The following is a 72,089-nucleotide window of genomic DNA, read 5'->3' as shown; positions in this document are numbered from 1 at the left end:
GAAGTTCACCCTCGGCCACCGTTGTGCACGTCCACAACTGTTCATGATTGAGGATCCAGAACCGGCGGACGTGGAGACTGTCGAATCAAAGGAAGAAAACCAAGAAGCCATCCCTGAAATCTCCTTCCATGCTATTGCAGGAGCTGAGCACCCGCAAACCATACGTGTTCTTAGGAAACTGAAAAACAAGAATGTGACAGTATTAATTGACGGCGGCAACACCCACAACTTCATTGACCAAGCCATCGTCTCCAAGTTCAGGTTGCCAGTGAACCGAGACAAGAAATTTCAAGTTATGGTGGCCAACCGTGAAAAGATCGAGTGCATGGGGCAGTGCCGAGCTCTCACCCTCGCTATTCAAGGACACCCCATTACCGCTGACTATTATGTTCTTCCCGTCGCAACATGCCAGTTGGTGTTGGGAGTACAGTGGCTAGAAACGCTTGGACCCGTCGAGATGGATTACAAACAACTAACCTTGACGTTCAAAAAGGAGGAACTCTCTTGCAACTTCCAAGGATTGAGACGAGCCAGCATCGAAGCCTTAACCAACAAGGAATGCAATGGGTTACAAGGTATGGGATTTTTTTTTCAAATAGTTCCTTCACATAGCAGTGGCCAACCTCACCGAATTTTCCCATGTGTTTGAGCCGCTCGCAAGCCTGCCTCCTAAACGACCACATGACCACTGGATTGCACTGCTTCCCGACAAAGGACCGGTTAGTGTGAGGCCATATCGATACCCGTATTACCAGAAGACCGAAATAGAGAAGATGGTGAAGGAGCTTTTGCAGACAGGGCTGATAAGACCAAGCAATAGCCCATTCTCATCACCAGTTTTGCTAGTGAAGAAGGCTGATGGAGCTTGGCGGTTTTGCGTGGATTACCGAGCACTGAATGAAATCACTGTTAAAAACAAGTATCCCATCCCCGTGATTGATGAATTATTAGATGAGCTCTACGAAACCAAATTTTACTCCAAAGTAGATCTACGGTCAGGATACCATCAGATTCGAGTGCAAGAAGAAGACGTTCCTAAAACGGCTTTCCGAACACATGAAGGGCATTACGAGTTCTTAGTGATGCCGTTCGGCTTGACGAATGCACCTGCAACTTTTCAAAGCCTCATGAACGACCTCTTCCACCCATACCTCCGGAAATTTATTTTGGTCTTCTTCAACGACATTCTGGTTTATTCTAAATCATGGGAAGACCACCTATCTCATTTGAGAGTTGTTCTAACTGTATTATCCTCTAACAAATTATTTGCAAAAATGTCAAAATGTCAATTTGGTGTTTCGTAGGTCGAGTACTTGGGTCATGTGATTTCGGAACAAGGCGTGTCCGTTGATCCAGCCAAAATACAAGCTGTTCTCGCATGGCCTACACTGACATCAGCAAAGGGGGTTCGTGGCTTCCTCGGGTTAGCAGGATATTACCGGAAGTTCATCCGCGACTTCGGAAGCATTGCAATTCCCTTAACCCAACTGTTGACCAAAGGGGGATTCAAATGGAACGAGGCAGCAGAGCTGGCCTTTCAGCAGTTGAAGAAGGCACTCACTTCACCGCCAATCCTATGTCTACCAGATTTCTCCCAACGGTTTGTGATTGAATGCGATGCGAGTGGAACCGGGATTGGTGCCATCCTCATCCAGCAAAACCGACCGGTGGCCTACTTCAGTGAAGCATTGAAAGGTTCAGCCTTGGCATTATCCACCTATGAGAAGGAGATGTTAGCTATTGTCAAAGCCATTAAGAAATGGCGCCCATATCTGCTTGGGAAACCATTCACAGTCCGCACCAACCAAAAAAGTCTTAAATATTTACTCGAGCAGAGGATAACCACACCGGCACAAACGCAGTGGCTGCCAAAGATACTGGGCTACGACTATGAGATCGAGTATAAAAATGGGGCTGAGAACCAAGGTGCGGATTCCTTGTCACGTATGGCTGAATTTCAGTTTCTTTCCATCTCTATACCACACGCAGACTGGTGGCCAACGCTACAAGAAGAAGTCAAACAAGACACCTTTTATGGGGAATTGATGAAGAAGCGACCCTCCCACAAGTTGCTTCAACGGGATGGGGTATGGTTCAAGGGGGACAAGATTTATTTGAGCCCCGCCTCCACCTTGATTTCAAAGGTGGTGGCAGACTGCCACTCATCCCCTGTAGGGGTACACTTTGGGTTTCATAAGACCCTCTCTCGCATCAAGCACAGCTTCCTTTGGCCCCACATGCGTCGAACGGTGAAGGATTTATTGCAGCAATGTGACGTATGTCAACGCTTCAAAACAGATTGCATGAGACCAACGGGATTGCTTCAGCCATTACCGATTCCTACTCAAACGTGGACAGACATCTCCATGGACTTTATCGAAGGATTGCCTCCCTCCAATGGGTACACGGTTATCATGGTAATTGTGGATCGGTTGACAAAATATGCCCACTTCGTTCCCTTAAAACACCCATTCACTGCCACCACAGTCGCGAAGGGATTTGTTGCCAACGTTGTCCGCCTACACGGAGTACCAACATCCATTGTTAGCGACCGTGACAAGGTATTCATCAGCTCATTCTGGCAGACACTTTTTCATATGCATGGGACGAAATTGTGTATGAGCTCAAGTTACCACCCCCAAACCGACGGGCAAACCGAAGTTGTTAACCGGACGTTGGAGCAATATCTACGATGTTTTGTAGGTGACCAGCTGCGAAAATGGTTAGAGTGGGTTCCTTGGGCAGAATACAGCTACAACACCTCCACTCACTCTTCCACCAAAATGACACCCTTCGGAGCAGTCTACGGGATCCCACCCCCTAGTCTCCTGACCTATGTACCGGGTACTACTCGAGTAGGGACGGTTGACGAATACTTGTGTGACCGGGACATCATCCTACGCGAGCTACAACATAACCTCCAGGTAGCCCGGAACCGGATGAAATGTCAAGCGGACCAGCACCGACGAGAAGTCTCGTCCGTAGCAGGTGACTTCGTGTATGTGAAGCTACAGCCTTACTAGCAGACATCGGTGGCATTTCGGCGTTCCATGAAGCTCGCCCCACGTTATTTTGGGCCATACCCAATCATTGAGAAGATTGGTCTAGTAGCCTACCGCTTAGCCTTGCCCCCCGGCTCTCAAATCCACAATGTGTTTCATGTCAGTTTGCTGCGGAAGCACTTGGGACCCATCACCCCTACTTCCACTCAGCTTCCTCTAATCTCGGATACTTCAACCATCCTACCCCAACTGGAAGCAATCCTGGATTGTCGTATTATTCACAAGGGCAAATACCACCCAAAATCCGAAGTCTTGGTCAAATGGATTGGGGCGCTAGCTGAGGATGCAACCTGGGAGAATGAATGGCGCTTCAGAAAATCTTATCCCGACTTCCTTGCAGACAAGGATCCTACAGGGGGGAGGAAAAATGATACGCTCAAGTTATCTAACAAGAGGGAGGAGGATCTAGAATAAGGAGAAAAGAGAGAGAGAGTGTTTGTTTGTAGAAAAGCCAATGCCAACTCCATTCATTCAGGCTATATTTATAGCCTTATTGTGCTACAAACTGGGAGTAGAAATAGGAACTACTGCCCCTTAATCTTAGGAGCTTATCAACAAAAAAAACAGAATGCATTTATCTAAGAACAGAATTGAAGACTTATCTAATGCACTTATCTAAGGAAACAGAATGCACTTATCTAGGAACAGAATTGAAGACTTATCTATTCTAACAGAATTAAAAGTGAATGGCTAAGGCTTATCCCAATTAAGAGCTAACATGACCGGGTCTTCTGCTGCTATCCATTTTGACCGGGTCTTCGACTGCTATGCGCCTAGTGCATGCATGCACATGCACGTATCAAATTTCCAATCAGGTTGTTTTAGAGGCAAGAGGAGATTTTGTTGAATGAGGTTCACCGTCCCTTATGATCAAATCCTTATGTACTTTCGTTCTTAATGATTCTCAATTATCATTCAGGTTTTGTTTCTTTTCATGATCCTATGCAGTGATAGAATCCTTTTCGGGTTTTATTAGGTTGAATAATGTGATTTGTGAAATGTTGTTGAGATTTCAAAAGGCTTTAATGTCAAGAACTTTTTTTGTTCTCTACCCTCTTGCTTAGCTGTTGCCTTGTTCTTGCATAGGTGCAGTATGAGCTTTTGCCATTAAGCAATACAATGAAGCAAGTGGCATTTTTTTTCCTTGCATTAAGATTAATAGAATAGATTTTGATTTTTGAAGCAAATTATTCATCGGGGTGGGGATATGTCGAGGATTACTCGTCCCCAAGTTCAATGGTTGCGGAGCGGGGACATGTTGGGGATTCCCCATACCTGACGGGGCCGGGGATGGGGGTTGAATCTTTACCCTAATATCAGGGACAAGGCAGGATGGGTTAGGGGAATTTAGCCAGATGGGGAGGGGGTGCCTTGCCCCATACCCGCCCCGTTGCCATTCCTAGACATAGCCCTTGGCCCGAGCCTATGTAGGCCTATGTCATGTTACGGGCCGGCTGGTTCGTGAGCCAAGTCTTAGGCTAGGTCGGGCCACAAATTGGGCTAATCCATGTTTTTTAAAAATTTTGAAAAAAAATAATGAAAAAATTAACATAAATTAAAAAATAGATTATTTTATATGAATTTGATGTATACAATTGTTTATATATGCAATAATAAAATGAAATAATATAATAAAATTATATATATTAATATATTATATAATTATTATTATATATAATATACGACCCGAGCCTGTGCAGGTCTGTGCCGGGCCACGAACTAGGCTAAGCCATGCTTTTTAAAAAAATTGAAAATAATAATACAAATTTTAACATAAATTAAAAAATAGACAAAAATTAAAGAAGATCTTAAAATTTTGTTCTAGCCCGGGCTCGCACAGGCCCATGCCATGCCACGGGCCAGGCTGGTCCGCGGGCCAAATCTTAGGCCAAGTTGGGCCACGAATCAAACTAAGCCTATTCATGGGCTCGGTAGCCCGGTAGTTCAACCCGACCCATTAACATCACTAAATTAATTAACTAAGTAATTCGAGATAGCCTTTACCAATCTTGTATTGCTAATACATAAAGTTTTATTTATTTTACTAAATTATTTAATTAGTTAATAATTTAATAATCTAACAAATTATTATTACTAGCAAAGTAAGATATAGAATCGTATATATATTTATATATATTTACTCTCCCACTTGATTGCCTATTTATCTCATTTATTTATTATTAAATTAAATTAATTATTATTTAACTATTTACAATTATTCCACTATATAAAACAAATATACAATGACAAAAGTTATCTCTCGCTCTTTCACTCTATTGCCCGATAACCATGACTATTTATTTATTTTATTAAATTAAATATATTATTATCCATAAATTTTTATTTGTTTTAAATAAATCATGCCCCACCGCTAATTTTATCATAATTGGGCGAAGTCCCCAAACTTTTATGGCTAAGCATGCTTTTGAGTTTTGAGACTTCCAGAACATCATTGAATGACAATGGACGCCCCCTTTGATGTATTGAAAAAGTGAAAAGACAAACACTTTTTTTTTTTATGAATTGTCACATCTTAATACCATTTGGATTGGGCTTGGACACTTTTTCTAAATGGTCAGGCATGAGCAACCAGTATGCAATGTACATTTGCATTAGGCTTGTACAACAGATGTTAGGCCTATCATGGGACATGGGTCCTGTATATTCCTTGCGGATTGAATTATTTCAATTAAACACAGCAATACCCTATCAACCCCCAAGCAGAGCATATTAACACCCCAAAAAATGGACAATTGCTTTCTTCCTCTGTCATTCTTTCTGGACTAGGCCCCACATTCACTTCCCCTGCCCATGACCTTGCATTAGAAATTCGCAATTGATATTAGCATTCCTGTGTTTCTATTTGAAAAGATAGTAATGGGCTTATTGAGAGGAGCAAGTGGGGTTCTTTTGGTCATCCAAGTTCCAACCCACTTTCATTGGATGGGCAAACTAGTCAAGAAACCTGGCAAAATCTTCCATGTAGGGGTGATCATTTCAGCCTAGTCCAGTCCAAAAATTTCGGGTTTGGGCTTGGGTTTTGTGTTGAGACCCGGTCCAGACCAATATCAGGCTTACAAATTTTAGGGTTGGGTTTAGGCTTAATATTTTAAGTCTGGCCCGGCCCGCATATGTTTAAACTTACACATTTTATGTATAATGCATATATATGCATGCATGCTACTTTACATTATATTATATATAAATATTATAATATGACATGTATAATTTATATTATATAATATTTTATATTATATAATATATAAAATAAAAGTTTATATGCATGTTATGTCATTTAATATAAAATATTATAAATATATAATATTTTATATATGAAAGACATTGGCCCAGAATCAAGCCCGGCCTAGCCTAGGCCCGTGTAGACCAGGGCTAGGGCTTATGTTACAGGCCCGAAACCCCAGGCCAGGCCAGGCCCAGGTCTAATTTTTAGCCCTTATCATAAGTGCAAAGCCCGGCTCAACCCATGATCACCCCTACTTCCATTTGAGAGAAAGCCAAAATGGGCTCCGAATGTTTGCCAGAGTGAGAGGATTACAGCATGCCATTCTAGGCCAACGGAGCCTAAATCAGCTATTTCGGTATTTAGTTGAGCCAAGTAGGGGTGCCAAATTGGACCTGTTTTGGATTGATCGATCCCATCCAAATCAAAATCAATTTGGACGGGCCAATAAAACATTAAAATGGACCAGTCCAGACTTAATGGTCTAAAGTATTTATTGGATTGGGTTGGACTTAGATGATCCGTATTGGATTGGGTCGGATTGAAGCAATGTTTGATCCATTGATAGAAGATAAAAATACAGGTGTCAATTTAATTAAATTTGGATTAGAACCAATCTAGATTAAAACCAATTTGAACACATTGAACTGTCCGGACATTAAATTAAACCGGTCCAAAATGATTCAAAGTATTCATCGGATTGGACGGCCCTAGGACCAAGCAGGCAAGCCTCAAACACATCCCCCTTCGGTTTAGACGGGCATAGTTTTTAAAGTTGGTTCGCTGGGTCTTCGGTCTAGTCCATGTACGTCTATGTATATACCTGAGTGCTATTCTCTTCACTAGGGGTTAGACTTAGAAGAACATGAGTTAATTTCCTCAATTTTTATTTTAAATGATAATATATATATATATATATATATATATATTATTTTTAAAAGCTGATGCAGCTAAGCTTTGTTATTCTCAAATGGGGCCCTACTCAAGTACTACATACATGGCCCACCGGCTCACGGATTGAACTAGTTCCTTAGTTGGACGGGCACAGAATTGAAGCAGAGAGACGAATAAGGTTATGGACTATGGTTAATAACTATTGATTTCATGCATTGACATCTGAAAAGCTTAAATGAATTAGATAATCTAATGGTTTCTCCTCTTATGTTGGGGCCCACTTGGAGCCATCCGAAACTAAAAGGCAGTTGATCCATATCTAGGGAGGGAACAAAGGACGGGATGGGACAAGCCAACAAGACTGGCACCAGGTTGTATTGTGAAGGGGTTCACGGTTCACCCAGGCTCCACTCCCCATGGTTTCCCTTTCCTACCTACTACTACCGTCTCCGAAGTTTGAGCCCGTGATCTCTCTCTCTCTCTCTCAAGGAGTGGACACACTGCAAGCATCCAAACAAAGTGTTGTTGGCCTGTCTTCGGTGTCGGTCAATTTGTGGGCCACAGATTGACGATGATGGGCCTTTTTATGCCACCTATGCTCACTCCTTGAGAAAAAGGCAAAGGTTTAGTACATGGGCTTATATATAAACTAAATTTGAGGTTAACTGTAATCTCTTCCCTATTTGAAGGGCATAAAAAGTACATGAGACAAATTTCTATGACCCTCAATGGACTCATTCTATGGCCCACAAACTCATCTACCTCTGAAGAGCCAATTTCCAACCACCCCTTGACTAGTTCTGGCCCATACATTTACTCCTTGTGATTCAAATTTCTGAGATGTTAGGGATAGAAGAATTCCTTGTCTTGGGTAATAGAGCCTGGATAAGCATTCCAAATAGTGGTATGGAATCACTCTGAGGCCAGAGGTCCTGTTTTAACCACTCAATAAGAGACAATATAGTGGGTCCACCAAATAAGAGACAATTTTAGTGGCCAAATACATATCACAATAATCTATTTGTCTCTTTTAATCGTCAAAGCCTGATTGAGTGGTTGCTTACCCAAAAGGAAAGCAATTAAGCTTTTTTTTTTCCCTCCATATATTTAGCTTAAGCTTGGGTTGCTGTTTATTATGCATTATTCGATGAATTTGGCTATTTGCTTCAGCTGAGGGAAAACGCGTACAGGAATAGGATAGATTGATTCACTGGGAATTATATATGGAAGAAGCAATCTGGAATAGGATAGATTGATTCTCTTTCTCTCTCTCCCCAAAGAAGTCTGGACATTTTTGTTCTGCCCCTTAGAGCATGTATGGATTTTCAAGAGGCCCAAGAATTTATTTTTGTAGAGAGATTAGGTAATGCTTCAAAGTGGTACAAGGCCAAGTTTTGGTAACTGTGAGAGAGAGTATATACATATTAATGAAATTTGTGTAAGGAATGAAGAATCAGGAGAAAATAATCAAACAATAAGAAAACACTAACCAATATGTGATCTGCAATCCCAGCTACTACTTGCTCTGTTAGAGAAAGAACTTATGACATCAGTGAACACCATTAATCATCAATTAACCAACATGCATTCCTTTGAGTGAGAGAAAAAAAAACATGCATGAAAATAAATTAATAAATACACTTCTTTCAATGAAAGAGAAAAAATATATATATAGACTATAGTTTAATCTGAAATAAACAAATTAGTTATCTAAAACGTGACAGATCAAAAAGTGGATTTTTGTCATGCATCTTCCTAATAGCTTTGTAGGTGTTGATTGCTTGGGTATTTTCAGTTTCCTTGGGAGAGAGACAGGTTCCTTGCTATCCCAAATATGATTTTTTACCTCCAAGGGAAAAAATGAAAAGAAAATGAAAAATAATCATAACTAGGTTTGGAAAAATGAATCTCGAAGACCAGCTCAGCCTATAGACCTAGTCTCCTAGCCCAAACTGAGCCATGAGCAGGAGAACCTTAGAGAATATTGGATTGGCTCTCTCTCTCTCCCTTTTTTATTTGATTATCAGACCCAATTCCAAACACCATCAACGAAACAATTGTCAGTGGCCAGTTGATATTATTGTTCCACGATTTCAGTGGATAGCACCAATTTTCTAGGTTGTTCCAAAAGAGCAGAAAATTTGGTTAAAAAAAAAAGAGAAGGAAAAGGAATAATTCTTTCTTGTAAGATGATTTCTGTCCAGCCAGACACACAAAGGACAGGCTCAAAAATGAATTCCGTATTAAAAACTGATACATTAGGTTATTATTAGGATCAAAATTCATCGATTAAGAGGCCCAAACAGGTACAAAGCATGCCTGTTCATTGCAGGAAGAAGCAGTACACTCACAAGCAAAGAATTCCAACCATATCTTTAGGGACAAATCGAGTGACAGTGAGCCTCCAGACCCTATCTTTAGAGACAAAACCAATCTAAAGCACCTCCAAACTCCAAAGCAACAATCAAGCGCATTCCAAAGCCAAAAAGGAAATTCTAGCAAAATCTCCCTCTCTAAGTGGATTCAATTGCCACCCAAATTCTTTCAGTGTTTTCCTTTAAAGCTGTAGTCGCCTTTAAAATCTTTAAATTTCGAGAAAAGCTTTATTCTTGGTGGATATTTCATGGGTGCCCATTACGTGACGAGGTCGCTTTCTTTCTCCTTCCATGACTATGATTTGATTTGCAGCTCTCCTTATTTCAATGGACACCATTCCTCTCTCTCTTTCTCTGTGTCTCTCTCTCTCTCTCACACACACACGAAAAGGTAACCGTAGGTTTTATTACTGTCTTTCCATCTATCAATCTATCCATAAGAGAGGTGCTCAGCTGCTTTGCTTCCAAAGCAAAAAGAGAATCTTTTTTCTTATTTGCAAATGATACTACGTGGGCACATTATCATCTGGCTGTTGGATCATAGTGGTCTCTCTTCTTTCTTTTTTCTTTTTCTTTACTGAAATATTACTATAGGGTCGCACTCAACAAATGATAGCTACTTAACATTTTCCTTTTCTTAATATCATCACTTAACCACATGGTACTTTTAATTTGACCAACATGAATCCATCAACATCAGAGAGAGAGAGAGAGAGAGAGATGATATTGACTAGATTCCATTATCATTCACTAGTGGACATGGACATACGTACTCTTATCTTGTGTTGTGAGAAGTAATATGAATTTGTCACTTACAGAACCTAGTCCCACTGAGAGTAGATATCTGTTAGCCCGCGACACTGTAACATGCACGCATATACTAGCAGCTAATTTCTCTACATTCTCTGCCAAAGCCATTTGGTACGAGATGATTGTTGAACTCACGAGGTCACTTGTCTTCTTCAACGTCGTATGATCCTAATTGCGAAGTCTGTGACTCTGTGTACGATTCTTTTACTTGGTTCAGGACGTGAAGAAGCTCTGTCGTCCATGGATATGGTGCCCACGACCCATGGCCCACTCTTCTCTCTGCTCTACTCAGACGTCAGACCCAAACTCACTCACCATTTAGTGGCCCCAGCGTAGTCTAGGAAACAAACGATCTTCTCTGTTGAAGGCAGGCTGTGTGATGATGTGATGAGTTGATTGGTTCGACTAGCTAGTTTCTGTTTGGGTGTCCGAATCTGAAATCCCCTTGCATCCATCTGCTGTTCAACATAAATCATACCCAAGTCAAAAGGAGTGCTACTTCAGTTCTGTCATCTGTGCCACTGAAATTATTCATCAGATGCAGCCATACGTGAAAGAAATTAATGGCTCCAGTATATAGTAGAAAGAGTATATACTTAGAAGTCAGTACATAGTAATTACTGCCATAACCAAACACCCTTTGACTTAAGGATTAGTGTGTTCTCTGCAACCCTAAATCTTGATTGAGAATGAGATAGGGCAGTTTTTGCTTTCCAGAAGTGGCATATGTTGAGGCTGTTTTACCTGCAAAAACCCTATCCCAGGTTGGTCTTTACAGATCAACCTAACCAGAGTTAGCAAAGAAAAAAACAAAGTGAAGGAAAAAGGATCCAAGGGAATATACAAAAGACTATCACCTTATTCCCACATAGGATGCCACGACAAATGGGAGCCTTCCACATGTCAAATTAATAAAAAATAATTATATTAAAAAGGCATTTATTCTCCAATTGTTGAGCACAAGCACGTGTACTAGATCCAGAGCCACTCCCTTTTTTTAATGGACAATCTCTTTGGACAAGATTTTGAGTTTAATTAAATGGGCATCTGCACTCATCTGCTGCCCCTGGAGTGCACCATTACGGTCATATTGTGTCCATATTATAATAGGGTTACTATAATTAACTATTTAATAGCTTGAATGGGGGAAAATGGCCTTCAAAAACCTAATTTGCTATTTCTTCTTTATCATAGAATGCTGATTTTACTCGATTCTTAATTAAACAACTAAGAAGTGATATAAAAGTATATTTTTTCTTTAACATTCAATGATGCCCGATAGCTGAGATGATGGTCACTCGGCGTCCCTCCAAACATGGAATTCACATTTCTCCATTATAAGTACAGTAGATGTTCCAAATGCACGCCGAGATATACATGTGAGGCACCCTTTGTGGGGTGTCCATGTGATCTGCCGAACTAAAGGCACAGGATCAAGTCTATATAATGGCAGGCTTTCCGGGGTAAGTAGACCTCATATGCACCCTGCTTTGCGCCCATCCCCTTAATACAGTGTAGTATGTAATACCCAGAAGATGAAAATAGAAACCAAAATGGAATAAAGGTAACAGTAGAATCTCAAATGAACCGTGTATTTGTTCTTTTATGGGAAGCTGATGGAGTAGGGGACAGGTTCACCCTCGGAATTAGAAAATACTTTTGAAGCTTGTTTGGATTACAATAAATACATTATCTAACAATCCAAGATAAAAAAACAACCACAGAAACAAACATACCCTCGGTGACAACATTTTGCTTTTCCCTAAACCCTATACTCCTCACTGTTTCTAGCCTTTTAACTTGCTAGAGAAGGTTTATTAGAGTAACAATAACAAATTATTTATACAAAGTTACAGACAGAGAGAGAGAGAGAGGTTATAGGACTTTCCCTACTAGAAGTTCAGTAGACTCATGTGGGGGTTTGTAAAAGAATCTCATAAATCTTGAAAGTAGAAACCCTTGAGGGTGTTGGGGAAGGAGAGAATATTCTTGGGCCACCAAAGTTCAACAGCAAAACTCCAAAAATTAAATCATAAAAAATTAACAAAGCAAAAACATCATTAGATTATGATTAAGGTTATTAGGAAAAGTCAGCCCACAAGGGGACGCCTGCTCACACTTCTAAAAATTCACTGCCTTTGTCAGTTCGCTGTCTTTTAACATCTTCCCTTCTTTGTCATTAACACTATTATTAATCAAATTACATTCAATATTATTTACTCTTATCTTAATATAATACAATATAGTAGTAGTAGTAGAAGTTTGATTTTCCAACAAGTTTTATTTGGAGAAAACTGCCTAAATGGAAAGTTTATTGAATTTTATTAGTGGGGTTGATTTTATTATTTAAATTGGATAAGTTTATTTTAAAAAGGCTGTCAAGTGGGATCACAAATCTAGTCAATGTGAGGTGGAGAGCTTCATGGTCATATGGACGACTATTCCCTTTTTTGTTTGTGCACATTCAAGCCGTTTCCTTCTAATTGTAGTTTTCTCACAGTTCATGACCACGTGCATGGCCCGCACGGAGTTTTTGAATCCATGAAAATTTTTATTTTTTTTTTTTTATACATCCTCTTATTCTTACTCATTAATGGTAGTACTCAGAATTTGCTTTTTTGCTTTCTTTTAAGACTCGGTTTTATATATAGTATAAATACATACAAAATATAAGGTTTTGCGTTCTACATATTTGTATTTATACTCCTTCCAAACTGAGCCTAACTTACATATTTGTTTGAGGGTGGATTCCATGCGCCCCATTCATGTGATCAGATGTTGTAAGCATTGATCAATTGTATTATAACTCATTTGGGAGGGGGAGGGCTTCTGCGTTGATTGAGCTGCATTGATAGGTGACGGGATCTGCTTATTACAGTGACTTCACAGCCACATTCCACCGTATATTAGGAATATTTCCCATGAATAATAATGTACAAGTATGGAAGATGTTCCCATTATGCAGTTGGAACATGTGAGATTAGTGTGAGGAGTGCTCTGTGAGGAACAGATTTTTAAGATAACTTCATCGAAAAGTAGATTTTATGACTTATATGTTTTTGATTTTCTGGATTTTTAACCAAACATGACTTAATGGTATTTTGGTAAGTGCCCTACCAAACGGGCACTTAACGGTATGTAGGTACGTGTGTAGCTTTAAGAAAAGCAGAGATGATGATACAAAGCTACAGTTGACGAGGGGGACGACGACAACGTATCTTTCTTGGTAAATGGCTAAATGCTTCTCGCTTTCATTTTGACCTGGGAGACATTAAAAAGATGTTGCTTTTGTGAAATGTGAGGAACCAAAAGAAAAGAAAAGGTGTGGAATGGGATTAATTAAGCAAGTAATTAAGGTGTCCCAAATCTAGGCAAGAAAAAAAATTATAGTTAGCGCATTTTCTTTTCCTCTTTTCGCCCCCTTCCCTCCTCTCGCTCTCTTGCAATACAAAATATTGCACGTTATGAGCTGTAGGGTTATCGATTGGACCAAAATCAAGTGTTGGGGGAGCTCAATTTGTTCAGACTTGGGCATAATTAACTTCATATATAATATAGTAGTGCGACCTGATTTATCCCTTCATGATCAGGATTCAGGATATATAAGCCTGTATTATTTGGTTTAATAAAGTACTAATGCTCAAGGGGTCCGGATTTCATATACTAACTTAATTCTCCTGTCAAGGGGATGACGGTTCAGTGCAGGGTCAGAATTTTTAAGCCTAAAATACAGTTGGGGAAGGTATTAGTTTGGTATTGATGCCAATTTGTAGGCGGGCGTTGATGTATAGAGTGAAGGCATTTAACATTTTAAATGTTTATAGGTCTGCATTAGAATTCAGAAATCTGCATTTGGTCTGTTCTTATTTTTCTGCCCAATTTTTGAATATCCTATACGTGTGTTTTAAGGAGATCAATTTTTTTACTGAAACTGAAATTAAAAAAATAAAAAATAAACTACACCCCTGCAGCAAGGTTTAAAGTATCGACACGTATCAGCCTGTATCGATTGATACGTATCGTTCTAGGACCCCTCCGATATGCCCCTACAGTGAGTATATCAGGGGACTAACCGGTTCAAGGTGTGGAGAAGGCCTAAACCGACTCCCATGAACCAGTTGCAAAAAAAATAAAAAAACGAACACCAAAAGCTGTATCAATTCGCCCGATATGCCTATAACAGTTAATCGGACATATCGATATTTTAAACCTTGCCCTTCCAATTGATAGACAAAAATGTATTGATTCTTTAAACCATGGTTATAACTGGATCAAACTGTAATGCACTGTAATTTAAGGCTTACGTGCTAGTTTGAGAGAGTGAGAGAGGTGTACACGGCTGGGTACACTCTACAGTAAGAATTGGTTATACGTGGGAAGGTGAAAGCATATGTCGGTACTGTTAAGGTTTGAAAAGGAAGTGTGTTCGGATTGTTGTTCAATTAAGGATATTTAGTTTCGGTTATGGGATTGCTGGCAACTCCCGATATATCAATAAGAACTAATGGTGAAATGAAAGAGAGTTAAGAGTTTGGTGAAAAAACAAATGGGAAGTCTGAAGGCAAACAAATTATGGGATAATCATTCCAAATAGGAAAAGCATGAATATTAGCTTTCTCCGGATCTCATCATATGTGTCATCATGCACCTTTGGGTTTTGGACACCCCCTCTCCCTCTCTCTTCACCCCTCCAACTTTACTTTATCTTTTAACCGCATTCATTGAATATTATTTTTCTATTCAGACTTCAGAGAGAGAGAGAGACTTCCATTTATCATCAGCTTATGCAATTGAGTCAATAGGAAAGAAGATTGAGAATTTGAGATGTTAGAGAAGATGGCAGGAGAAGAAATCACAAGTAGTGCTACCACCCAGGACACAGTTGTTGGATCCAATCCGCCGCCCGTCGTCAAGAAGAAGAGAAATTTACCAGGAAACCCAGGCAATAATCTTCTCTCTTCATCAAAAACTAGTAGCTTCTGTAATTATTTTCTGTACATGTAAAATTTGGTGATTATTGTGTGTATATTCATAGATCGATCATATCTTCATCATTCTTTTTTTTTTTTTTTGTGACTGATGATGATGATTCCATTTGACAAATATGGGTGCTAAACAGATCCTGATGCCGAGGTCATCGCCCTCTCGCCGAAGACTCTAATGGCAACAAACAGATTCTTGTGTGAAATATGTGGGAAGGGGTTCCAAAGAGATCAGAACCTTCAACTTCATCGGCGAGGGCATAACCTTCCATGGAAGCTTAAGCAAAGGACGAGCAAGGAACCGAGGAAGCGTGTGTATGTCTGCCCAGAGAAAACCTGTGTTCACCACCACCCTTCCAGGGCTCTTGGAGACCTTACTGGTATAAAGAAGCACTTCTGTCGAAAACACGGAGAGAAGAAGTGGAAATGCGAGAAGTGCTCAAAGCGGTATGCTGTGCAGTCAGATTGGAAAGCTCATTCAAAGACCTGTGGCACCAGGGAGTACAGATGTGATTGCGGCACTCTTTTCTCACGGTAATTAATTGAGGCTTTTGTTTTCTTATCACTACACCGATCACCGATGATGGGAATTATTCTTGACGCATAAGTAGTTTATATGATACCAGAGAAGAAAATTTAGGCTACAGTGGTTAACTATGAAGCTTGGAATTATTTTTTTCTGTGTCATCTGCTGTGGAAGAGACACAGGACTCTCTCTCTCTCTCTCTCTCTCCATCTGGCTTTTAGGAGGAAAAAGAAAGGGTACATAGTGAAGACAAATAATTTGTTAGAAAGACATATTGTTGATTTCCATCAATTGAGATGTCTTCTAACGTTAGGAGCTCTCTATCTCTTGATTGTTAGGATTCTAACGTGTTCCTTTATGATTATCATTCATAATGTTGTTCGTTATTCCCCTTTATGGTGGACACGCTGCTGGGAACAAACCCACACTCTCATGGTTCCGTTGCAGATGTCAGCCACTTGGGCTACGAGATGGAACCAAAGTAATGTCTAAGTAGCTGTAAATTTGATCTTCTTCTTGCTGCAATCATGTATCTTCCTTTTCTTTTTGTTCACTAGTACATTTTCTCTCGATGTGTTGGATATGAATTATTGTCTAGACGTTTTCTGTGAACAGGCGAGATAGCTTCATCACTCACAGGGCCTTCTGCGACGCCTTGGCGGAAGAAACAGCCAGAATTACGGCAGCTTCTAACATCCACAATGTAACTGCGGGCAACATCAACTATCATTTTCTGGGGACTTCATCAGCACGACCCAACATGGTGCAACATTTCTCTCCTGTGTTCAAGCCGATCCAAAGTAGTAACGATGGAGCAATCGATCAGAGCAGACCAGGACTCTCTCTGTGGATGAACCAAGGATCCCAGTCTAGCCAAGCATTAATGAACAACAATCTCCCAGAACTACATCAAATTGGCTCTGCCGGTTTAGGAACGTTGTTTGCTACTGACCCATTAATCTCTTCCTGCTCAAATATTCCTTCACAAATGGACTATCCAGTAAATTGGGATTTCGGCAACAAGCTCTCATCCACCAATACTGGAGAGCTGACAAGCACCTCGCTACCATTAACCAACCTTAAGGAAGTTGGTAGCCCTCGGTTTTCAAGTGCTCCTTCCCTTTATAGCACCCAACACCACCACAACCAGCTGCCTCCACCAATCATGTCGGCCACGGCTTTACTACAAAAAGCTGCTGCAATTGGCTCTACTTGGAACGAACCATCTTTTCTTGAGAGTTTTGGAGTGAAGTGCAACAACAGCCAAGTAGTTCAAGATGGAAACAAATATAATGGTTTGTTTGCTCCAAACTCGGTACCTACAAATCTCACAACTGATTTAGAGAACTCGGCAAGTGATCTCTCCTCCATGAATAACCAGTTGCAGATGTACCCCAGGAAGCGCCAGAATACTCAGAAGGATGACACAGAAGGAGGGCAAACAAGGGATTTCTTAGGGGTTGGTGTTCATCAGACCATCTGCCCATCAACAATTAATGGATGGATTTGATTAGGTGGAGGTGTCATGAACTACATATATCTCAGTGAAAATCATAGTTAATAATAAAGTGCGTTTCGAGGAGGGGGAGGGATTAAATTATTTGGGACCTTTGCAGATAGAAAAAAAGGTGGAATGAGTGCTTGATGGGGGCTAAAAGATGTGTCTAGAAAATAATTCAAGAGCTGGAGGATGAGGAGATAGCTAGTCCATGAATATTCTGTTGGAACCTCAAAGCTGCTCCTTTACAAATGGTCCCTTTTATTTTGAGAAAAGGGGGTTAGTAGTGGAGGCAAAGAAAGAAACCCCTTTTTAACTCCATTATTGCAGTAGTGTTTCATGCATCTCTCTCCATGATTGCAGTGTTCCCAAACTGGAAATTTGGAATATTTCAGTGGTGCAAAGCTAGAATTGAGTTCATAGCTAGGCTTAGTTAACCTATCTAGCCATTCCTTGCACATAACCATGCATATTTTGTATAATAGAACATAGAGAGGTCCTTGTGTGTGTAGATAAACCACTGTCATACTAGATGGAAATGACACACAAAACTCTTTGATATATGATAAGATTATTATATGCATGACTTGGTTACTTATTTATATACGACCCACTTACTTTTAGATGCTTTATATATATGTATGTGTGTGTTTCTCATTCTTTCTACTTATCTTCTGTTTAGATTTCCATTGGTATTCAACAAGGAAAACATCCTTGCCTTGGAATTGAGCCCTAGCTAACAAAGTGAATTTCATTTCTGTTCTTGCTCATCCAATTGCACCAACCAGAAGAGAAAACAAGGAAAAGGAAAAGAATATGCGGATGATGAGTGCTTACTCAGTGTCATTTCAAGGGTAGGCTGGAGGTATTTATGGGACATATATGTGTCAAAAAATTTACTAAGTGCTTATTCAGTATGCTCAGCGAGTGTGCCAACCTGATCCGGACTCGACAAGAGAGCCATGGTTTCCGAATTATTTTCGGAGCTAGGGTTGCGACTTGCCGTGGGTAGTTTATATTTACTCCTTCAAGTGTCCTTCCGAGCATTCTACTGAATAAGCAGTTGTCCCTCGTATTATTTTTCCTCCTTAAGCCCTTCAATGTGAACTTGCAACTGCAACGGTAGATACCTGTTTGATTTCCACCAAAAAGATGACATTATGTTGTTAATTGGTGGTATATATATAAAGGGCCTCTAGTGTGGCGTTTGGACCAGCAACTTCATGTATTGTTGACAAATGAACTTTTGGAGCTCTGAAAGCTTTCAGCACAAAATCAGTTTGGTAACAGCATGGAGGACATCTTTGAAAAAACCAAAAGTGTTTCTCGTGTATTTGTACCCTCAGACATACACATATAGTCACACGTGTACACAAAAACACACACACGAGAGAGAGGGAGAGAGAGAGATAGATTCTATAAATCTTTTTTGTTTTCACTTTAAGAAAATAATAATATAATGTTTTCATAATTTTTCACATCTGATACAGTGACACCCAAGGGGGTGTTTAACAGTATGGTTGATTTTTTTTTTTTTTTTGATAACAAAAATAACTGTTACACAGCAAAATTATATTGTTTTTGCTGATGTGGCAGTTGTTTTTATTTTCAAAAAATAAAACCAACCATATTATCAAACGCCCCCTAACACTCGTGGTAAAAAACAAGATCCTTAGTTATATACCATAAAATAGTTTATAACATGGTTGGTTTTATTTTTGAAAACAACAATAACTGTTATGTCATAAAAAAATATACAAATTTGATGATGTTGCATTTGTTTTTATTTTGAAAAACAAAATCAACCTTGTTGTCGAACACTTCCTTAGTTACTTGTAAACCTTGAATTTTTATTGGAGTTCAACTATAATACCGAAAAGACATGATAAGGAAAAAACTTACAGCCGATCAACCGGTATCTTAAAAGAAGTAACCAATTAGGTGATATTCATCAAAATTCATGGAGATACTTTTATTGGTCAAAGCTCTTCCAGTACCATGTCTTTACAGATATGGACAAGAAGAGGAAATAATGGGTTAAGGAATATGGACAAGAAGAGGAAAATAGCTAAGGAAAATGAAAACAAGCCATGGATATCCACCAACATGTATGACAATCTAAGCAAGCTGGTTTTAAGGGTGAGAAAGGAGCACGAGCAGTGGATAGCTAGTACGTAGGGATAAGAAATGGAGAACAAAGGAACAAAATACTCTTTCTCTGCCTTGAATTCTTTTTAATGGAAAAAAAGAGGAATTGTGTGCAAATGCATGCTTAATCCTTCTATTTTCTTTTTCTTATTTTTTGTTATTTCACATAAAGCTGAATTCTTTCTTTTTTTTTTTAGACAGAGAAATGACCTGAATTGGATTTTCTTGTTTCATTTTAATGAAAAAAAAAGGATGGGGGAAGAGGAATATTGCATGGAAGAGGCAAACATGGTCATGTCAACCTCTTTTATATCCCTTTTTAATTTCACATATAATTGAAGGTTAACTTATTGCTTTGCCAGAATGGGCATCACTCACAACTGAAGGAATTCTTTTGTTCTTCAATTTTTTAAATAAGAAATAATTTTGCACATTACATGCATGCATAGAAGGGCTTGGTTTTTACATATATCATACCAAGTACACGACTCTCATAGCCTCAATTTCGGTTACATTATATATCTCTCATAACTCATTCCATTCGCTCGATTTGGCTAGGTGAAAGAAGATAAGGGCTTTTAAACCCAAAAAAAAAAAAAAAGGTTTAAGTGGGTGGGTTAGTTAGGACCCATATATGCATTAAATGGGTACTAATTAATGAATTCGGATTAGCTGAATGCTTTAACTGTTCAGCAAGAGTTGGAGAGGCTCAGGTTAGCAATTTGTTAAAATTTGAATTGACCCGAGTCAGGGCAGTGTAAATTACTAAATTCTTAATAAAATGGGTGCCCAACTTCCACCTATAGTAACTAACGAGTTGTGGGTGAATCACCCCCAATCGAACTCAGATTTTCTACTCACTTTTTCTATCCATTCTCTGCCTGCTGTGAATTGCAGCCACACATCTCTCAATTCATATTAGAGATGTATGGCTGCAATTCACGGTGGGTAGACAGTGGATAGGAAAAATGAGTAGGAAATCCCGTTTACTCCCAGCCCATCCAGTTTCCACCCTTTCTCATGTCCTAATACACGGTCCTGTTAGATTCATTTTAAGAGTGTATTCATCCTTTTTTCTTTTAAGGCTGCGTTCGGTTTAAAGTGCATTGGGGGTGTAAATAGGTTGAGTATATGTTTTAGTTTACTTTTGCTTCAGACTTGACCTTACCTTGTTTGTTTGTGAGAAGTAAAACGGTGCGTTGCATCTTATGTGCAAAGGTAGGAGGAGGATTATCTGTTTGGGAGTGAATAGGAAGCAAGGCAATGTTGTCCCCCACTTTATATGAGAGAGGACTGAGATAGAAGGAAGCAGGGGCAGAGCTAGAATTTTTTTGTTAAGGGGGGCCAAAACCAAGAAAACATGGATAAGGGAGACCAAAAGCTAAGAAATATGGATAAGGGGGTCAAAATATAAGTACAATTTAAATGGGTTTTGTGGGAATTTCGAAGTCATGGGGGGTGGGGGGGAGCCACCCCCTGGCTTCGCCCCTGGAAGGAAGGTAATGCAATGATGAGGGGTAATTTGGCCCGACCTGTTGGCACGCAAACACGTGGATCAACCTGATGACAACTCAGCATTCCTTGCCACCTCAGCAGGCTAGTCCAGGTCAGCTCGGGTACCTCAAGCATCTCGGCCAAGACTAAGGTCCGAGCAGCTTGTGATGGCCCAACCTGCCGAGGTGACACGTAGCCAAATTCTAGAAGCTAGCCAATTGTCTCCAATCTCTCCGGGATCATGCCACATGTCTGCAAGCATTATCCTTATCCCACCCAGATCGGACGGACTCAATAAGCCTTATTAGCTCACACAAAGTCCACCTCCAAGTGCGGAACATACTCTTAGCAGCGCGGGCTAGAGATCTCGGAGGTGTTATGTAAGACCTATGGCAGTTCGCCTATATAAGGGTTTCAACCCCAACGCTACAAGGTACGCACGATTATTTCCTCACTAGCTCTCTAGCTTACTGAATTCTTCAACTTGTAAATTCCACTCGTTAACTTAGGCATCAGAGTACCCACACCAGATAAACCACCCCGGGTTCTTTGATTATTTTTTCTTATAGTTCGACTAGCCAACTAAGTAAACCGACATCCAAACTGCCATCCAGCAGCTAGGTGCATTCAGATCATGCACCATCACGATACAAATTTAACCAAACACAGCCTAAAGATGTATGCTATAATTTTTATTCTGGTTTCTTTTTAACCCCAATTGCTTGGAGAGTTTTATGAATTGCCGTTGGATTTTGTATTTGCATAATTGCATCAGCCTCGTCCTCGTCTGCATTAATTGATGAGAATTAACCCCTTCCGTACCCATCAAAGTTGCACCTCAATCCCTTGACTTTGTTTGATTTGAAAGAAAAGTAGGAAAAGGATGGAAAAGGTTGAGAAACCTTGTACGGGTTGAATTAAAATTAGTGAAAATCTGTGAATAGGTGCAGCCCAGTGGTGAGTAAATCCTTGAAGTGAGCTAGCAGACATGCATGCAAGCCCTACCCTCATCAATAATTGTATGGTGCGAGCTTTAGACCTCTAGTGCTCTACCAGTCTATACAAAACTAACATGCATGGTCTCACGGAAATTGGAATAGGTAGAGCACACGTCCCTCGATGCAGCCAATAATCCAAACACAACCTTATACGGGAATAATTCACCTTTTTCTTTTTCGCATTTCCTAGCATGTTCTTACTCCAGACTGGACGACAGTCGTGAAGAACATCCAGATCTAGTCCTTAATTAGGTTTGTTTCATTCAACAAATAATGTGATTTATAAGAGGATTGAGAACATCATCCGAACTTACTCCACAGTAACAGCAGATATATATGGGTCTAGGGTAGTAGATTGGCTGGGCCAACAATTAATCTACGCCGTTTGATGCTTGCGTTGAAGGGTAATGGTGCATAGATTTTGTTGACCAATGTCCACGTACCCTATCTGGAGAGAACGAACTGAGCTACTACTGCAGCCCAATACAGCAATAATACTTGCCTTGTCCCTACAGTTTTTTGCCAAACAGAAAAGCAATAAGCCCTTCAATTCAGCCATATAATAAGCCCCTAAGGCTGTGTTTGATTTGAAGGAAAAAGGTAAACAAAAGAAGGGAAAGGCAGAGAAATCTATATAAAGTTTGTAATGGTTTTCCTTCCTTTTCCTACTTTTTTCTTTAAACCAAACATAGCCTACTAAAAGTGATCTCTGTTTCTTCACTACAGCTTGAACCTTAAGATGGTAGTACAACCTCACTACTTCAGACAAGAAGTAGAGAAATTTCAGCGCGAAATGAAACTCATGGACATACACATATGATCAAGCTTCTGGTGTGCCTTGCATAATGTACGTCGCCGCATCTATTTCACCCTGCTGTTCCCTTTTCCTCGCCAAATTTATCGAGCAATGTTGCTATCTTATGCCGTTATGCCTCGCATAATGTACGTCGCCCATCTATTCCACCAGAGGGGTGGAAATTTCTGACCCAACCCACCCATATGTTATGATCCACCCAATCTATCCGCTTATAACCCATTTTAAGAATTAAAATGCAAGTTGACTAAAGAGGGGTATTTTAGCCTTTTCCATCTAAGTAATGTGTTAGTTGTATGCCTCCTACATATGAAAGGGCATTTCTGTCTTTGTATACTTATTTGTCAAATTTAAATATATGATCGATTGGGTTAGACTTGTCTTCTCAGTTCAACACTATTCTTCTTCTTCTTCTTTTCTTTCTCTTTTCTCAATTTGACTGAATAGTACTAACATGGTATCAGAGTGCCATTGGTAGAAATCAATTACAGCTTTCTATCGATCTCCCTTTCTTCTTCTTTTTTATTTTTGTTTTTTTTCTGGTGTGAGAAATCTGGGGTAGAAGAACTAAGACGAAACCCATATTTCTGTGGCAACCTCTAGGGTTTCTGTGGCTTGACTTCTGGTGACAGGGGACGAGTACAACAGTTCGAGTGAACAGAAAAAAAAGTTTTCATGTGGACTACTGTCACCATGCATGACAGCTGTGGTGGTCGAGTAAATGCAATCATGGTGGTCTGGAATCCTTGGGTTTTAGTAATTGGGAGCAAGAGGATGCTCAAATTATGACATGGTTGTTGAATAGTATGGAGCCTAGAATCAATGTTAATTTCATGTTTTTAGATACAACAAGGGATATATGGGAACATACCAAGAAATTCTATTTTGGATAAGACAACACTACAAGGGTTTATCAGCTTTATCATGAATACTTCAGTTTGTAGCAGGAAAATCAGACTCGTGAAGAATATTATGCTCGTATGAAAAATCTTCAAAATGAACTAAATGTTTATCATCCCTTGACTCCGGACATCAAAATTTAGTAGCAACAAAGGGAACAACTAGATGTTACACGGTTCTTGGTGGGACTAAAAGTAGAGTATGAACCTGTCAGAGCACAGATATTGGGAGGGTCTGCTCTCCCTACTCTAGAAGAAGGGTTTGCCCGTCTCCATAAGATATCTCTTACCCCCACAGAGAGTAACATACCATCCAACATATCAGCATTTGTTAGCACTCGAGGTGGTTCTTATGGGCACAAAGGAGGTGATTGTACAGTAAAGGGAGGCCGTGGTAACCCTATGGGTGGTCGTAGCAGTGGAGGAGGTCGTGCTTCAGGGGGAGGTCGTGGCAGAGGAAGGGGAGCACTACTAGGAAATGCACACATTGTGGGAGAAAAGGACACATAGTTAACTTTTGTTATGATTTGCATGGCCCACCATCTACATAGGCTAATCATGCAACTGTTGGTGATAGTCAACTCAGTAATACTTAACCAGTTGATCCAGCATCTTCTATAGTCACAACTACTTGAGGGAAGGAGATGATGAGTATTCCAAGATAGGAGTATGAGGGATTTCTTCAGGCCACTTCACATCAGAATACAACCACCCATGCTCATTCAAGTATAGCTTGCCTAGCATCCAAACCTTTTACCCTGGATAATTGACTCTAGAGCCTCTAATCACATGACTGGGACTCTAGGTGTGTTTTCCCCCTTTCTCCAACCTCTAAATCAAAAAATGTTACCCTTGCCAATGGATTTACATCCCCCATTTATGGTGTTGGTAATTGATGGGGGGTGATTTGACCCGACCCCTTGGGACAGTGACACGTGGACATGACTCAGCATAAGTAACAGCTCAACATCACAGCCTGGCCGCAACTAAGTAGCGGGCCCGCAGGACAGCTCGCTACAGGGGGAGCTCGCTATAGCACGAGCTCAAGGACCCCTGATGTACTGAAAGGGAATACTCCAAGACAAGTCTATCCCAGCTTGCGAGCTAGGGTAACCAGCTCGTTCCAATACTTGGGCAGAAAAACTGCCTCAAGGGCTAATTCAAGAGGAATCACCTCTCAGTACCCTCAGTAGCTCACTACAAGGTAGCTCGCTACTAAGCGACGTGATGTTTTCAGGAAGCTACTATCCGACAACACCGTACCCGTCAGACTGCGCCACGTCTCCTAACCGACGGCGCAGTCCCTGCCAGCCGACAAGTTTGCGCCCACGTCTCTTGACAAGTGGTGGCGTGTCTGCCCTTCCGGGATGTGTCACTCACCCGATTGGGTAGTACACTGCAACGGTTACCTACGCAACCCTGGCAGATAACGGCTGCGACAGAGGTTCAGTGGCAGTTATGCCCGATTTGACAGGAGTGCTCATATATAAGAGCCCCCTAGTTGAAGGGGGGGGACACTCTCTCGAAAATCTAATATCTTATCTTGAACTTACTCGAACTTTCTATCGAGCTAACTCAGTGATCTAGCGCGACCTACACTCTTAGCCTTCTTTGCACTCTTTACTGTTTTCTCCAGCGTTCTAACTTAAGCATCGGAGTATTCCCACCGGGCAAGTCCCCCAGGAATCCTTCACCGATCTCTTCTCAGGTACCGTCCATCGCCAGCGAGGAGCCAGTCAACTGCCAGCTAGGAGTGCCCAGATTGCGCAACACCATTTGGCACCGTCTGTGGGAAACACTTCAAAAAAAGCCTTTCTCTGAGTTTCTACATTTCCCTTTCGAGAACTTAGCATTCATGGCCTCCTCCAGCAATGCCGGGCGTGGTGCCAACCAGAACGCTTCTAGAGAGCAACCCCAGCTTCCCACTGTCTGTATCGGACAGTTCACCGTTCCCCTCTCTATGGATGGGATTCCCAGCTTGAACGTGCCCCTCATAGTGGCACCCGTGAACGCTCCACTCCCTTCTATGGTTGGAGCGACATTTGCTAAACCTTCGGTCGTGCCTCCAGTGACCAACCAAAATCAGTTGGAAGACCTAGTGCAGTGCAAGCGAGCCATGCAAGCTCAATTGCAGCAGTTTCAGCAGTTCCAACTCTACCAGCAACAAGTGCTACATCAAGTCTCTCAATATCAGTATCAGCAGCCGCTTTCCCCTAGGCATCCGGCCTCGAAGCAAACCAAGCCCTCCCGCCGGAGTGAACGACCTCACCGGGGAGAAGCCTCTCAGGCCCAGGATCTCTCCAAGAGCCAAGTCTCTTCCCATGGCAGGAAAGAGAGGCCAGCCTCGTAGCCTGTGGGCAGGTCGGGGGCCTCCCAGCCAACCAAGCCCATATCGCCCCAACACTCGCATTTCGAGCTCCCACTCGTAGAAAATCCGTTTGAGGTCCTAGCCGCAAACACCAGGTAGGACCCTTCGGTTCAGAGCTACCACCAGTAGTCCGAGCCCAGTGAGCTCGGTAACACTGAAGCAAGCAGCACCAACGCTGAGCCGACAAAGCAGCAGCGAAGATGCCGACGAGCTCGCCGAACTGCTACCCGTGTCTCGCCCGAGCTCAAAGGTAAAGAGGAGGTGAGCTCAGGTGAAGTAAAGCTACTCCTCTCCACTGTCTCCAAAACTTCTTGTTGTCCCCATGCCAAGAGACTTCAAGCTCCCTCCACTGGATAAGTATGATGGATCCTTCCATCCAAATGATCATGTGGACGCCTTTCAGTCCTAGATGCACCTGGTATGGGCCAGCGAATCCTGCATGTGCATGGCCTTCTCCACCACCTTCAAAGGGGTAGCCCACACATGGTACCGAAACCTCGCACCTGGTTCGATAAGAAGCTAGGCGCAGTTTGTGCAAGTTTTCACCTCCCACTTTGTCACCAGCAAGAGGTGCCCAAGAACTCAAGAAAGCCTCCTCGGCATAGTTCAAAAGGAAGGGGAGTCCATTCGGAGTTACATCAAGCGGTTTAATGACGCTTATCTACAGATACCCGATCTGGACCTTGCAATTCGCCTCACCGTAGCCAAGCGAGGTATTACCCACAAAGAGTTCAAGTGGCACATGGTCGTCAATCAACCCAAGACCATGACCGAGTTCCTCAAGCTCGCAGATCGGTTTATCGGGACGGAGGAAGAGATCAATCAGAAGGGTGAGCAGGCCCTCGAGAAAAGAAAAAGGGAAACAGAGCCCTCAACTCAGGGCGACAACAAGAAGAAGAAGAACCAAGCTCGGGGAGCAAAGCCGAATCTGCCTTTCCGAGCTCCAACAATAGAAAGGGACTATACGCCCCTCAACGCGAAGTGGGCCGAGATCCTCATGGCAATCAAGGACACCCCGTATGTAAAGTGGCCACCTCGGCTGAAGGCAGACCCTAATGTTAGAAATAAAAACTTGTATTGTAGTTTTCATAAAGATCACGGTCACAACATCGAGAATTGTAAAAACCTACGCGACGAGATAAAGGAGCTCATCCGTCGCGGGTATCTAAGAAATTATGTACAAAATAATAATAAAGCAGGTCGAAAGGGGGAGCAGAGTAGAGATGTTCCCGACTCCAGCAGGCAAGCAGAACAACTACAGAAGCAGCCCCCTCGAAGAGAGACCAGTTCGGGGGACCATCCACGTGATAGTCGAAGGATCGATTGTGGCGGGCTGCACCTCAGCCGCAGCTCGGACATCAGCTCGTGAGGCTGCCAGGGAGGAACAAAACCCCCTGAAGTGGCCAAGGATGGAAGACCCAATCTTCTTCATAGAAGATGATGCACGTGGGGTCCACTACCCCCATGATGACGCGCTCGTCATAAAGAAGAAGATCAACGACTATGAAGTCAGGCGCGTCCTCGTCGACTCAGGCAGCTCAGTGGACATCCTCTTCAAAGAAGCCTTCAACCAACTTCAGCTCCAAAAGAGCGACCTGAAGCCCACGAACACTCCCCTAGTAGGCTTCAGCGGAGAGGAAGTCAGGCCCCTAGGAAGGATTACAGTACCTGTGGAAGTCGGCACTTGGCCTAGCATAGTGAGTCTCAACCACGATTTCTTAGTGGTCACAACCCCCTCCCCGTATAATGCCATAGAAGGTCGGTCGATCACCCATGCCTTACGAGTTGTGGTATCCACCTACTACTTGTCCATGAAGTTCCCCACGGACTTTGGAATCGGGATAGCGTGAGGTGACCAGCTTGAGTCTCGCAAATGCTACGTCGCCGCCCTTAAAGGGAAAGCCAAGGTGGCCAACGACCTCGAGCTGGAGCAACCTACGGAGCAGAGTGAGGAGCGAGCTGCGCCCACAGAAAAGACCGTCTCCATCCCAGCATCGATAGAGGACCCTGCACGGACACTTCAGATCGGCGCCTCCATTGAGGAGCCTTTGTGATCTAAATGGGTACGCTTCTTACTTGAAAATTTAGATGTTTTTGCATGGTCCGCGGCAGAAATGCCCAGCATAGACCCCAACATTATCACTCATAAGCTTAATACTGATCCTGTAGTTAGGACCATTAGACAGAAGAAATGCAACCAAGCCCCTGAGCGGTGGAAGGCAGTCGACGAGGAGGTCAGGAAGCTCCTTGCAGCTGACTTTATCAAGGAAGACCATTACCCGAGCTAGGTGGCCAACCCCGTTCTAGTAAAAAGGCTAATGGTAAATGGCGCATGTGCGTCGACTACACCGACCTGAACCGAGCTTGCCCAAAGGACTACTTCCCACTCCCCAGGATCGACCGTCTTGTGGACGCGACCTCGGGGCACGAGTTGCTGAGCTTTCTAGATGCCTATTCAGGCTACAACTAGATCAGGATGGACCCGACTGATGAAGAAAAGACTGCCTTCATAACCGAGCTTGGCCTGCACTACTACAAGGTCATGCCCTTTGGGCTAAACAATGCTGGGGCAACCTTTCAAAGACTTGTAAATAAGTTGTTTGAGCCATTGATTGGCCAAAAAATTGAGTGCTATGTAGACGACATGGTCGTCAAAACCCAGTTTTCACATGAATTAATACAAGACTTGCATTCAGTTTTTGAAATTATGTGTAGATTTAACATGAAGTTGAATCCGAATAGGTGTGCCTTTGGTGTCACCTCGGGTAAGTTCCTGGGGTACATCATTAACCAGCGTAGCATTGAGGCTAACTCGGACAAAGTAAAGGCCATCCTAGACAAGAGACCACCCTAAAAAGTGAAGGAGGTTCAGAGGCTGAATGGCCGAATAGCTGCTCCGAGCCGCTTCATGTCCAAGTCGGCAGACCGCTGCCTACCTTTTTTTTTAAAGCAATTAAAAGCAAAGGGTTTGAATGGACCCAAGATTGTCAGCTCGCATTTGACGAGCTCTAAAAGTACCTCGCTAGCGTACCGGTCTTAACTTGGCCTGAGCAGGGCGATGTTTAGAGTTATACCTCTCAGCAAGTGATGAAGTGATCAGCTCGATACTAATAAAAGAGGTAGATCGGGTCCAACGATCTATCTACTATGTTAGTAAAGTGTTGCAGGGAGCAAAGACGAGATATCCAGAGATAGAAAAGCTGGCCTACGCACTGGTTATCGCAGCCCGAAAGCTCTGTCCGTACTTCCAAGCTCATACTGTTGTCATCCTCACCAACAAACCTCAGAGGCAAGTTCTACTCAAGCCCGATGTCTCTCATCGACTAACGAAGTGGGCCATTGAGCTCAGCGAGTACGACCTCCAATACAAGCCGTGAACTGCTATCAAGGTCCAAGCGTTAGCAGACTTTGTCGCGGAATGCCCTTTCAGCTCCGAAGTCCCCAGGCTGGTTGAGCACGAAGCCTCCAGTTCGGGCGAGCTCGAAGCTCCCAGGCCGGTTGAGTCCGAGCACCATGAGGTAGCAGCCAGTATGACATCTCTCCTAGTAAGGCCAAGCGTGAACTGGGATGAGGAGCCCTGGATCCTTCACGTAGATGGCTCCTCGAACCAGGAGGGCAGCGGAGCCAGAATCGTTCTGCACGACTCAAGTGGCACAAAGTTGGAGTACGCACTACGCTTCGAGTTCGTGACATCCAACAATGAAGCAGAGTACGAAGCATTGATAGCCAGGCTGGCTCTAGCCAAAGAAGTGAAAGTCAAACATATCGTCATCTGCAGCGATTCCCAGCTCGTGGTCAATCAAGTCACAAGCGAATATGAAGCTCGGGAACCAACTATGATTGCCTACTTAGCCAAAGTAAGAGAGGCTCTGCTCAACTTCCAGTCACACTTCATCAGGAAAATCCCGAGGTCGAAGAACGCTGAGGCCGATGCCCTATCCCGATTAGCCAACACCACTGATAATACCATGAGAACCGTGTACATAGAGAACCTGTCCCGGCCCAGCATTCTCGGGGGGGCAGAGGAGGTCGTTCCTATCATTCAAGTAGAGCCGAGCGGATCAATCCGCTCACGAGCTTCCTGCTACACAGGACCCTCCCTGCAGACCGCAATGCCACAAGAAGGGTAGAGCGCCAGGGGGCCAAATACGTCATGATAGACGAACGATTGTACCGAAGATCCTACACGCTCCCCTACCTGCACTGCTTACGACCTTCCAAAGCCAAGCTCGTGCTCCGCGACACTCATGAGGGCTTGTGCAGCGGACACTTGGGGGGCAGGGCCCTTGCCCAAAAGCGCTACGACAGGGGTACTACTGACCAACAATGAAAGCAGATGCTATTGAGCTCGTTAGAAAGTGTGACAAGTGCCAGAAGCACGCCAATATCCACCATCAGCCCGCTGTTGACCTCAAGTATCTCACCAGCCCGTGGCCTTTCGCACAATGGGGCATCGATATACTCCGACCGTTTACACCAGCGACAGGCCAGAGGAAGTTCCTACTGGGTGCAGGGGATTATTTCACCAAGTGGGTAGAAGCTGAACTTCTAGTGACGATCACAGCTCGAAACGTCCAGAACTTCTTTTGGAAGAACATAGTGTGCCGCTTTGGGTTACCTCGGGTACTGATTTCTGATAACGGTAAGCAGTTCGAGGACATTAAATTCCAGAACTAGTGCCAAGACATGGGGATCCGACAGAACTTCATTTTAGTTGCACACCCTCAAGCAAACGGTCAAGAAGAAGTCACGAACAGAGCTATCCTCTGAGGATTGAAGGCACGGTTAGACCGAGCTAAAGAACTATGGGCAGACGAGCTACCTAGTGTTCTATGGACTTACCAAACCACATAGAAGACCACCACAAGAGAGACCCCCTTCAACCTCACCTACGCAGTTGAGATCGAGGTTCCCTCGCTACGACTGGAAGCGTATGATGATAAGGCAAATGAAGACGAGCTACGTACCAACCTCGACCTACTCGACGAAGTAAGGGACCTCGCATATATCAGGACCATAGCTTACCAGCAAAGAGTAGCTCGGTACTATAATGCCAGGGTTAGGAAGTGGAACCTCCGCGTCGGTGACCTGGTCCTTCGTAAAGTTATGGTACCTGAGCCCGGCATTGGCAAGCTCGGACCGAATTGGGAAGGACCCTATCGAGTGAAATGGGTGCTCGGGGAAGGAACATACGAGCTCAAAACCCTTGAAGGGAAACGAGTACCTCGAGCATGGAATATCGTCAACTTAAGGTAGTATTACCTGTAACTACTGAGTAGACCATGAGTCACTCTCAGAGCCTAAGGGCCAAAAATGCTGAGTTAACAAAGACCTCGACGCGATAAGACCCAGTTGCCTCTATGGCATGGGCGAACTACTGAGTATACCACGAGACAACTCTCAGAGCCTAAGGGCCAAAAATGCCGAGCTAACACGACCTCGGTGCAATGAGACCCAGTCGCCTCCATGGCATGGGAGAACTCCAAGAGTGGACTATAAGTCACTCCCTCAGCCTAAGGGATAAAACACCGAGCTAACTAAGACCTTGGCATGATGGAAGACTTAGCCGCTTCACCGGTAAAGGCAAAGTATTAAGTATCAGAGGTGTAGGCAGCTCGGGTCTGAACCCTATGAAGCATAGCTCGTCTCAGTATATTGGCTGAACCTGACAATCTACGAACATACAGTTCGGGCATACATGGTAATTACTTCAGGGTATACCATAAAAATACCTCAAGCATTAAGAGATAGCTCGGGGTAACAGCTACCGAAAAATCCTACTTTGGGTATGTAGCTCTAACAGCTTGAGTGACAAAGTTGCTTCAGTAGAAAATAAAGAGCACACCATACTTAGCGAAAAAAGACAAATTCCAATACTAATTCATAAATAAAAATCGGGCTTAACATCCCGGAGAGAGTTCAACAAAAGTAAATAGGGCACAACCGCCCAAGAAAGAGATTTTGAAAATCAGGTTCTAACACCCGGGAACCACCAGAATTCAGTCAGAAGAAAATAATAGAAGAGCCGCCAGCCTCAAGGGTCCACTTCCTCCACCTCGTCGTCGTCCTCCGGGAAGTCAGGCTCCTCCTCCTCCGCCTGGTTCGCCGTCTCAGGATCTAGGCCCTTCATCGTTATGCCGTCGAGGTTGAGCCTAGAGAACTTCTTTCGGACCAACCAGCGGCAGAGCTTGAATCCGGAGCGGTACGAGCTCGAGCCATACTCCACTTGGAGGTCGTGATACTCCTAGGAGTCCTTGAAGTCCTAGACCGCCTTAGCCCGCTCGGCCTCCACCATGGCATCGAAGTTCTGAGTTCGGTCCTGAAGCGTGGACTCCAAGTCTCGAACCTGCTGGCGAAGAAGCCCCCTCTCCATCGCCACCCTCAATGACTCCTCCCTGTACCGAGCGCTCTCCTCAAATAGTCGGGTGATTTGCACCTCTTGGTCTCAGACGAGCAGCTCCTGGGCCTCACTCCCCTTTTGAGCCTAAAGGACTTCACCTCGGGCCCGATCGAGCTCGCCCTGGAGCTTCTGCACGGTTGACCTCTGATTACGAGCATCGCCATAGTGGATGTTGGTCAGGAGGGCCATGGCGTGGATGGCGGAGTTCACCTACCAACAGGAGACTAAGGTCAAAAAAAAAAGAAGAAATAAGAAAGAAGGAAGAGAAATGACACTTACCACCATGCAGTGGGCGGAGGCAAACTTGGCGAGCTCCTTGGGGTCCATCTCTCCCCAGCTAGTGACCTCCTTGTGGCAGATTGCCCTTCTGCTCTTTCGTGCAGCCACGATGTAGTCATTGACACCCTCCCAGTTCCCGGGGGAAGGGAAAGGGGCGGGATGGCCCAGACGAAGGAAACTGCCCTTACACTGGGAGCTCGGGCTCTTCTGCGCCACCTTCCGTGGTGACTCCCTCGAATGGGACAGGTGGAACCTCATGTGGTGGAGAAGCGTAGGCCGGGTCTGCAGACTCGAACTCAGCACCCCTAAAAGTGGAGGCTTGGTCAGGACGCGACCTCTTCGCCTTACGCTTCTGGTTGCTGGAAAGAAGGCATCTTGCGTCAACACCAAACATGATGGCTGCCAAAAAACCACAAGGTATTAGTCCAGTAAAAAAAAATTACAAGGCACTACACGACCTAAAAGGCAACCTACCTGGGTTCAGACCGGCCTGCGTGAGCTTCTCCTCAGTCAAGTAGTCCGACCAATGGAAGCCAACTACTACCCAGGACTGCAGTGTTTTCCGAACTTCGGGGTCCAACTCAACCCCTGAATCCTAGATGGCGGCCCTCTAGTGAGTTGGGAAGGGCCACCCTTCGGGGTTGCGAACAACAAAATAGTCCCACTTCCAGGCCGGGATCCTGTTCGGCAGCTCATATAAGAGCTTGAAGCCACGACGGGGAGAAAAATAGTAGGAACGCCTTTCTGGAGGCACTCCAGGAGAAGCATTCTTGATGCAGAGGATGGTGGAGAGGATGTCAAGATTGAGGGGAAGACAGTACTCATAAAACAGAGAAATAGTGCCAACTACATTTCGAATGGAGTTGGGCTGAAGCTGGTCAATGGTGACATTGAAATGGTTCAAAACCTCCACTATTAGATGATGCAGAGGAAGATTCAAACCAACCTCGAGCTGTTCCCAAAAGATCACTATCTCATCGGGACCATGTTCTTAGAGAAAATTACCAGAGGAGAGATTGTAGATGAGGTCTCTAGGAAGGTTAAAATGAAGAACTAAAGATCTAAGTCTCTCCATCGACATAGAGGAGGGACCGATGCTGTCGGGCTCCCTGCCATCTCGTCGGAGGTCTCCCGAGCCTCCGGAGCCTGCCCCCAAGCTCTCCCTGAGCTCGAGGGGGCGCCATCTTGGTTACCGTCCCGGGGATAGACGTGGTACGGATATCCAGACATATTGACAAGATGATAAGACTCACCAGAAAAGAAGAGACGGTGTGAACAGGAAAAGAGCTCGGGCAGCTAGATGAAGACGCGACCTCAGAATCCGAAAACAAGGCAAGTTAGCGTTAAAGAAAGTGAGGCCTGGGGCCCCCCTATTTATAGCCACTGTGCCCTCAAATCAACAGCTCGAATTGAGACAGATTTGGCGGTCCACAGTCAAGCTGACCATATGTCTTCTGAAACTGAAATGTGACTGGCTGCACGTCTTCCATGATGGAGGTAATGACGGATGCACGACCTCCAGAGTTAAGAGCCGCTTTGGCACATTTCTTGGCGTTCAAAAAGTCAGAAATCCCCTGACTTTCACATGCACATTTAATGCGAACAGTCAATCAAGTTTGAATTTTAGTCAAATCCACCCATCACACTTCATAAACTCCTCATGCTAAGGTAACACTCTTAGCCTGAGGAGATGGGGAGTGATTTGACCCGACCCCTTGGGACAATGACACGTGCACATGACTCAGCATAAGTAACAACTCAGCATCACAGCCTGACCGCGACTAAGTAGCGGGCCCGCAGGATAGCTCGCTACGTCATAGCTCGCTACAGCACGAGCTCAAGGACCCCCGATGTACTGAAAGGGAATACTCCAAGACAAGTCTATCCTAGCTCGTGAGCTAGGGTAACCAGCTCGCTCCAATACTTGGGCAGAAAAACTGCCTCAAGGGCCAATTCAATCTTTGTCTTATGTTTTATACATTCCCAAGTTTCCTTTTAATCTTATGTCTATTAGTAAACTAACCAAATCCCTCAATTGTTCTATCATATTTTGCCCTTCCTCTTTTGTTTTTCAAGATCTAACGACGGGGAAGAAGATTGATGGAGGGCATGAAGTTGGTGGGTTGTATTATCTTGACAGTGGTGGCTCTATAGTTGCACTTCAAACCTCCTTGACTCCTCTTCAGTGGCATTGTAGACTCAGCCATCCATCTCTTAAAGCTCTCAAGCTTCTAGTTCCGTCATTGAGTCGTCTGTCATCTTTGCAGTTTGAGTCGTGTAAGTATGGGAAACACCACCGGGTTTCAACATAAGTCGTATGTTGAGTCCTTTCGATTTAGTTCATTTAGATGTTTGGAGTCCAATCAAAATTAAGTCTTATAATGGTTATAGATATTTTGTTATCTTTGTTGATGATTGTTCAAGAATGACATGGCTTTATTTAATGAAATAAAAAAGTGAGTTATTTTCCATTTTCCAAAAGTTTCATGCTGAAGTGCATAGACAATTTGGTGTTTCACTTAAAATTCTTCATTACGACAATGGCTGAGATTATTTTCTTTCTTTATTTCAACAATACTTGGAACGATATTGTATTATTCATCAGACATTGTGTGCCCACACCCCTCAACCAAATGGGGAGGCTGAGAGGAAGAACCGACATCTACTTGAAACAGCTTGGTCTCTTCGTCATATGAATGTTCCTAAATGTTTCTGGAGTGATGTAGTCCTTACTACTTGTTTTTTGATTAATTTCATGCCCTCGTTCATTCTTGATGGTCATTCTCCATTCTCTATCTAATTTTCCACTTTGTCTCCATATCCCCTAACTCCCAAGATCTTCGGGCATGTGTGCTTTGTTCAAAATCTTGGTCCTGGGCTAGACAAGTTGGATGCTCGCTCTATTAAATGTATCTTCTTTGGCTACTCTAGGATCCAAAAAAGGTATAAATGCTGCAAACCTATTACTCGGAAATCCTTTGTTTGTCTTGATGTTACATTTTTTGAATCGGTGCCATACTTCTCTGGTTTTGATATCCCTCCTTCTCCTACAAAGGTTTCTCTTCCTCTTCCAGTTGATAATTCCATTCCGGTGGTTCCCATTATGCCTGAGTCTCCACCTTCCCCAATGCAAGAGCGTACTGAAAGGCCACCAATCCGTCAAATCTATACTCATCGATAGAGGCCAACACCTCCACCACCTTCTACTCTTACAGTTGATCTAGCTCCTTCCACAACCAAATTACCTTCTAATCTTGACCTTCCTATTGCATTGCGGAAAGGTAAACATAGTTGCATGCTACACCCCATATCCAATTATGTTTTTGTATTTCACCTTTTTGCTTCTCATCGCGATTTTATTACCCTGTTGTCCTCTGTATCCACACCTAAGGATGTTTAGGAGGCTCTTACTTCACCAGGATGGTGAAAAGCTTTGGAAGAGGAACTCTCTACTCTTCATCACAATCATACATGGAAACTCACCAATCTTCCCCCAGGTAAGCATGTTGTTGGTTGTAAATAGGTATATACTATTAAGTATCTACCAGATGGGAGAGTGGAATGCCTGAAAGCCCATTTAGTTGCAAAAGGGTACTCTCAACTTTATGAAACCTTTTCTCCAGTTGCAAAGATTGGCTTAGTATGTATATTGATTTCCTCGTATGTCATGCATGGTTGGCCTCTACTTCAGCTTGATATTAAAAATGCCTTTCTCCAAGGTGATCTTCAAGAGGAAGTGTAGATGAAGCAACCACCAGGGTTAATTGCTCAAGGGGAAGACGGTAAGGTGTATAAGCTCAAGAAGGCTATTTATGGGCTCAAACAGTCTCCCCATGCTAGGTTTGTCAAATTTAGTGAAGTGGTGAAGGAGTTTGGAATAAGACAATATCAAGTTAACCATTCAGTATTTAGCTATGGCTCTGTGACCAGGAAGGTCTCACTAATAGTGTATATTGATAACATAGTCATAACTAGCAGTGATAAAGTTGGATTGATAGATTGAAGATATTCCTACAAGATCACTTTAAGACAAAAGATCTTGGGAAGTTGAAGTATTTCCTGAGTATAGAAGTTGCTAGATCAAAGCAAGGCATAAACCTCTATCAGCGAAAACATGTTCTTGATATGTTGGAAGAAACAGGGTTTCTAGGTGCTAAACCAATTAAAACTCACATGGAACTAAAAGTGAAGTTGGGAAGTGACACATGTGAATTGTTTGATAATCCTATAAAGTATAAAAGGCTAGTGGGAAAACTGAATTATCTAACTATCACTAGGCCTGATATCTCATTACTAAAAGTGAAGTTGGGAAGTGACACATGTGAATTGTTTGATAATCCTAGAAAGTATAAAAGGCTAGTGGGAAAACTGAATTATCTAACTATCACTAGGCCTGATATCTCATTTGTTGTTACTGTGGTAAGCCAATTTATGCAAAGTCCTCGAGTGCCTCACTGGGATGCAGTTCTTTGGATTGTGCGGTATTTGAAGGGGGCTCTAGGTCATGGGTTACTATACAAGCCAAGAGGTGATATTGAAATAGTTGGGTACACTGATGCAAACTAGGCTAACTCTATATCAGACAGATGATCCACTACAGTTTATTGCACATTTCTTGGAGGAAATCTAGTGACATGGAAGAGCAAGAAGCAGACTATTGTAGCAAGGAGCAATGTAGAAGCAGAATACAGGGCCATGGCACACACTAAATGTGAACTAGTGTGATTGAAGAATCTATTGCAGGAAATCGGGTTCTTAATAAGCAAACCCATGAAACTATACTGTGACAACCAGGCTACAATTCACATCTCATCTAATCCTATTTTTCATGAGAGAACAAAACACATAGAAGTAAATTGCCATTTTGTAAGGGAAAAGGTCATCAATGGTGAGATAAGCAGTGAGCATGTGAGAACAGATGATCAATGGGCAGATCTGTTCACAAAAGGGTTTAGTTCGGGAATAGTGAGTTATATATGTAACAAGGTAGGATTATATGATATACACTCTCCAACTTGAGGGGGAGTATTAGAGTCGACTAAAGGGAGTATTTTAGTCTTTTCCATCTAAGTAATGTGTTAGTTATATGCCTCCTACATATGTAGGGGCATTTATGTCTTTGTATTCTCTCCCTTCTTCTCTCTTTCGTTTCTCTTTTTTTCAGTTCGACTGAATAGTACTAACAAAGCCCAACTCAAACATGGGTTGCATTATCCATATTGGGGATTTGGGTTGAGGGTACCCATTATTAGATTATAGCTAGGTTTAAAATTTTAATTTTCAAATCGATTTTTGTTTGTTTAATTGATTTGATTTCGCTTTCTACACCTTATACCTCTCTCCCTCCCTCTTTTGACTGGCTAAAACCCAAGTCAACCTTTCTAGTAGATGCATGGATCAACCCAAATACGTGGTGCCATGTGTCACCATATAGCAAACCAAAGCATTGTTAAATAAATTATCTCAATTTTTGGGTGAATTGGTCAACCTGATCCTTTTACTATACATTTATTACACAATAACCAACTTCATCTTAATTTAGTTTTAAATAGCTGAATGGGTCAAGATGGATGGATTAGGTGGGGCGTGGGTTAGAACCTATTTACATGTAAATATGGGACTTTGATGGGTATGGATGGTTATCACTAGATGTACTAATTCCGAACCTATTAGCCAACTGGTGATTTGATATGGCGTGTGTTTGGAACCATGGGCGTTTAATAAATGCTGCCACATAGGTACCACTTAAGCATTTCCTTATTATGTGCAATTTGTACGTGTAGAGACTTGCAAAAGCAAGTCTTGATTTATGTGCACGCCTATCATTGGGGGAAGCTTCATTTTAGCGCTTTCCCCAACGGGTAGGCGTTTATCCACTGTTTTACTGATGTGGTGCCTAGTGGCGCCTAAGTGGCAATAAACAATTTCATTATTATTTTTTTCGGTTTTATAAACAAATCAAGTACAAACGTTTAGTGACTGAATGCCCACGGTTCCAAACACACGCATGATCTCCGACTTGTTGTAGCAGAGATTTGGGTTCAAATCCCACTGCCATTAGGGTTGCGGTTGAGGGGATAGGGGATGGGTTATCCTCGTGTATATCCCCATGAAGACAAAAGGTTGGGCATGGAACCAATAATTCAGATCTCCTACCCACATGACACTATAGTTGTACATTGGGAACATCTCCCCATGAATGGTAACATACAAATATGGGAAATGTTTGCAATGTACAGCTGTAATGAGATGTGGGTAGGGTTCTTGTGGATAAAAGATCTGAAATGTGAAACCAAAACCCAAGGAAATTAAACCTACCCATTTGCCACTCTTCAATTTCTCCAATAAGCATTGACTCAATTGAAATGATCACTTGGCAGTCAACGTTAGTTTCAATGTAAAAGCATGGGATCAAATCCACATAACTGCAGACTCTCCATTAGGGGTGATCATTTCAACCCGACCCGGCCTGCACATGCCTGGCCCGAAAATTCTGGGCTTGGGCCTGGGTTTTGTGTTCAGGCCCGACCCGGTCCGACCCAGCCCATGATCACCCCTACTCTCCATGATATAGCCAGTGGGCTTGTGGGCTTCATGTACACCTATCTCTCACCCACCTCTGATTCCACTGTCCATATGTAATACCAAAAAAAAGACATAATTTTCGTTGATAAGATCATACTGCAGCCCTCAAACACATACTCAAATGAAATAACCCCAAACATGCAAAAATCCTAAACCCTCTTTTCAATTTTGATGGTGTTGGCGATGAACCTAGATTTCCTGCTCATTTTTTCTACCCACATTCTACCTGCTATAAATTGCAATCACACATCTTACAATTCAAGATGGTGATGTATGGCTGCAATGCAGGGTGGGTAGAGTGTGGGTAGAGAGTAGTGGGCAGGAAATCCGATTTGCTTTAAGTTTGGCAATTTAGCATAATTGAGCAGGACACAATAGAGTTTACATGATTGAAAATGCCTGATGCGAGGATTTGTAGCCAAAAATATTTATGCATACGAGGGACAACCATGTTTGACATTTCTTGGTGCACATTTATGTTTTAAATGAATCATTTGTCGCCTTCTTATCATGTTTTTGAAATGGGATGTACGAGAGTCAGATTTAGGGGTGGATTCGAGCCGAGCCTAGCTGAATATTTATCTATTCGAGCTTGGCTCGCCAGTAAACTATGAGGTTCGAGTTCGGCTCGATGAGCGAATAAGTCTATATATTGGGCTCGGGATCGGCTTAAAGCTTGATTTAAATCGAGTCAAATCGAGATTTTCACACAAGTTAAGCTCGAATAACTCCTAAAAAACTCGAGTCATGACCACCCCTAGTCAGAACCAATGGATTTCTAATTAATTTTTGGATTGATTACTTATATATCTTATATATACATTGAGAAACTACTGAACTTTTTAAAACAACTTATATATATCTTATTGACTGACTCCTCATAACACAAATATAACCTCTATCATTGCACCATTTAGAGCCATTAACAACTCACTCCAAAGGTTCTCACAATACCAATTTTTCTCTTAAAAGCAGTGCTGGGGAGAGATTAAAGAATAAAATATTCTTCTCTCCCTCCCTCCCTCTCTCTCTCTCAGATTAAAATTGATGGCAAGGCCCATCGAGACGGCATTAAAAGGAAAGGGTTGGCACTTCATCCATTACCCACCCACTCCCTTGCAAGTCTTGAAATTGCTTCATTTCATCCCCCAATAAAAGAGGAGAATTTTGTAGATTTTCATTTTATCGTTCTAAATACAATTAAGATTTTTTCAGCAACCATGAATCAATTTTTTGTGCTAAATACCTTGTCATTTGGTCTGAGCTGGGGGTAGATTAGGTGACGAGTTAACTAGGCCATGTTGGGCAAATTAGGTGTCGAACTGACTGGGCTGAGCTAGGCAGGTTAGGTGACGAGCTGACCAAAGTGTCGAGCTGCCTATTAGGTGCCAAACTGACCAGAGTGTCGAGTTGCCTATTAGGTGCCGAACTGACCAGAGTGTCGAGCTGCCTATTAGGTGATGAGTTGACCGGAGGGCCAAGCTGCCTATTAGATGACGATCTGACCAAAGTGCCGAACTGGTTGGTGGCAAGCTGGATTGATTGTTGAGCTTCGTAGTTTTTTAGAGACCTGCAAGGAATCAATGTTAGAGGACCCGGGGTGGCTAACCCGGCGAGGTCGCTCCGATGCTTAAGTCAGTACTCTCATTGTAGACTGCGAGCTAAAAGTCACACAAAGTATGAGAGCTAGAATATGCTTACTTGCCCCCCCCCCCCAATGCCATTGGGGTTGGTGCCTTTATATAAGCATTGTTTGGCGTGGGCTTCACGCACCGCATCCGAGATTTCCACAAGGTCGCCTAAGTGGTCCGAGATTCCTAGAGGTAACCGCCATGCACGTTGACCACCCTCCGGATCGTTCGGCACGTGGGTCAACTTCCAAGGATCGTGGGAGTGTTAGGATATGCATGCCGAATTCGTCGGCGAGCATGTCTCGTAGGCCGCCAGGTCGGCACCTGTGCTAGGCTGCCAAGTCGCGCCTGGACCAGGCCCCTAGGTCGCGCCTGGGCCAGGCCGCTAGGTCGGCGCCCGTGCTAGGCCGCCAGGTCGCGCCTGAGTCAGGCCACCAGGTCGGCGCCCGTGCCAGGCCGCCAGGTCGCACCTGTGCCAGGCCGCCAGGTCGCGCCTGGGCCAGGCCACCAGGTCGACGCCCGTGTCAGGCTGCCAGGTCACGCCTGGGCCAAGCCACCAGGTCGATGCCCGTGTCAGGCCGCCAGGTCATGCCTGGGCCAGGCTGCCAGGTCGGCGCCCGTGCCAAGGTGCCAGGTGGGACACCACCAACTTGGTTAAGATAAATTGTTGCTTAAGTAGTTCCGGGTGTCACCTAATTGTCCTGAGGTGCCATGTGTCACAATATGATTGAAACTTTCTCCTCGAATCTATAAGTTGTTGCAATGAAATCATGATTTTTTATTCCATGAGGAAGAAAAGTTACATAGAAAAGTTTCTTGTCGAAGTTCTGAATCTTCGATGACCCAATTGGCACCTACCAGCTACCGAAATCATGGTTCCAACTAATCCATTCATTCTTGTGTTGGCAGTCACCGGTGTCTTCTTCGCCCTTGGACAGGTTTTGTCTGGTATGGCTCTGCTACTTCTTTTGAAGAAATTGTGTCAATCGATTGAAGATCTGTGTCACGTCTATCAATTTTACAAAGTTCCCAAATTTAACCAAAGTTACTAAGGGAACCCACTTTACAGAAAAGTACTCCACCTATCAAGAGGTTGATAGTAGACTGCTCCAATGGGAGGATGATGTGGCTTCTCATGCAGAACGTGTCTTTCACTTTACGTGATTCCATCAGTTGCAAAGATGAGATCAAGAGTCTCCAGGCGACGTTCATAATCGGAACCGCAAAAAAGAGAGAAGAGAGAAGAAAAAAAAAAAAAAAGAAAATAACATATTTTGAAAATTTAAATAATAATCAGGGATACTTTTGTCTTTTACATTTTATCTTGTTGGATTTAACTTTGAAAAGGTCAATAAGATACATACAATTTGCTTTTAAAAATTTGGGATATACAAAAGTAATTTCTCAAATGGACGTGGTATATCAGTAATTAACCCTTAATTTTTTCCATTTTTGGTGAAAATTTTAGGAGACCGTTGGAGCTTTTTGATGTGATAATCGATAATCGATGTAATAGAAAAGTCGACCAATGGGAACAAAAACCTTACATTGAACACAAACGCAAAAAAAGTACGGACCAAGAGTGGAGTTTACACTAGTCCGTATTTACACTAGTCCGTTTTATGTCGATTCGCATTTACACCAAAAAGTTTTGTATTTAATTTGATTGGAAGCATGGTTTTTAAAAACGAACCGGTGATCGAACCGGTCAAGGGTCCAATTATCGGTTTGAACTGACCCGGTCTAATAAAAAATTAAAAAAATTAAAAAAGAATTAAAAAATTGGAAAACGATCAAAATCGTTTGAACGATTAACCGGCCGATTCAACGGTTTGCTGACTAAAATCAACGGTTTTGGAGGAAAACAAAACCGATCAGGTGACTAATTCTCGGTTTTTCCGATCTGACCGTCCGATCCAATCCGGTTTTGAAAACAGTAATTGGAAGTGTCACTTGTAGACGGCCAAAAATCACACTACTCCTTCAGCAAGGAATAATCTCTTTCATTTTTTTTTTAATACCAGGAAACTAACACAACCTAGTTTAAGAAACTCCTAAGCGATGTATAATAAGGTTGCTTTTTTTAGATAAAAGTCTTGGAAAGGAAATAATTATAAGAATCTTTTTTTTTTTTGTAAGGCTTGTTTAAAATGAATACTGATGTAGGCGCACATGTAGGTCCAATGGTGTGGGCGCACATGGCAGATCCAGGATGGCAACGTATGGCACAGGGCAGATCGCATCCTGGCCTTCTACTCGTAACTAATTCCAGGCAAGTTCGGCTATAAATAGGTGGCATCACTATAAGGTAATCCATCTGGGCATTTATTGCTCTAAGCTCTTCAGTTTTCTGGTAATCTCGTTTAAGCTACTCTATACTCAGGCCTCGTCCGACTACTTACTGCTTTGTTGCTAACTTGACCGTTGGAGTCTCCGCTCCTAGGATAACACCCAGGGCCTTTGACATGCTTCTTCTTCCACAAGTCGGACTTATAGGCCATCGGCTCTATTAGCCCTCGGGCACATCAGCATGCCTTCGTCTCGAAAACATAATTACATTTTTGCCCTTGACCCATACAAAATCCTTGGTAGCAACAAATACAAATATGTACGATACAAAATCAAGATTAAAATACTGATTACAAGGTTTTGTACTATATATATTTACATTTGCACCCTTTTCCAAACTAAGCATAAAGGAAAGACTCGTGCGGGAAAGAACCATAACAACAATTGAAATTAGAGAGACTGATTTACTTTTCAAGACCCTACTTTCTCCCATTTTGGTTCCGATGATTAACTAAAACCCTAAATCACCGAATTGGCACTTCATCTTATCTCATGGCCATCACAAGTTGTAGCCCAAGTTCTTTTGAAATCTTTTCATTCTATTGCTTTCTTATGGGGCTATTTGGCATGTCTTTATAGGTAGATCTTTCAAGTTTCAACAACTTGACAAAAAAGACGCATTCTTATGGGGGCTATTTGGTAAGTCTTTATAGGTAGATCTTTCAAGAACTCAATAGACAAAAAAGACGCCATAAGCCTATGGGATCTTGTTTTTAAATAAATAAGACTGTTTGGTTCTGTCATAATCGGAATTGTTAAAAACAGTTGAAAAAGGCTATTTTAATGCAAAAAGGCCAAAAACTTCATTTAAAGCTTCCTGATTTTTCTTTTTTTATTTTGCCTTTCCGTACGTTTGTCTTCAATCTTTCGGCATGCCGAAAAGACACACCAAACACATACCAGATTTCCAGAGCTTTTAATTTGCTGTCACTGTTCACTACCATGGTGCATCTCTCACACGTATGGATAATACATTAATCCATAAAAAAAATAAAGAATGAAAGAAATCATATTCATCCAGACTTCCTTAGTTGAATACCAACATCTAAGGTACACCGGCCATAGCTAACTTCATAGTACCTCTCTTACATACTAGGTACTGTTTGTTTACACAGACTTCTCCTCCCCGGCCCAGATCGTACCCTACAAAAAAAAAACTACCAGATTAAGATTAAGACATTGCAGCCAAGGTTGTGTTTAGATGCTCTCGTTAATTAACCAACATAATCTATTTTATCACTCTCCTGATTCGGCAAAATGGCTTTATCTTATAGGGCTGCCATTTGTCTAGGTCAACCAGACAGACCCTATCCTATTATATGCATGGGTCTAGGTTTGCATCTTGAGCTCCAATTATTGATAGGGTCGGTTCTGGGTCTCTCAATTATAATTAGGTCAGGACTGGTTTTACATATTCTAAGTAATTAATAAAACCAATATAAAGCAACAGAGGACAAATATATCTAACATTAAGGCTGTGTTTGGTTTGAAGGAAAAAATAGAGAAAAGAAGAGAAAGGTAGGGAAATCTTTACAAACCTTATATAAGTTTCCCTACTTTTCTTTCTTTTCCTATCTTTTCCTTCAAACCAAACATAGCCTAATTGCATGAGATGTCTAAAACTATCATCTTATGGAGTACATAGGTAGGATACGTTAAGAAGAGAGAGAACAAAAATTTTAATAGGTTTATTATTAAAATACCAAGCTAGGCTTGTCAAGTTTAATAGGTTGTTATGAGTAGTCTGGCATCCACGAGACGCTACCAACGTTGCTTCTAAAATAGTAAAATATGATGTGTGGTAATATCATTATCGTCTCTGTAAGGATGCAAATGAATTGGATTGGTTTGGAATGATGCGGATAATTTTATCGGTATCCAATAAGGATCCAATTTGATAAATATATTTGCAAAAATATATATTGGACTGGACCAAATAGGAGTGATTTGAATTCGACCCTACGATCCGATTTGATGTGAAAATCCAGTTGAGGTATCCAAATCCAGTAAAATCCTTACTCCACAGTAAGACGCTATCAATGGCATAAAGATGGTTACATTTAGGACTGGATCCTGATTAACGATTAGTGTGGTTCTAGACCGGCTACAAGGCAATAGATAGTGTACCCAAGATGTGTTAAGAATCTGAAAAATGGTCAATCAAAGGGGCAGATATTTCAGGATAGATGGTGTGAATGTGTGATACTTGGGTCCGATTGGGTTGGTAAGTTTGTTTAATTTATAATGGGCCCGAGCCCAAAATGAAGCCCAATATAGGTGGAATTCTTTAAATGGGACATTCATGCTTGCTATCTGTAAAAGATGTAAGAAGAAAGGCAAAACAAAATAAAAACAACCAAAAAGAGTTTTTTTTTTTACTTTTAAGAACCACCAAACCTTATGCTGGATCAGAAGTTGATCCATGGTTTCTTTTTTTTTTTTCTTTTATAAATGAAGGATAGAATTGTATTATATAAATAAATATATATCATAAAAGAGGAACCCTTTGATCCCATTATATAAGTTAGATAATTAGATACATTAATACATTCTATACAGGGAAAACCTATGCTGCTGGAAACACGTGATACTGGAAAGGCTTTGACCAATCACCCCCCCCCCCCCCGGTCTTTTTTGTAAGAAAAAGAAAAAAAATTGTTTATTAAATCAGTACAATTTATAAAAATGAGGATGGTGGAAATGTTTCGTCAAAAAGCCTGATATTCACTTTCCACTTTTACCCTTTATGCTTTTTATTTTTCTAATTTTATTTAATTAATGGTTAATACTTGTAATTGGATAAAGCAAATAAAATAATAATAAAACCGCTACGGAACCTACTCCTCTCTTTCCTTAGGCCTTATCTCATCTTCTCCTGAAGCACCTACCTGACGAACCTCTTCACTGATTAGAGCCAACACATGTCAAGTATTGGATGGTTTGCCTAAATCACGAATTCGAATTGGAGGAATGAATTTTTTCGACCTCTCTATTTTCATCATCGAACAATCAATTAGATGATTAAATGATTTTTTTTTGTTTTCTCCCTATTCTTCAGGTATTTTTCCCATTTCCCTTCTATTTTGATTGTCTCCGTTAATGTAATAAGTTATGTGATCGGGAAATGCTTTTATGTTCATTATATTGATTTTCATTTTAGGGTGTTTTTTCTCAAAAATCATCAAGCCAGTCTAATAATCTAACACCCTACCAACGTAATATTGTAGGGGTTTGGAATGAGTTTTGTTAGTAGGAGATTCAGACTCTTCTATATAAACCGGATGGATGTTCGATTTGAATCTAAAGTGAATAGGAGACCCACCATTGATGAGCAGAATAGGAGGCAAAATGCCAAATGTCATTGTTCACACATGAAGGGAAGACATAAATTCTAAAACCCCAATTCTTCCTTTGAACCCCTCTCTGTATAGTGTATATCTTATTCATTCCCCCTACTTTACATTAGGAAGGAGGAAACAAAAATGGCGTCTCTCTTATACTATGCACCTTTCTCTTCAAAATGAACAAAAAAACAATATAAATTAAAAAAAAACAAAGAAATGAACAAAAAAATTACAAAAAATATAGAGAAAATCATAAAAGTTTTTATACCATACTAGAAAAACGAGAATTTTGCAATTGGTTTGATCAAAACACCATGATTTTACTTCCAACTTTACCCTCAACTTTCTATTTTTTTCCCATTGTATATATTGTCATTGCAAAATAATTATGAAAGGCATAAAATGAAGAAAATAATATAAATTACAAAAAACAAAGAAATACATATAAAATTTATAAAAAATATAAAAAATCATAGAAATTTCTATGCCATACTAAAAAAATGAGAATGTTGCAATTGGTTTGATCAAAACACCCTAATTTTACTTTCCAACTTTACCCTCAACTTTCTGTTTTTTTCCATTGTATATATGTCATTACAAAATAATTATGAAAAAACACAATAAATGGAGAAAATAATATAAATTACAACAAATAAAGAAATACATAGAAAATTTGCAAAAAAAATATAGAAAATCATAAAAATTGAAGAAAAATAACATAAATTACAAATGTATACCATACTGAAAAATGAGAATGTTGTAATTGGTTTGCAAAATAATTGTGAAAAAACACATAAAATGAAGAAAATAATATAAATTACAAAAAACAAAGAAACACAGATAAAATTTACAAAAAAAAAATTATAGAAAATCATAAAAATTGAAGAAAAATCATAAATTACAAAAAACAAAGAAAACCATAAATTACAAAAAATGAACAAAATTTGTAAAATAAAATAAAAAATTATATCTACTTTCATTTATAAAAAAAATGAGAATGATTCAATTAGTGTGGTCCAAAGACCCTGATTTTTCATATTAATTCTACCCCTTAGTTTTTTGGTTATTCAGACATATCCCAATTCTATACGAGGGTGCATGATAGTTGTTGGAAAAAAAAAAAACATTGTCTTTTCTTAAAAGCCATTGGATGGGTTAGGTACTTAGGTTTGGGTTGAGATTCAACCTAACCCACTTGACCCATCAACCCACTAATGCCCCATTTTGGGTTCAACTCAAACCCACCATAACCCAACCTATTAGTTTTTCACATAATACATAAATTCTAGAACATATAACTATAAAAAATGCATAATATATAAATAAAGATAGAAAAAGTAGAAAATAACATAAATTAAAGAAAAAAAATAAAAATTACAAAATAATTACGAAAAACATAAAATGAGAAAATAATATAAATTACAAAAAACAAAGAAATATGCAAAAAATTAAAAAAAAATGTAAAAATCATAAAAATTGATGAAAAATAACAGAAATTACAAAAAACAAAGAAAAACCATAAATTACAAAAAAATGAAAATACAAAAATTTCATTCCATGGGCATTTGGTCACTAGGACTGTATGTTATCATGTGTGTGATTGGCCATTAGGATCGTATGCTATCATGTGTGCGGTTGTTAAGTAGGGTCTGCAACTCATGTCCTTAGTGGTATGCAACACTGTGACACATTATGAATTGTTCGATTGTTTTATTTTTGGACAAATGTGTGGAGGTGCTCAACATGCCTAAAAGGTGTTTGCATAAATGCTACTTTAGTTGTTGGTTGATAAATTTTACTTACAACTATTTTTTTTTACCTCCTCTTAGTTAAAAAGTAAGAAGAAAATGTTTTTAGGATTAAATGTAAGTTATTTAATAGTCGTCTTAAATAATGACTTCTGCCATTCAATGGTTACTTGAGTAAATTAACATAATAGCTTAGTTTACTTCTAACCATTAATAGGCCTCCTATTCTCCATAAATTTTGTGTTTCATTGGGATGAATTGTATCTATATATAATGTTGTTGAATGTAATTTTATCTTTTGGTTTGGTGCATTAATGTTTCGATCTGATGCATTTGCAACTAACATTATATGCATACTATAAAATCTAGATCTTGACATTTTGTAAGGATAGTCTTAGGACTTGAACGGTATGTAAACCTTCATCTATGCCTAAGATATAAAAGCATAATCAAACATCACGTCAATATCAAATACCCAGTGCATTGCACAGGCCATTCCACTAGTGATTATGAAAAAGGGGGATATGTAACTTGACCCTAAAGGCTCAATAACTTATAACTAGGAAAAATAATCCTCAAGAGCAAAAAAGCCACCCACCCTCCCCCATGATATGATACTGGCTGGCTCATTCCAGTGTTATAATCAAACCCAAAATATAAAAATCAAAGTTAATAAGTAATTAAGGGGGGATATTTGTCACATCAGCAAAAACAATTAATATGATTTTACAGATGTAGTATTTGGTTTTGTTTTGTAAAACAAAATCATGTTATCTGGATCTCATAAACTTAAGGCTTTGTGCTAAACTGTACAATACCAATGAGAATTCCTTAAAATTCACAAGGTGCATGGTTTTGATTGGTCAGGCTTTCAAAAGGAAAGCTGGGTGAAAATATTTGCTTGTTTTCTCCTGTTTTTTTCTCCCTCGATCCATCAACTCCCCGACCTTGGCCTCCTTTTGTGGTATAAATGAATGCAACAATGGGGGACCAAATCCAGAAGCTCACTTTGAGCATCTCTTATATATCTTTGTTTGCCACCAAATGAAGCCCCTCATAGATGAGGATCTTTCCACGACTGCAATCATGAAGGAAAGGATTTCACCGATTGGACAATTGTGGATAGTAAGATCAACACAGTTCTTCCCTGATGGCAAAATGGCAGTGACTCTCTTAGATGCTCTCATTTGGCTGTTCCGAATTGCTTTAATTTGTTCTATCCGACCTCAACTTCACCCCAACTTGCAGTGATATTGATCCATAGTGGTCCACAACACACTCCCACAAGCTTTTTTTCTTATAATATTTGAGGTTAGAATTTCCTGATTATGGCTTTATCAAGCTTTAAAAAAGAAAGAAAATGAGATAGTTCGGAATAGAGAAAAACCTACTGCTCCTTTCACCTCTTAAACTACTCAAGTAATTGATTTTATTTGCATGGTCTGATCTCGTGGGGTCAAACCCAGCTAATTATCCAGCAAAAGGTGGAATTTGCGGTCAACAATGGCTAGTCTTCTGAACCTCTCAGTCTAAACTACTGTGTAAAAGTAAGGTTATAATGAGACGGCTCAAAAGTATTCAAGCCAATTTTGATCAAGTCTGGAGGCCTGAGACTCTGAGTCAAAACAAGTTTTAGACTTTTAGTGAACAAATTGACTATCTTTACAGTGCTCATCCCACTTGGGGACAAATATCGAATTTGAATTCATCCAGTAGAATTTTATCTGGTCTATGTGCAAGTGATGAAGAAGCAAGATATCGATAAGAGTAAGGACAACATTGGCAGTAGACAACCGAATTCATCAATGGGTCCCCTACTGTTAAGCCTTCAAGCATGTGGACCCAAAGTAGTGACGTGAAATGCACCAAGTTCATGCATTCTCTGAGTACAGGAATCTTTATTAAGTGTCATATTGCTTTTGTATGAAAATGAGAGAAAATGACTTGTCTGATACAATAGGACAAGCACATCCTTAATGGGACCTAAGACGCTGCAACCTCGTCTCTGAAACTTTTATTTAAGCAATTGTTGCTTCAGTGATTCAGTAACAATTTGCCCATCTTTCTGGGAAAAAAGTTCAGAATTTAAAAAGATCTATCAAACAGATGGGCACATTTCAAAGTTAACAAATTAAACATATCTAATTCAACCCAACTCAGCCTTAATCCCAACTATTTGGGTTTTGGAGTTGGTTACAGGAATTAATCTTATCTCGCCATTGGACATGTTCTCTGTCATACTTAACAAACATACTGCATGCCCAAAAAAGATAAACGCCAAGAAATGATTTATTCTTCATTTCTCAATCACAATAACACAGCTTTTACAGTAGTAGCTAATAGCTAGCTAGCTAGTTGTCTCTGCTTGATGATATACATAGTCACAATCTCTGCCGTCTTCGTCAAGATACAGGGATCGAACAAGGAGATCATCATGGCCATTTCAATTCAGCTTTCCATCTGGCAAGTTTAGAGCTCATGACCATTTCAACTTTGAAGACTGAGCATCACCTCCCATCAGGCAAGCATAGAGCTCCTCCACCTGCAATGCCCCCGATTTCTCCCAATAAGAATTACTGGGCAAGCTAGATGTGCCATCCTCATCACAAGAATTTGAAATAGAAGTGAGAGCAGGCGGAGTGGAATTTGATCCTCCCAGAAGCATCCCCTGAACCTTTTCTAACTCTTCTCTGAGCTTTGCCATCTCCCTCTCGAGCCTCCTCTTATCAGCTAAGGCGTTTTCCAACTTTAACTGAAGTGCCTTGTAGTCCAGCTCAAGGGTCTGGGTCTTCCACCGAGCTCGCTTGTTCTGGTACCAGATTGCAACCTGCCTTGGATGCAGACCTAGATCCCGTGCAAGTTGCATCTTTATCTCTGGCTCCAGCTTCTTCTCATTGTTGAAGCTACTCTCCAAAAGCCTCACCTGCTCTTGGGTGAGCCGTTTCTTGCTGCGTTTGGGTGGCTGTTTTTGGCTTTCTGATTGAAACAAATCCATAATATCTTTTGGGGCACAGAGAAGACTGGGAGTTCAGAACTTTTGAGAGTGGCACCCTTTAAAGGAGGGCTGGTTTTTTATCGCAGAAAAGGAGAGAGAGAGAGAATGGGGCGGCTGACTTCTTCTTCATGCTGGCGCATGGTGTTCACGTGGGGGTGGACCCACTGGTCTGAAGTAGGGAGAATTCCCTTTTCCTAATCGTTCTACTTCCTATTTGAGCTTGGTTTACATTTTTTTTTTTTCATTCAGATGGTAACTGAGACCTGAAACTATGAATTCATTGCTATTTTTGGTGTAAACTGAAGTCTTTGCAGAGTGCAGAGAGACTATATAAAAACTTTGGATTTACGACCCATCTTTACCCACCACTGCACCAAGTTATAAATTCAGGTCTTGTTTTGAATGATAGATCACTGACAACAAGAATCCCAAATACCCAAAGCTAGCTTTTGATTTGAAAATCAAAAATTTTCCTAAGCAGAAGCTTTCTGCAGTTGTTCTGTTTGTGGGTTGGCACAAGTGATTATTCATGGGACCTACCCTTATGCGAAGAGCTACGTCTCCTGATTGGTTTACACAAAGCATTCCTCTACTGCTATACATTGGCAATTAATTCCCCTCGTCAGTAAGAACACCGGCCCACCCAAATATACAAGCATACACGCAAACGAGAGAAAAAACAAAAACACACAAAGCGTACAAGCACAACCATGAGAAACACTTTTGCAGAGTAGTTCGGCTCAGGTTTTAGTTCCTTGATCACAAAGTTATGTGAGATATATGGCCCACTCAATGGACAATTCACCAACACCAAATGGACTGAATTTTTTTTTTTTTTTTGAAGCTGGTGGGCCTTAATTCCATTGCAGTCCGGATGCTCCCATCTCTTTCTCTCTTTCCTTTTTCCTGTTTAATAAGGTCACTACCCACTGTGCGCTGATAATATTTTTCATTTGTATGGTTAGATTTCTTTTTTAATACAAGATGGATTTGATGTGTCTATCAATTCTTTCCTTTTGGTCGGGAGGTATAAACCAATTGAAATATGAATACATTGGCACTGATCTCATCGTGCTTCAGCCAAAGAAGACATTGAAATTTGTGATTGATGGCATACAGAATTAATTTCCTGTTTTGAATTTCTTTCTCGCTGTTCTGATCTGATCAGATGGTGATGGGAATCAATACCCACTTGCTTATATGTTCATTATTCCTGTATATGCCTTGGCCGTAGTTTATTATTTATTATTTATTTTTTATTTTTTATTTTTTATTTTTTGTTAATGTAAATAAAGGTGGCGTTTGGTAAGTCTTTTCACGTGGTCTTACAATATTTTTAAATTCGAATTAGACAGGGAACTGTTATGGGTTTGGTTCCCGGGCTGAGTGGTCCAACCATTCAAACTAAATGGACGGCCTGACAAAAAATATAAAAAGTAAATAAAATGGCTAAAAACCATTGTTTGGGTCGACAGGTCAACGGTTCAACCTCCCAAGTCAGTGGTTCATTGACCAAATCAACGTTTTTTGGCCAAAAAGCGGTTCTGGGCTGAAACGGAATCAATCAGATGACTAGTTCCCGGTTTTTCCAGTCTGGTCCGGTTTTGAAAACATTGGTCTTTTGGGCTTCAACAAGTTCGGAAGACCGAAAAATCAACCATTTTCCGTTTGGTAACCAAAAGTTAGTAAGACTAGAAGACATATACAGAAAGATCCAAAAAGACTGAGGACACCAAATTTTAGAAGCTTCAAATGAAGCTTTTTGGTGGTTCTTCATGATAAATAGCTTCTAAACATGTTTTTAAAAGCCCGATAGACCTAGCCACTTGCCTAACAATCTTTGTCTTTAAAGTCAGGACCAAGGTTCAAAGTATCACACTTATCCGCCTGTACCGGTCGATATGTATCGTGCCGATGGTTTCCCGATTTGCCCCTCCAGGGGTTGTATCGGGTCAGATCATGGTTCAGAGGGTAGTTGGGACTTAAACCGACCCCTCTAAACTGGTTTTAAAAAAATTAAATAAAATATTAAAAAAACATCGATACAGGCCGATACACCAGTAGCTTGTGTCAATACTTTGAACCTTGATCAATACCCCAAAACTCAATACATCTTTTGGACATCTGAGCAGCTGAAAGATCATTCTAAAAAGACTTCCCAAACTGCAGCATATATTAAACAATTTAGCAACTAATGAAAACTTTGTAACTAATTTATTTATAGATAACACTAATCGTGCTTAAGACAATTATTATAAATTTACATTGACAAAGACAAAATTTAGTAAGGTTTCATTCTGGTATTTATCTTTGCTCACAATAAGAATTTAGGGTTTGTTTCATTTGAAGTCAGAATCGAAATCTTTCGGAATCAGAATTGAAATGATCTATTCCTATAGTCTATTTATTTCAAACAAAATTATGAATGAAAATTAAAATCAGCAGGAGTGGAATTTCATTCCCAAGAGAGGGGCAAAGAATGGCCATTCCCTCAAATGGAGGAGTTCCATTCCAGAAAGAAAGAGAATGAGATTCTAATTTTGCCCAAATACAAAAGAAATTTTTTTAATCTGTTTGCTCCGCTCATCCCTTTATCTTCATCTTAGCTTATATGTGGAGTTCATATAAAATTACTCTGGTTTAAGTTTTTATATCATGAGCAAATTGGAATTAATTTTTTGACATCTCCACTCCAAGTTATCTCCTCTCACACCCATCAACTACTTTTCAAAGGGTATTTCTTTAATTGGCATCATCAACAATCAAATCTCAGCGGGATCTTCTTGGCCAGTGGAAAAGCGAATCCTTGTAAGAGAGGGACTAGTCATTCCAAAACCCTCTTATTTTTATTGAGAGAAAGATTCTTAATTCTATCCTCCTCCAATGGTGATGTTGATGAATCACTATTTATTTCATGATATCCAAAAATTTTGGTAGTTTTCAACAAATTTTAAAATAAGACTAATAGTGAAGTGATCGCATGTCAAATAAGTATGGCCAAAACTCATGGTCTGTTTGGTTCATGGGAATGGGGGTCTGGAATTAGAATCAGAATAAACGATTCCAACCGTTTGATTGTGCAGAATCAAATTCCCATTCCCATTCTATCAAGAATGGCATTCCTCCATTTGAAAGAATGTTTACCTTCCCTGTCCCTTGGGAATGAAAATTCATTCAACTAATTCTAAGGCCCTGTTCACTTTTGGTAAGTTATATATCCGGATAAATGCAATTATTTGGGTAAGTTTTTCCTGGGAAACACTTACACAGGTAAGTATATTTACCCATGTTCTTTTATTTCTCAGGTAAATAAGGCAATGACCATTTTAACCATAGAAATTCATTATTAAAAGGAGCATTTTGTCCCATTCAAGTGTTGGCAACTTTTCCCCTATGTGGGAAAGTTATTCACCCACCTAGTTGAAAAAAGTTGAAAAAAGAACACCCTCTAATTCTTGGTCAACAAGAACATGAGATTCTTGGTCAACAAGAACCAAAATCCCATTAACCAACTTTCCCCCCTCTCCAAATCCAAAAAAAAAGAACACCCTCTAATTCTCATATGAGCTAAATAGATGGGGAATGGATCATTCCAATTCCAACTCTATTTTTATACTGTTATCTCTACCATTGTGATTCAAGCCACCAATATAGGGTTGTAGGGAAAAGGGTTTATGAATCTTTTCCAACCCATAAAAGTCGAAATAAATTCAGATTGAATTAAATCATATATAATTTGCATTTGAATTTTATCCCCCTATTACAAACGCAGAGATAGACTTGATTCATGCTCTACCATACAATTCCTACTTAAAAATTAGGGTAATGGGCTTTCTTCATTTTCTTTATGGCATGATGTATTTGACACCACTATAACGCAGAGCGACCATCTACTTCATGAACAAGAGGTAATGTTATAACCACCTTAAGCCACAAGCAACAACCGACCAAGCATTTGGGCAAACAATGCGAGCACGTGGAAAGGCGTTTGAGTGTTTCTTCTGGGTCCACGACATTTAGGCCCATGGGCCAATAAAAATAAACAAACAAATTAAAGGCGTGCCAACTGCCAACGGCCTATTCCAAAGAAAAAATAGTAGTAATAGAAAAATCATCAATTAATGAGTAACTGGATGACGATCGTCGAATAGACTGTTTGGGGTGTTGAGTGAACTACTTTTCTAGCTTGCATGATCGCCAAAAAGATTCTATTGTCTGTATGAATACGTCTGTTGTCTAATTACAAAATCAACCTCTATTCTGTTAATTAATTAATGTGCATTACTACATCAAAATATTGGGAATATTGATTGATTGGTGTGAGATCCTCAATCAAATTAAACCTTCATGAAATATCTCTGCATTATCATCCTTAATTAGAGTCCCAATCAACTTACGAGTGTAAAGATTATCCAAAAATCTGATTATTGAATCAAATTCAGATAATTCAAATGCGGTGATTGGTTTAATTCAGATATAAAATCTATATTATTTAATTTATTGAATCAAATTCAAATATGACCTGATTCAATTTAATAAATATATAATCCAATTATAGCATTAATATACATATATGAGATTATTTCATCGAACTATATCACAGATTATTTCTTTGTTTTGTAAAGGGTAATTATGGTAAAAACTCAATTAAATCTGATTCAGATTCAGATACTCAAATTAAATGTCAAATTTGATTATCCAAATATTTCATCAAATTCAAATTTGATCCACCTTTTTTAAGAATTCAAATTCAGATATGACCTGATTCGCTTCGAATTCACTATATTTACACCTCTAAATAAACCAGCTACATACATCCTGTAAATTGGATCTTTGTTACCTTACTCCACTTAAACAACGACAACAACAACAGCATACAAGTTGGACCCTCTAGATTAAGCACCAAGCTATACGATTGGTCTTTTCTTACCTTATTCTCCACAGTGGGGAAAAGTACAAGATGAGCTTTCTAATGGCTAGAGTGAATTCTCCAAGTATAAATTCTTAGTATCTAGAGCCTCAATAGTCCCTCCATTATAAGGGTTTGGCTAGTTTCATGTGCTTGTTTTGTTTTATGGGGTGAGATGCAAGGCCCATTGCCCTCATTCAAGCTTCGTCACGTCACCTTCTATTTCTACCACAAAATGGGCCCACAATAAAAACAAAAAACAAAAAAAGTGAAGAAAATGTAGCACCAGAACGTCATAGTTTTGGCCTTTGGGCCTTTTGACAGAGGAAAAACCACAGCTTTAGATGGATACTATGACTCTTGTGGTTGTGGAGTTCGAAGTGTTAATTCAAAAGCCTTGGCGATTTAATTTATTTCAACATCCTCTTTATTCAAATCTCGGCAGATTCTAATTCATGAACATTCACAAGTCAAGAGCTTTGTCCAGAGAATTACAAACTCTTCCTCATCCCTGCTTTGGCAACTTTTGGTCAATATAAACGTAGATAGAAGACAGGAACATTTAACAATAGCTAACCCATTAGACGCCCATGTCTCACTGACTCCAGGTCAAATTTTGTCGAGTCTAAATCATCACCTCACTCTGCACCAGGTGTACGTTAGAGACATGTAAAGTAACTAATGTCTACGTCCAATCCTTGGACCCAATGGACGACTGTCTTAAAGCTCATTTGGGTCTTCATGGGCCAATCTCTAAACAGTTCATTTGACTTGAATTTTCATAATAATTTGCATTAAGTGACACCACTAAAATTCATAAACTGGTCATCATGTGGGTCTGGCCCCAGTGGCTGAAAGCTAAAGTCAGTGATTGTGTCATATGCATATATACCTCTGTGATCTTCATGGGCCATCCCCTTAATCGGTACGTATAATTTGAATTGAATTTTGTTAAAAAGCACTAGAGTTCAAATACTGATGACTGATTTCGTGGGCTTTGTCCGGGACCCAAGTAGATGAAGCCTTACTGAAGGTAGTGTTTGGATCAGATGCTTTGTGGGATCCTTTGCCGTGGAAGAGTTCCCTATCTGAGGAGCGCAGCAGCCTGGTTGAACCCCAGGTCGGCAGCTCAAGAGCCTTTTGGCTGGATAGTTGCTATGTTTTTGCTTCCTCCATTTCTTGAGTTTCTGAGTAGCTTTCAAAGGACCCAGTTGGAGAACCTGCTAAAAAGAATCCAAAGCTGGTGTCAGTCCCTGCCTGTTGTGTGCTGGTTGAGCCTTGTTAATTCCAACCTCCAAAGGTATAATCATACAGGGGGCTTGACCATATAGTGACTATGTAGTTATACATTCAACTATAGTTGCTTTTTTTTCCAAAAAGAGAAAGAAAAGGCTTAAAAATATAAGAAAAGTATTATTAATAATCAAAAAATTAAGGACTGAAGAGGGGGAAGGGGAACATGAAAAACACCACCCCTTAAGAGAAACTATATTTAGTAGAGCGAGTTATGACCAGATCTTCAAAGAGTGCTCCTCACATCAACCTCATAGTATATCTTGGCCGCACATCAAGAACATTTCTTGTACTTATAATATTCATGGGAGATGTTCCCAATACACAATGGGATGAGGTTGTGAGATATGTGTGAAGAACACTCTGTGAGGAACAAATCCCAATTCTGCTAGAGCAATAACTCTTGAATATGGAAGGTGACCTTTATTTAGTCTTGACTCTTGGGGATCTAGGAACCAAGCCAAAAAGGATTCAAGTTTTTGACCAATCAAAACCCTCTGTGAAATGGTTCATTGGTTATAAGTTTTTCAGGTATCATGTCTCCAGCATCATAGATGCCATTATGGTTTCATAAAAACATACATACAACTAACTTTGTAAGCTTTTATTAGAACTCTCTCTCTCTCTCTATTTCTTTGATGGATAAACCATCCCACCCTCAAACAAGAAACATGACCAAATGCATGTTCACTTTTCACCAAAATCAGATAGCAAGTAGCCATCAGACCAAACACAGCCAAATTTATCTTGCGGTTTGTGGCCCTATGATTCACAATGTTTTGAGATGTATCCACATAACCAACCAAAATGGGTATCCCCTACAAGACAAATCCAGGACACGGATTGATTGTTATGTGCATGATCATGATGTAGAAATATTCGGGCCAAAGAATCGAGGTGGTATTATACAAAATTATCATCAGAGCATCAATGACATCGTACGTTGTATCGGGCTGAATTCATAATTCCTTCACTTGCCAAACTGGAAATTTTTATTTTATCTCTGTATGGATAAGATATGGCTGAGAAACAAGCTCGAGACGGGCTGGAATTTTATCTCAACAGAAGACAAATCTGTATGTGCATCTTGAATTGGCATGGATGTCTCAACTCTCAAGGCATCCATTCATTGCAGTCACAATGCAGGGCACATAATATGCGCATACATGTGCATGTTATTTCATCAATCTAAAAAATGTGCCCTAGAATAAGGAGCCTATCAAGTGATAAAGAATTCTGGAAGTGGATAAAAAAAGTGATGAAAAAATTATTTATTTCTTTTTTTTTCAGAACTCATTTTTTTATTTATTTATATTGTCATTCTTTGTGGGTAAACCAATGTTTTAAAAAAGGACCTGGAACCGGAACCATTTTGGCCACCAGTTTTTGGGTTGACGTACAGTTTAATTGTTCGATTCGAATGGACGGCCTATTCTGACAAAAAAAATTAAAATTAAAATAAAAATGGTCAAAAATCATTGAATGGGTCAATGGTTCGACCACCCAGGTAAATGGATTGTTGATCGATTCAATATTTTTTTGTCAAGGACCACCAGGTTTGGCGTAAAATGAAACCAGTTGTCTAGACGGTTTTCAGGCTGAACGATTCGACTGTCCAAGTCATCGGCAGTTCAAAAAACATAGGGTAAACAGATCCGGAAAATCAGTCTAGTGGGGTTTGTTTCTAGCTAACCTTTTAAGCTATTTTTGGTTTGAAGAAAAAGATAGGAAACCTACGCAATATAGGTTTCCCTACCTTTCCCTTTTTATTCAATCATATACAAACCTTGCATAGGTTTCCATGTTTAGATTTTTGCTTCAAAAAATTGTTTGGTAAAAAATTTACAAAACAAAAGGGATTTTTGCTTAAAAAAATTATGTTTAAAAAACAGAATAAAAAAACTTCATTTAGCTTTTCATGTTTAGAAGAAATATTTTGAACAAAATAGCTGGTGAGTAAACAAATATTAGAAAAGTGTTTTTTTTTCTTTTCAAAAAGCCCGTCGAAGTCAAAAAGTACTCCAAAAGCGGCATAAGAAAAAGTACGTTTACAACGTCTAAGATCGGAGCATCCAGTTTGGCAAATGGCAATTATGTTGCTTCGGCCAAACCAAAATGGGCCCTGATTAATGGCCTCTTTTTTTATTTTTTATAATCAGGCTGTGCTTGTTTCAATGAAAAAAGTTTCAGGCTGAAATATTTGAGCTTGATCATTTCAATATAGATGCTCTTGCCAATTATATAGAGAACCAAAACACATTATGAAATATTTTGCTCGTCAAATAAAGAGGGAAAAAAGGGAAAATAAAAAAAAATAAAAAAAAATAAAAAACACCATAACGTGGTCTAAAGTAGTCATATAGACTACAGATGCAATGAATAACCTGGCTTTAGGCAGATTAGCACAAGGTGGGATAATGCCAGTGAGCCAAAGTCCTGGTCTTCACAAGCAGGGGTGTCAATGGATCAAACAATAGTACATATTGAATTGGATTAATCCAGACTTCGTGGTCTAAAGTATTTATTGGATTGTGATGAAGGTAGATTTGGCCCTCCAGTGAAATTGTGACACCTGGCACCTCATGCAAGTCAAGTGCAGCCTCTTGACAACTGGGCAGCTCGGGCAGCTCGGTATAGCTCGCCACAGGCAGTTCGGTAGAACCTGCCATAGCTCGCCAGAGGCAGCTCGGCATAGCTCACCACAGGCAGCTCGGCAGAGCTCGCCACAAGCAGCTCGGCATAGCTCCCCCCCAGGCAGCTCGCCACTTGTAGGGTAGTTCGGTACAGAAGAGCAGTTCGGCATATCGCAAGAAGATCTCCTGCCTAACAACCGTACCTGATAGATCCGGAGACCTACGCCCACGTCTCTTGCCAGGCGGCGCCATGCCTGTCAGCCCTAAGAGTTGTCCCTTGCCTGACAGAGGCGGTTATGCCTGACTTGACAGGGGCTGTTACGCCTGATTTGACAGGACACCACTATATAAGGACTCCGACCCCCAAAAACAAAGGGATGGGGGAAAAAATGATGGTAACCCCTACTCTCTAGCTCTCTCATTTCTCTCCAAGCTCTCTGTAATCAGAATGCTAACTTAGGCATCGGTGAGTCCCCACTGAGAAAATACCCCCGGGTCCTCTAATTCAATTCTCGCAGGTCCCTCATCTCCCGCCGCCTACAAAGGAGAGGAAATCACCTCACGCAGAGGGTAGTCGGGTTGCACTGCACCAGGAAGCTCCACCATCCTCTGAGTTGCAGGCCGCCTAGGAGCAGGTCAAATAACGAGGTACTTAGCCAAAAAATTTATACATCACAAAAAATGGTACGTGACCAAAAACGGTTACATCAGATTGGATTGGACCTAGTCCATCCATAATGAATTTATATTGAATTAGGTTGGATTGAACTAATATCTAGTCCATTGATAGAAGATAGAAATGCAAGTATCAATGGACCAGGTTTGGATTGGAACCAAACTAAATCAAAACCAATTTGAACAGATTGGATGGTCCAGAGTATTCATCGGATTGGATTGGACCTGGTCCATCTGTTAATGGACTCATGTTGGACCAGATTAGATAGGACCAAATCTGGTCCAATTGACACCCCTATTCATAAGGCAGTTCTTAGCCCGGCTCAGTTATACATGACCGGTGTTAAAATAGGTCGTTGCTTCTCTAGGTTATTCTATATCATCCATGTTCAAGGATGATTTGTTCATTCAAGACCACCCATCAAAATAGAGGCCTCTGCATAGGTAACATCTTCACTTCATCATCATCTCAGAAGGGTCTTCTTCTTCTTCTTCTTGGAGAAAGCCAGGCTAACCAACTGAAAGTTTTAAAAATTCTAAATATGTACGCCCCATAAAATATTGGGCTGAAACTTGGACCATTAAGGGGGTGGGGTGTATAACAACATGGTTGGTTTTGTTTTTAAAAACATAAATAATTGCCACATCAGCATAAACAATTTTGCTGATGTGGCAGTTATTTATGTTTTCAAAAACAAAACCAACCATGCATGTTGTTGAACACCCCCTAAAAGTGGGTGGTATTTGGAACTGCACCATCTAAACAACCATGTAAAAGATTCTTGGGTTGTCTAGGCCCATTAAACCCATCTTCATGGTGGCGAAGTCAAATTCTCCAGATGCTTACACACTGAAATTGGAGCATTGGCGCTGCTGGAAGGCCTCAAATTGGCCATGGAGTATTTTGTTTTGATATTACAATTGGCCATGGAATTAAATCCCTATTGGAGGAAGTGTGTAATCCTCCTTGGCACATGATACCAATGATGAAGTTTTCTTACTACTTGGTAAAATTTGTTCAGGATTGCCAAAAGAAAGTAAAATTTGTTATTCTGTGCTTCAAACAAAGTGGCCACCTGATTTCTATGCATGTTCTTAATAATTAATATCTATATCCCCCTATTTTCACTTGATCAAACATCAAGACTTACATTGCAGTGAACTTGAATGAAGCTTGCTTTCTTAGTTAAAGGCCACATTTGGTCACGTACAGAGGGCGACTCAAAATTGGTGATTGATTGTCTCAAAGGGAAGGAAGTGGCACCGTGGAGCATCAAGGACATGATCGAGGAGTTCTACTCAACTTGTGAGGCTTGGAGGGTTAAATGTTCCATATTCCCATGTTTACAGAGAAGCAAACCTGGTGGCGGACTACGTGGCAAACTTACCACAAATTGGAGCCAATTTGGAGGTCCAAGGCAGGAACAATAGCTTAGTCTCCTTGTGTCTTGCGGATGCATGGGGGAAGGCTTGTATTCGAATAGTTTAATTAGGTGTTCTTTTTTTTTTTTTTCAAATTGGGTAAGTATAAGTTTTGGTTTACTTTTGCTTTAGGCTATGTTTGATTTGAAGGAAAAGGTAGGGAAAGATTCCTGCCTTTCCCTTCCTTTCCCAACTATTTCCTTCAAACCAAACGCAGCTTTAGATTTGACCTTATCTTATTTGCTTTTGATAAATGAAATAGGAAGTAAAATGGTGTGATCCCACCTCATATGCAAGAGAATGGATGTAAGAAGAGGGTTATTTGTTTGGGAGTTTAGAAACTAATAAGAAATTTGGATGGCGCCCCCATAAGTGGGATGAAGGTTAATAAAGATGGGATTTTTGTGATAGTGATTCTTCTTCTTTTGGACTGGTCTTTAGAAGGGTTTTTCACAAAAATCACCAAACCAATCTGATATAGCCAGTTTTTAAAGTTTTTGGGTCAGTTTCGGTTCATCAATATGTATAAACTGAATGGTTGGTCCGGTTTTCGGTTTGTATGTTTGTAAATTGAAAATAATACGACCCAAACTAGTTATGTTTTATTATGTTTAGTTTTTAACTCTCTATATATTTGGTCTTCAGTTCTATTCATTAATTACGTTTCACTCCTTTTGATGCTACTAGTTAATTTGTGAAACACTCAAATTTTATATAATTAATGCTATTTAACAAAAGTAGGAATCTCTCTCTCTTCATTAATTGTTTTTCATTTCTTTTGAGAATGCCTACTTTCTAGCTTGACGTGTGAAAGACTCAAATGACATTTAGGGCCTATTCATTTGCTATGAAGTTTGACATCTGAAAGTGTAATAATTACATTAAAATGTATATTGGTATTGGTGAATGTTTCTTTCCTTTGAACTCTAAACGTAGAGAATGCTGTTCTGAATTTTGAAATCTGAAAACTATCAAATATCCATTTTAACCCCAAATATAAAAGTTTTTGTTTATCTTTTTGGGGGTATTATTGAAAAACAAAAAGTTGTATGAATGCACTTTAAGAGATAAGAGATAAGAGGAAACGAACAACCAATTTTCTCTTAAAGTTGAAAGATTCCTCTTAAGAAATAAGAATTAAGAAGAAACGAACAAGCCCTTAACCAATGTTATTTTAGTAAGTTATGTCTTGACTTTTTCTACTTTTACAATTACATTGAGTTTTTTAGGTAAAAGTTGAATAAATGACACATGTACAAGCTTTACTTTTTAGGTCAATCATACTTTTTATTGGGACTGAAATGTTAAAATCATGAGTATCATTAGTCATTGGGCTAAAACTTACCAAATCGAGAAAATGACTCTCAAACCAAGTGGTCAGTTTCCATGTATGGCCGGTTGGTTCCAATTGGCCAAAACGTTAACTCGAGTGGTCAGTTCAATTCAAAAAATCATGTATAATCGAACCAAACCGACATGTGTACAGCCCTAGTCTTTAGAGACACTGGATATTGTTTTATTGGGGCAGACATAAGCTATAGTGGTTGTGAAGTCTAGAGGCCTCAATAATATTGTCCTTGAATCAGATTGTTTGCAACTTATTAGTGGACTCTCTAAAAGGTCTTTGGCTTGACAAAACGATGCTTTTTTCTAGTTAAAGATATTTTGCATTGTGTAGTATATAACTCATCCTCTAGCTTCTAATGGCTTTGACCTTACTAGTAGTTGGTGTCTTAACCCTCTAGCTTGGTTGGTGGTTGTTTTAAATTTAGATAGTGAAACTATGTTGTCCTCAAGTCTTAACAGTCAATGTAGTTCCTGTTTCGCAAAACCCAACAATGCAGATTCGGATGGCACCTGAAAACAAAAGAAAAACAAAGATAAAGAGAAGCAAGCAAAAAGGACACACAGATCTACATAGTTCGGCTTATAGTATACGTCCACAAGTGGAGGAGTAGAAAGCCACAATGCAATCTATAATGGAGAGTAATACAGAGTTGTGCACTCACAACCTCACGGAATACCCTAAACCCCAAAATCAACCTAAAGTTGTCACTCTTCTCTCACAAGACAAAGTATACAAGAGATAAAACATTTGAAATACATAACTCTTCGTATTCAGTTCGAATCATAAGCTGAATATGGATCGTGTTTGTATGAGCCAAGCCTATGCTTCCACCACAAACCACTATGAAATTTTATTTTCGAGTTTTCTCAACTTAATTCAAAGCGGGTCACAACAAAGAATTCAAGGCATAACCATAACACTTCCAAATATTATTGCCGGTGTTGGTGTTAGTGTTTGTTGTTCTACTAGAACTTTGTTTTGTTCTTTTCTCTCTTATATATTGCTCTTTCTTTCTAGAGTTGGAAGCAAAATTATTACTCGTTATATGAAAGAAAGTTGAGGTAGGAAGAAGGTGGTGCAAATTTTTATAAGACAAAAATAACCTTATATATTATAATTTTTCTTTTTTTTTTACAATAGAATTAATGTTGTAAAAACATTAGGTTACACATTGTTTCAATGGAACCTATTAGGGGTGTCAATCGACCGATTTTGATGCAATCCAATCCAAACTTTATCAAATCGGATTTGGATGGTCCGTTATAATTATTGGATTGGGCCAATCCAAAATAAATTAGTCAATGTTCTTATTAGTCTAAATTGGACCTAATCACCTAAACCAAATTTCCAATAGGCCAATTCTTTGTCTAATTTGAAACCGATCAAAACTGAAACCAGCATAAAATCACTTTTATGAAAGAACTTTTACGAAAGCACTTTTATAAAAGTAATTTTATGAAAAATACTTTTATGAAAGTACTTTTACAAAAATACTTTTACGAAAGCATTTTTATAAAAGCACTTCTACATAAGTACTGTTATAAAAGCACTTCTACATAAGTATTTTTATAAAAGTACTTTTAAGAAAGCACTTCTGCTACAAAAGCACTTTTATGTAAGTACTTTTTTTAAAGTATTTTTATGAAAACACTTTTACAAAAGTACTTTTTCAATGCCAAAAGGTACATTTTTGTAATTTTCAGATTTTCTTCATTTTAATATATTTTTATAACTTTTTATGTGTTGTATTTTTATATAATTTTTTATATTTTATTCGGTTTGGATTGGATCCAATAATCCAGTCCATTTGCATTTTAATGTATTAGATTGGATTTGGATTGGATTGGGTCCAGTCTATTTGTAAGTGGACTCACATTAGACTGGATCGGATTGGACCAAAATCCAGTCCAATTGACACCTCTAGAACCTATATCTACTTTTCCATTCCAAACTTCTAAATGAGGCAATTAAATTAAATACACTTGAGGCTCATCACTTATGAGAGACTCTGTACTAGCCCCTCAATCTCCCACTTTCCCACAATCAATTCTCTCCGAAAATCTACTTTTTCTAAAAAGTGCTTCCATGCTTATCGCATCCAGGAAGCTAATGTGCGCCATTAACACCAACATCTCTATATAGATATAGATGACTCGACTCTTTATCCATAACTTGAAATTATAGCGCATCCAAAAGCAAGAAGAAAACATAGACAAAAGTGGGCTCAAACAAGACGAATTGGATGGTTCATGTCGAAATTATTAACTCGGTCAGTTTAATTAATTAATTGGATTCGATTGACCATTTCTCTTTTGATCTGCAAATTAAATAAGATCCACATCTTACAACAGTAAGTAATTGAAGTTGGGGATAGATGAGCTGAGCTATCTGTCTAATTACAAATTAAAACAAAAGAAACTGACAAGGTATAAGTGAATGGTGGTGAAATATTTTTGGAAAATGGACTTAATGCTTTCATCATCCCATTCTTACGCATCCAACCATTCCTTGCTTCTTTTTAATCTCACGCAAAGAATTATTGTTTGCATGTTGGAGTCAAATGGAGCTTCTTCAGCTTTGGACACTCCCTGTAGATGTCTTGTAATTTTGATAGTTTATCAATATATATATATATATATATATATATATATATAGTAGGGACTTGTCTGATGTACAGGCTTTGTTAAGTGAAAGTTAAACAATAGAAATACATAAAAGTATATAATTATTTTATATTTTAATTTTTTAATAATCAATCCGGTCGAATTCAACCCGAGTTGGTAAGTTTTCTAATATTTCCGATTGGCTTTGGTTTAACAATTTTTCAACTCGACCAAGTTAGGTCAGTTTCAATTTGGTCATTAGTAAACCGGCCAAAACTGAACTGACTGGGCCATAGATATATTAATACTTTATATTTTAAATATAATTTTTTAATACAGAAAAGTGGGAAATTCCTATATTTCTTAGTCTAAAATATTTTATATCATGAATTTATTTTTTTTTAAATACCACTGTAATTTATTAAAGTTAAATTTAATTTTTAAGTTTAAATCTTTTGAAAAAACAAACCAAACCAAAAATAGACCCAAACAGATACAACCCAAGTTGGCAGGTTTTCACTAATGGTCAATCGTTTCGGGTGACAAACTACCGACCTAACCAGGTCAATTTGGTTGGCAGAACAACTTGCAACCGAATTGAACCAATCCTTGAACACTCCTAATTTCAGATAAATTAATAGTCTAGTCTCTAATAAATAACAATAGTTTAATCTCCTATAATTATTGAAAATTTATAGTAAAAATGTACAATTATTGAAAATAAATTTATAATGAAAATACAATAGATATCTAATAAAAATACAATAAATACTGAAAACATATTAAATTAGTCAATAAGTAGTGTAATCTAAAATAATAGTTTAATCTCTAATAAATATTAAACAATAAATTATAGAAAATACATAATTACTAAAAATAAATTTATAAAAAATGCAATAAATACAATAAATTAAATTTCAAAAGTTAAACAATAGTTGTTTAATCTCCAATAATTATTGGCAATTTACTGTTAAATAACAAAACAAAAATAGATTTATAAATAATTATTGAAAACATATTTATCAAAAAAACAATAAATAATTACTGAAAATAAAATAACTATTAATTTTTGTGCGTGTGTGTGCATAATGAATGTATACTATTATTGTAAAATTATTGCAAATAAATATTATTTTTTTTGAAAGTTATTTTCTATAATTATTAATTGATATAAGTGAAATTAGTTATTTACAATATTAGTTAGTTATTTAAACAATATTGTTATGTAAAATTTTAAAATATTAATTATTTATTGAATCTAATAATATGTATAATTATAATTAGTACTATTATTACATAATTCATCATTAATTTTTTAAAATAATAAATTATTATTAATATGAATATTATGAAATCTATTATAATTATTTTTCTACTTTTAAGAATTTTTTAAAATTTATTACATAATTTCGTTATTTTAACTATTTAAAAATTAGTCATGTTATATTTGGTTATTTAAATATTTAAATAATATATAAAATATATTAAAATTTTCATTATTTGAAAATTTTGTTATATAATTATTTAGCTATTTTTAATGTTTTGTTATTTAAGATATTTAGTTACTGAAATATTTAAATAATGTTTTATTTTTTAATGTTACTTTTTTATTATTTGAATAATATTTAAATTGAATAATTCATAAAATTATAATTTATATTTGTTGCTGCCCGGATTGGGTCGAGGACAATAATGTAATTATGCTTCCAAGACGAGGGTTGGCTGACAAGTCCAAGGGTTGGAGAGCCGAGGGCCTGTAAGTCCAACCTGTAGAAGAAGAAGCACATCAGAGGCCCTAGGTGTTATCTCAGGGGCGGAGACTCCAACGATCAAGTTAGTAAGGGCGTAACAAGGAGGGTAGGATGAGACCTAAGTAGGATAGCTCAGAAGAAGTCACCAGGAAACTAGGGAGCTGGGAACACTAAATGCCAAGATCGCTTACTTGGGGAGTGAAACCACTTATTTATACTTGAGCCTGCCAGGAGTTAGTTACAAGCGGACGGCCAGGACGCAATTTGCCCTGTGCCACGCACCGCTATCTAAGATTACCACGTGTGCATGCACCATTGGGCCTGCAATGTGCGCCTACATCATTGCCCCCACTCTTGAGGCCATGGTGGAGGTCTATGTGGTGACCTCGGCTTTGGCCGAAGAGAGTGTATCATCCTTGTTGGGAGGCGCTAAGTGGCTTGAATTGGCAAGGACCTTGGCTTCGGCTTGGCTAGGGAGAGCCTTGTCTTTCAGTGCGGAGGCATTGGCCTCGGCTTTAGAGGGCTTCTCTGACTTGTCTTAGTGGTTGTTGTTTCGCTGGTTCTGCCTCTTGGGAGAGCTATGGAGGACTGGGACTATGGAGGCATCGGCCTCGGCTTCGAAGAGTTCGGTACCATGCATGGTATGGGTACAAGACACATGTGCCCCCCAGTTGTGTGCTTCGTAGTTGAGCTAATGAGCCCATGTATTGGCTAGGCGTCGGCCTCAATTGGTAGTTACCATGTGAGGTACAGGTGACTAGTGGGCACGTCATGGCCGTGCGAGGGACGGGTGTTGTCGTCAACAAGTTGTGGTTGTATAGGAGATGGGTCTCGACACTGGGTACTGACTATGCATGTGACGAGTTTCATTGTCAATGGGTCAGGATCATGCCCGAAACATGCATCGAGTCGTGATCATACGCAGGATGGGTCATTGCATAGTGACTGTACGCAAGACGAGCAACAGGTCGACTGGGTTGAGTTGATTCTAGCTCAAGATCGTCGAGTGAACCGCTTGACTCAGTGAGTGAATTGACTAACTCGTTCGGTGTCATTTCATCTTCTCGAGGCAGCTGACACGTGTTGGACATCGGTTCAAATTGTTAAGGTGGTTGTTCTGTGGCCATTGGATCGGGGATGATCTGAGCCATCCATTTTCCTTTAAATAGGGCACTTAGTTGAGTAAGTCTTCACCATTTTCCTTCAAGAGCTTCAACCTTTAGACACCTCGGTTTTCAACTTCGTTCACCCTTTGACCTTCCCAGACCTTGTCCATTAGGTAAAAACTTCAACCAGTAGCCATGTCTTGTTCAGATTATGGTCCCAAGTGCTATGAGTGTTCTAAGGAGTCGGGTGCCTTCTCGTCTCGTGCCATCACCTCGACTAGCAGTAGCAAGAGCTACCCTAGCGAGTCTGAAGGCCCTATTCCGAGGCCCAAGATCCAATTGCTGAAGGAGAGGAATGCCCCTATGGGTGTTGAGTGTAGCCGACAGGCGATGAGTCTCCCCATGAAAGAGTTAGGTTGATGAGATTGAGAGACGCTAAGGGTGCCGTAGGGTCTCCCAAAGTGGTCGAGGGTGAGGAAGTCCCTAAACTGAGTCCAAGAATGGTAGCTGAGTTCACGGCCTAGGGGGTAGTAGTGGAGCGCCTTGAACGCTCCAAGTTAGATAGCACCCTTGGCATAGAGCAAGTGCTGCCTCTTCCTCCAACCCTCAGGGAAATTCAACTACTTCTGCATTTGCACATTCAGGTATATGGGCTATTGCCAATCATGTAACTATCGAGATAATCGTAGGATCCCTTGGATTATTGACCCCAGTGCTTCTAATCATATGATCATCCTTTTAACCTTATTTATTTCTTATGATTTGCTTCCTGGCCGTGATAAGATTACCCTAACTTATGGTTCTCTTGCTCCTATCTTTGAAAAGGGAACCATCAAGGATATAAACTCTCTTTCACTTCCATCTGCTCTTCATGTCCCTAAACTAAATACAAATTTGTTATCTGTGAGTAGTTTAATTAAATCTTTGAACTGCAGTGTAATCTTTCTTCCTTCTTATTGTGTTTTTTAAGACCAGAAGTCTTAGAAAGTGATTGGGAGTGGCTATGAAGTGAACGGAATATACATGTTGGATACTCCTGGACAAAGCCAAGGACAACCTGGGAAAGCTACTTTTGGATCAATCTCTTCAGAGTCTGTTAGTTGTGTCATGTTATGTCATTTTCATTTGGGTCATCTTTCTTTTTCTGCATTGAGTCATCTATTCCCAGAACTGTTTAAGGGAATTAATTTGTCTATTCTTCATTATGAGTCGTGTGAGTCAAAACATTGTAGAAGCAGTTACCCTTTGAGTAATAAAAGATCATCTTCTCCATTTCATATTATGCATTCTGATGTGTGAGGGCCATACCACTTACCCTCTATGGGTGGCTATAAATATTTTATCTTGTCCATTGATGATTTTTCACGACATACTTGGTTATTTATAATGAAATCATGTGATGAAATTTCCAAACTTGTGAGGCAGTTCCATGAATTTGTTCTTACTCAATTTGATACTAGAATCAAAATTTTCAGATCCGACAATGCAAAAAATTACTTTGAGAATAACCTAACTTGTTATCTCACTGATCTAGGGGTTATTCACCAAAGTTCCTATGTTCAAACTCCAGAACAAAATGGACTTGCTGAGAGAAAAAACTATCACATTGTTGAAGTTGCAAGAAGTATCATGTTTGCCTCACATGTTCCTACAAGATTTTGGGGGGATGTTGTTCTCACTACAACCTACCTAATTAATCGTATGTCATTTAGAGTGTTAGGTTTTAAGTCTCCTTCATCCGAGTAAGGACCTTTCTCCTATTTGCTATACTTGTTATGTACACATTCTAAGTACCCAGAGAGATAAATTTGAACCAAAAGCCCACAAGTGCATATTCCTTGGTCATGCCTCAACACAGAAGGGTTATTGTTGTTTTGATCCAAAATCTAGAACTCATTATGTTTCAATAAATGTTACCTTTGATGAGTCAACTCCATTCTATGATTCTTCTCTAGGGAAGCATTATTCGAAGGGGGAGAATTTGTCACAGTTGTCTGCCCTCACCCTTCTTGTCCCTGTTGAGTCTCCTCTTGAGCCATCTTCTGTTCTCAATGAGTCAAGGGAGGAACAATCATCTCATTTTCCTTCCAATATTCCTATTCCTCCTCCATTACCTCCTCGTCCTCTCTTTAATCCCAGGTTGTACCAGTGGCAAAGAACTAGAAGTGGGCAAATTGTTTCCTCAACATCACATGAGCCTCCTTCACTTCTAATTACCAAAGAGATAATAGGTACTAATACAGTCCCTTTGGAGCCACCCTTCTCAAACCTTGATGTCCCAATTGCTATCAGGAAAGGTAAATGGAAGCGTATTGCACATTGCATTTCCAAACACCTTTCCTATAGTCTACTTTCTCCTTCATATTATCCCTATCTTTCTTTTGTTGCTTCTAACCTTATACCTAGGTCAGTATCAGAAGCTCTTGTTGTTCCAGAATGGAGGGATGCTATGAGAACCGAAATAGATGCTCTGCATAAGAATATAATATAGGAAATGGTTTATTTGCCCAAAGGTAAGGAGCCAGTGGGTTGTAAGTGGGTTTACACCATCAAATACCATGTTGATGGCACCATTGAGAGGTACAAAGCTAGGCTGGTTGCAAAAGGCTATACACAAACATATGGGATGGACTATGTGGAGACCTTTTCTCCTGTTGTAAAAATGACATCTGTGCGGGTTCTACTATCTTTGGCTGCTCATTTAGATTGACTACTCTATCAGTTCGATGTGAAAAATGCATTCTTGAATGGAGAATTACATGAGGAGGTCTATATGTCTCTTCCACCGGGGATGTGTGGCACAGATATGGAGGTAAAGGTGTGTAAACCGAAGAAGTCTCTTTATGGACTTAAACAGTCGCCTAGGGCATGGTTTGAAAGGTTTAGGGCTGCCCTTGTTAACTTTGGTT

General features: G+C 40.1%; 3 protein-coding genes across 3 annotated transcripts; 2 read left to right on the top strand and 1 right to left on the bottom strand.

The window, feature by feature from the left end:
- Positions 1-15,092: 15,092 nt before the first annotated feature.
- LOC104599482 (zinc finger protein MAGPIE-like) lies at positions 15,093-18,022 on the top strand. Its single transcript, XM_010262038.3, has 3 exons — positions 15,093-15,324; positions 15,502-15,898; positions 16,506-18,022. Exons 1-3 carry the CDS (start codon positions 15,207-15,209, stop codon positions 17,398-17,400), a joined length of 1,410 nt encoding a protein of 469 aa, XP_010260340.1. The 5' UTR covers positions 15,093-15,206; the 3' UTR covers positions 17,401-18,022.
- A 32,507-nt stretch (positions 18,023-50,529) lies between these two features.
- On the bottom strand, positions 50,530-51,560 carry LOC104599481 (homeobox-leucine zipper protein ATHB-52-like). The gene has a single exon (XM_010262037.3). It carries the CDS (start codon positions 51,438-51,440, stop codon positions 50,922-50,924), a length of 519 nt encoding a protein of 172 aa, XP_010260339.1. The 5' UTR covers positions 51,441-51,560; the 3' UTR covers positions 50,530-50,921.
- An 18,643-nt stretch (positions 51,561-70,203) lies between these two features.
- LOC148803502 (uncharacterized) lies at positions 70,204-71,671 on the top strand. The gene is made up of 3 exons (XM_088896407.1): positions 70,204-70,275; positions 70,979-71,477; positions 71,592-71,671. The coding sequence occupies exons 1-3, from the start codon at positions 70,204-70,206 to the stop codon at positions 71,669-71,671; spliced, it is 651 nt and encodes a 216-aa protein (XP_088752533.1).
- The last annotated feature ends 418 nt before the right edge of the window (positions 71,672-72,089 follow it).

Source organism: Nelumbo nucifera, chromosome 1 (assembly GCF_055504915.1).
Source record: "Nelumbo nucifera cultivar China Antique chromosome 1, China Antique-T2T, whole genome shotgun sequence".
NCBI lineage: Eukaryota > Viridiplantae > Streptophyta > Magnoliopsida > Proteales > Nelumbonaceae > Nelumbo > Nelumbo nucifera.
The sequence above is the reverse complement of the archived record's forward strand: the minus strand, read 5'-3'. Positions and strand labels throughout refer to the sequence as shown.

What these genes read in the sequence shown, in the direction of transcription:
- LOC104599481 (XM_010262037.3), bottom strand. Translation starts at nt 51,440, where the DNA reads ATGGATTTGTTTCAATCAGAAAGCCAAAAACAGCCACCCAAACGCAGC.
- LOC148803502 (XM_088896407.1), top strand. Translation starts at nt 70,204, where the DNA reads ATGTTGGATACTCCTGGACAAAGCCAAGGACAACCTGGGAAAGCTACT. An exon ending in GATCAATCTCTTCAGAGTCT is followed by an intron (nt 70,276 to 70,978) that starts GTTAGTTGTGTC and finishes CTAAGTACCCAG; the next exon opens with AGAGATAAATTTGAACCAAA. An exon ending in CCCAATTGCTATCAGGAAAG is followed by an intron (nt 71,478 to 71,591) that starts GTAAATGGAAGC and finishes TACCTAGGTCAG; the next exon opens with TATCAGAAGCTCTTGTTGTT.
- LOC104599482 (XM_010262038.3), top strand. Translation starts at nt 15,207, where the DNA reads ATGTTAGAGAAGATGGCAGGAGAAGAAATCACAAGTAGTGCTACCACC. An exon ending in AAATTTACCAGGAAACCCAG is followed by an intron (nt 15,325 to 15,501) that starts GCAATAATCTTC and finishes GGTGCTAAACAG; the next exon opens with ATCCTGATGCCGAGGTCATC. An exon ending in TGCGGCACTCTTTTCTCACG is followed by an intron (nt 15,899 to 16,505) that starts GTAATTAATTGA and finishes TTCTGTGAACAG; the next exon opens with GCGAGATAGCTTCATCACTC.